The sequence below is a fragment of the Theobroma umbraticum genome, unplaced genomic scaffold, assembly GCF_002168275.2.
Source record: "Theobroma umbraticum cultivar Fairchild unplaced genomic scaffold, ASM216827v3 scaffold_50.0, whole genome shotgun sequence".
Lineage (NCBI taxonomy): Eukaryota > Viridiplantae > Streptophyta > Magnoliopsida > Malvales > Malvaceae > Theobroma > Theobroma umbraticum.
Genome location: NW_018397261.1, coordinates 340,046 through 401,837, shown reverse-complemented (window position 1 = coordinate 401,837; position 61,792 = coordinate 340,046). Strand labels below are relative to the sequence as shown.

The following is a 61,792-nucleotide window of genomic DNA, read 5'->3' as shown; positions in this document are numbered from 1 at the left end:
CTTGAATCCTTCAAAATCTTCTTAGCTTCAGTGACTTTGTCACTCGACTCTTAGCTTTCAATTTGGCGTTTCCTTTCGTTCTCCTCTTTTCTCTTTTGAAATATTATTTTTATAAGCTTTGAAGTTAGGCCAAGTTGGGTGAAGAAAGAAGTCAATTTCAACTAGGATTTCCTTATCGGACTATGCAGGTTGTAGCCTTGCCCAATTAATTAACAAAAATTATAATTGTTGTAGGATTGCTACAGTATACCAATTTTGATAAGATTTTCTACCACTTTTGAAGCTTGACTGGGTGAAATGGAAAACATGAAAGTTGTATATTTTCTCTTATCTTTCCAATGGTCTAAGAATCACTTCATTTGGAGCTCTGTAAAGAGAGTTATGGTCAAAATACTAAAACATGTGCAGTAGAAGTCTACACCTTGAAATTTCTCTCCTTCTTTCACTAAAATTCTTCTTTTATCAAACACCTACAAAAGCACAAATAGATCAATAACAATCTATCTTAACCATATTAACACCAAATTAAGTATAAAATTAACTATGATTAGATTGACTCACCTAAAATAACTATTTTAAAATAGTTACATAAAATATATTAATTTCTATACATTACTACAAGAACTAAGCTGAATTACTATTAAAATTAAGCTTAAGTAACTCTATATCATAGAGTTATCACCATGACTATGCAAAACTCTGTCATCACATTAGCGACTAACCATTATTATGAGCTAACAATAAATGTAATGCATAATCATTAATATTAAGGTCTATCAATAAATGTAATTCCACGATCATTAAAAAGATGTTAATAATGGCTGATAGTTTAAACAAAATGACATATATAAATAAATCAGCACAAAAAATTACATCATGTCAACTTCTTTACATGATTTATATATATAAAAATCGTCAAACCTCAATCATCATTTGAACATGCAAACTCATTTTCATCGTTCTCATCTTTAAGATCATTGCTTTCATTATCATCATCTTTTTCTGCATCTTCTTTTGTCTCTTCATCTTTTCCTTCATCGTCATCATCTTCCTCACTATGTTTGACCTCAACAAACACATTAACCTCTTTATATTCACCACAAACAAGAATTGTATTGTTGTTAAGGTCATTTGAAGAATGATCAAATTATGTATTGATATTGTATCCATCTTCTTGATACACTACATCATTATTCGAAATATCGAATTGACTTCAAGCCTTCGTTTTGAACACTACCCACCAATCACATTGATCTCTTTTATTTGATGGGTATGGACTATTGTAAACTTGAGTAGCTTCTTCAGTTAAAACAAAAGGCTCATTAATAACAAGAATTAACTTGTGTCTAATTTCAATCAACCCATGAATATGATCAACTCTGAGAACTTTTTCGATATCAAACCAATGACATTAAAACGAAACTACTCGATTGTTTGCAGCAAAGTATTCTGTCTCAATGATATCAACTAATAGACTATAAATGCCACAATCATAATCATTATAGCAACTTCCTTTGATGTAGACACCACTATTCATTGTTGAACGATTTTCTCCAAGTTCCAATGTATGGAACTTGTATCCATTCACATAGTAACTTTTGAACACATCACCATACAACCAGTATAATGCAACATGTTGACCAAATGAGAATCAATTTGATTTGCATTTTGGGCCACCTACAAGAAAGTGATATGCCATATAACTACTTCAAATGTTTTAACATTTACATTTAAATTGATGAATGATAACTTACATATTGTTGAAACCAATTTCAAAAGGTTACGTCATGCATTTTCTCTAATTTTTTCTCAAAAATACCATATTGTTCTTTTTTCACCACCTCATAGAACATCTTACACATAATACGACATATAGTGAATTAATGCTATTAACTTTACGTAATTTTCTAAACCTGAAATCAACTTAAACTTACTCAATGTATGGTAATGTCTCTTCATAATTCATAAGTACATATAGTTCTACAGCATAGAACTCATCTTCTTATAGGTATCGCAATTTCTCAAATGAACCTAAAAGTCAGCCAGGATGGATAAAAATCGAAAGATGACTGGATGCATCAAAATCTCCGCTATTATCATTTTTTAGGACTCGATTCATTCTTGTTGGGATGATACGTTCGAAGTACATCGAGCAAAACATTGATATTTCCTCAATAAGATATGCTTCAAAAATGGATCCTTCCACAAATGCTCAACTATGAATTTTTTTCTTTTAGGTGAAGCTAGAACTTGAAGATCAACATGATTGTTAGATTCTCATATTAACCCTAAAATGATAAGTAAATTACATGTGTGGCTTGCAATACCTATCACAAGGATACATCCATCGATAATGGATCGGTCTTCCAACCCTAGCTTCATATGCTAAATGGATCGACAAATGTTCCATTAAGTCCAAAACACTAGGGAGAAAATTCTTCTCCAATTTGCATATTGTTTCCACAATTTTTCCTTCTCATGAATTGATATGATCAAGTCACAGTTTGGTTGCACAGATATCATGAAAGAAATGTGAGATCTCAACAATTACACTCCAAATAATGTGAAGAACCATATCACAGAATGCAATTGGGAGCAAACGCTGCATGAAAATGTGACAATCATAACTTTTCATCCTATAAAATTTGCACTCTTACTCATTCACAACATTCGCAATAGTAGAGGCAAAACCATCTAGTAGTCGTAACTATTTCACCCATAAACACACAACTTTTGTTTGCTCTTTAGTCAAACTGTAGGAGGCTTTCAGTTTATATAGTTTACCATTATGCGTAATTAAATTCAATTCTGGCAGCCTACAACATACCTTCAAATCTTGCCCAGCCTTATATTGTCTTTTGTCTCTCCTGGAACATCCATCATCATGTTGAATATATTATCAAAGACATTACGCTTAATATACTTCACATCCAAGTTATGATGAATAAGATTTGTACTGCAATATGGTAACTCTCAAAAAATGCTTTTCTTCATCCAATTATGGGTTTGCCCAAAACCTAGTAGCTTATGGTTTCCAACCTTTAATCCGTATGTGATATTAGGAATTGTATCCAATTGTTCCAAAATTTCAACACTAGATAAACGAGGAATTGGAGAATTCCTTTTAACACATTGTTTTAAATTTATCTATTTGGAAACGAAAATGGATGATCCATTGGCGAGAATTGCCAATGATAATCAAAGAAACAAGACTGCTTCCCATACAGCAAGATAAAACTCTTTCCACGTTCCATGCAATATAGACATGCTAAATGTCCATAAATGCTCCACCTGGACAACATACCATATGCAAGGAAGTCATTAATGATCCATAAGAGTATTGCTAGTAGAATAAAATTTTGTTTCGCATAGGCATCATACGTGACAACACCTTCGTCCCATAAAACTTTTAACTCATCTATCAAAAGTCAGAAGAAAACATTTATATTCTGTCAAGGACTTTTACACCTCGGGATGACCATATTCAAAAAGATGTATGGTTGCTTCTTGCACATCCACAAAGGTAAGTTATAAACAATGACCATTACTAGCCAAATAAACTACAATTTAGTCACCGCGTCGAATAGATTGAAACCATCAGAACATAAATCAAGTCTAATGTTGCGAGGCTTTCTTGTAAAAGACATATGGGTCTGATTGAAGTGTTGCCAAGCCTCACCATCGACAGGATGTCTAAGCACTCCATCATTAAAGTGGTGTGTAGCATGCCATGTCATGTGTTCTATGGTTTTTCCAAACATATAAATTCTCTGTAATCTAGGAATGAGTGGAAAGCATCATAGAATCTTATAAGGAATTTTCTTAACCCTTTCTCCTTTTGATTTATTTGGTTTATTCCAAAGATGACCATAGTGTAACAATAAGACAACTTGGAAGATTTGTTATGAAACAACATGTAATTATTCTTACATGAATGAATTTTTTGATAACTAAGCCCAAGTTCCTTCAATTGTGTTTTCATTCTATAAAAGTTCTTTGGTAATCCTTCCCTAGATGCATCACATAACTAAACCATGTCTAACTCATGTTAAACTCTAACTTCACATTCAATAATTGGGACATAGCTGATAGTTTTGTGTGCTTGGTGCATCTAAATCATAAAGCTAGATCAGCATCATTTAACAATGAAAAAAATGTTACAACGTTCAGATTTGGATCTTCATGAATATCCCTTTCATTTTCATTCCCAATAATGGATTGAAAATCTAGTCATAAAGATCCACAACCATTTCAGCATATGGATTTTCTACTCGAGCACTATACGCTACTTCTTCGACATAATCATGAACAAAATGTCCTGATAATTGTCCGACATGGAATGATTCACCATGTGAATCCCATATTGTGTATGCACTAGTAAAACTTTTACAAAATAGATACTCCTAAACCTTATCAGTAGTTAAGAACTTGCTACCCATGCATCAAAAGCAAAGGCATCTAATCTTCTTTCCACTTACATACCTTGGTTTGTCAAAGGAAAATGAAATAAATTCTTCAACGCCATTCACAAATTCTATCCTAAGAAATCCAGTTAAATCCACTTGGGAATACATTCAACTCCGATCTCGTTCCATTTTGAAAAATGTAACAGACATAAAATGTTGTTTGTTATGAGATAATAAAAATTGATTATTAATTAATTACTAGAATTATTTATCCAATTAAAAGAATTTAGCCACATTCATTATATATATATATACAAATATATAATTTTTGTCACTGTAAATCAATAAAAATTATGCATATGTAATACATCAAATTTATTATTAATATTTTTAAAAAAATTTCAAATTTATCATTATATATAATTTATAACCATATATATAATCCATTTTTTACTAATAATTTTTGACATTCATAATTGTTCTTATTGTACAACAATAAAAAATTTTGTAGATGTAGTACATTAAATTTATCAGTATGATTTTTTTGCAGCAGTTTCAAATTTATCATTATATAAGTTATATACATATATATAATTTTTGTTATTTTAAATCATTATAAATTACACATAAATAGTACATCAAAATTTTCATTATATATACTATTATTACATAAATAAATTATTTATAATTTTTTATATTGTGCATCATGTAGTAAATTTTGTATATATAGACATCAAAATAATTTATCATTATTAATGTTTTAAAATTTTCAAATTTTCATTATATATAATTTATAACCCTATATATATCTAAGTTTCGTTCTTGTAAATCAATAAAAATTATGTCTATGTAGTACATGAAATTCATAATGAAATTAAAAACTAACCACCACAATCCAAAAAAACATATCAATAGCTTCATACTTCCATTTAACAACTAAACTCAATAATAAAGCGAGAGCTTCAAATCAATTAACAAGCACAAATAAAAAATCTTCAGCTCAATTCAGCAATGCAACCCCCTACACTCCATAATCAATTAACAAGCAACTACAATCCATCCAACTTATTTGCTCAACTAGTTTCACATAAAAATAAAAATAACAACATATCCAATCAAAAAAATTAAAGGCAAAATTAGCAGCAGGATTAATAAAAAAATTTGAAGCAAATAAAAAAATAGCCTTACCTGTCCCGACAGGGGAGGGGGTAGTCATTAGGGAGTGATAGGGGTGGTCAGCAACGAATTCAACTCCAAATGGGAGGAAAGGCTAATCGACCAGCACGAGATTCAAGCTCGGAGAGAAGTGGGGGTGGTTAGCCACCTCTACACGTCGGTTGGCACTAGTGAACAGGGGAAGCCCTCGATCATGGGAAGAAAGCTTAGGGCGCCAGGGTCGTCAGCTCGAGAGAGTCTGATCGAACTTAAGTCTAAGACAAAGAGTGTCCGACCAAGGGAAGGAGCTGTCCGTTGACATCAAAGAAGAGAGGTTGGGGTGGTTGATAGGGGAAAGGTAGATTTGAGGGAAAAAAGAGGAAAAAAGAAAGATACATGAAGAAAAAACCCTAAGCATTTTATTTAGAATTATCAATAGAATTACCAATGAAATTTTTCGTTGTAAGCCTAAACCCTTATACCGATGGAAATTTTGCCAGCATATCTGTCGACAAACTTTGCAAAGGGAACTACGAGTATGCCAACTAAACTTCTGCCGGTAATTCCATCACTATAATCACAACGTTGCAAATAAATGTTCCGTCAGCAATTTTCTTCAGCATATTTGGTCAATATGGTCATTCCAAACCATAGTATTCAGTCAAACTTTTTTTCGCCTTCCAAATATAATTTCCACCAATGCATAATCGACTGATTACCCACTGAAGTTCGTTTTTCAATGAATATAGTCGATATGTGGTCAATAATTTGTCAGTGCATTCTTTACCTCCCTTCCGTCTATAAGTTGTTGATAATCCATCAGTATATATCAACAAATTTGTACAGACAAAATTTATTCTATTAGTAAACCCTGTTTTCTAGTAATGGTCCTATATGACATAATATGTTCATGCATGTTGATGTTCGATTCCATGGTAATGAGTCCCATGAGATAATTTTGATTATTTGATTTGAATTGTACATTTTAGGCTTACATGAGTTAAGAGGTTAACTCCCATTGATACGCATACATCGATCATGGCCCTCAGGTTTGGGTCATGATAGAAATATAAAGACAGAAACCAAATTACATACCATGTTCAAAAATATTATTATTACACGCCATATTCAAAAAAATATTGTTGCATACCATATTGAAAAAAAGATTGTTAGATGCCATGTTTAAAGTGTTTAACTTTAAGAGTTTATATTCCAGTGAAATACAAAGGATCGAGTTATATGCCATGTTTAAAAAAATGTTGTAGTTACTGTTAGTATGAGCCCTATAAGCCAATCTCTGGTCATATAGGAATTGCATTTTGAGTTATTTGTGTATGACATTTTATTAATTTATAATACTTATGAATTAATTTTTTATCCATAAGTTTATGATTTAATTACTTTTTGTACTCATGTAGATAAAGCCCATGGAACTATATATGCCTTGCAAAAGAATTGCATTGGGATACAATTATGAGATCCTTCTGCATCAAAGCATTGTTCCTAAATGTTCCTGATCATTGTATTATTGAGAGGGGGTATCAATAATGCTTAAAGATCAAAACACGCTATGTTCCTTACTTGTGAAGTAAGCAACCACTCTCATAGGTTTAAGTATAAAGATACTTGAAACTTGTATGTGAGTGATTGTCATGGGAGAGCGAGTTCACTGAACATGACCTGCCATGAGAAATGCATATGGTTTTTCACTGAAGTGTCTATACAATACTTCTCATGTTCTATTGTGTAACTATTCCTTAGACTTGAGACATTAGGTTGTCTTGTATGTGGAGTATTATGCTTTGATTTCATCCTTGCGAGTGCCGAACCAATAATGCCAAAACAAGATTTTTTTTTTGTTACAATATGAAGCATATAAAGGCAAATAAGTGATCAAGATAGGAATCATTACCCCAAGTGATTTTAGGAGAAATATCTCGTTAGTTCTTGGTTGACATTAGCTTAATCAAATCCTTGACCAAGGTGATAAGGAGATTATGAAATTAGTTTCATAAGTCTTTACAAACTAATGATCTAACTACAGAAACAAATATGGAAGTCTACAAGAGTAGGCATTATACCAAACTCTTATCATCTCTAAGATATATGATGAGGAAATGAATTACACTAATAAACTATATAATAAAAGGTTGTCAAAGAATCCTTTGACTCTTTAAACAATTAGGTGGCCATGATGTATTACTAGATGCCAATCTTGGTCTATTGAATTAAATTAGTTAATTTAAAATTAAATATGATTCATTTAAATTAATTAATTAATAAATTATAATTCAATTTCATTACCAAGATGTTAAAAACCTAATGGGTCACACACAAAGGTTGCAATTTAGATTAAATTGAGAATGTGATGATTTAAGTTAGACTTAAATCAAATTATAGGTTTTGACTAATAAGGACCTAATTAAAAGAGTTTAATTAGGCATTAGTTAAATACTATAATTAATATAATATTATGGACTCATTTTACAATTTTAATAAGTCTAATAAGAAAATTAAACCTAGATATAAATATCACATTATAGCCACTCTTTTTTAAGGCAACAAAAGTACAAAAAAAAAAAACCTAATAGTTTTTCTCTAAAGTGCCGCCACTCTTGAGAAGGACTTTTTAAAGAACTTCTCCATTGATTTTTTGCTAAAAATAAAATAATAAAAGAGGACAAATCGTTGTCCACTTGTTAGCACAAGCTTATGGCATAAAGCTCTCTCCTTGAGAAAGATCCATTTTAATCATTTGTGCAACATTAAAGGCCAAGCATTTGAGTGGATGGGATTCTTTCACACAAGAAGGTGTTCACATTTTTCAACACCAAAAGAAATCCATTTAATTATGATATCATTTAAAAAGGTAAAAACCTTTTTCTAATTTTTTATAGTGTTTAACTTTGCATTAAACAACCAAGGTGATCCAAAGGTAAGAAGTATGGTTTTTATTTTGTTTCAACTTTTGTTATTTCGGTATATTGATGCTCTAATCATGCTATTTCTCGTAGTTACACGAAATGTTCAAAAAAATTTTGCTACAATTTATTTTGAAAAATATGTTTTTACAAGCAGACGTGTACAAAAACGTTTTGCTACACACAATACCATATTCAATAGATTTGTTACACACTAAATGCATTAGTGATAATTCTATTATATAGAGTTATTTTTATATATTTTGGGGTTTTAAGTAGCTAGATCTTTGAGGTTGTAGGTTAAGATTTTAGAATTTTAAGTGTTTTTTCTAGTTTAAGTTAAATTACAAGTTGAGAAGTTAATTTAAGTTATTTTAGTATAATTTTACTTTATTTTTCTTTAATATACTCTAAGACGAGTAATTGTTGATTTCTCTCATGGTTTTCTATTGGTTATTTGATGAGAAAGGTGCATTTGAGTTAAAATCGCACAAGTTTGGTGAAGGCTTTATTTGTGCATGCTGTAGCCTTTCAAAGATAACTTAAGCTACAAAAGTCCAATTGATGAGATTCTTAATCCATTGAAAAGATAAGAGAATGGGTTACAAAATTCATGCTTACTATTTCACCTATTTTAGATCTTATCAAGGTGAAAAGTGCATTAGAAGATAATGGATAGTTGCAATTCGGCGCAGCATGTTGATTGGATGCCGCGGCCTTGAGTGGAGCCAGGGCTGCAACATTGCAGCGCTAGACAATTGGAGCATACAATACAAACTATTGAGGCTAGAATGCCATGATGCTAAAGAAGTAGCATCCCAGTGCCATAAAAGACTGCCATGGTGCCACACTGTTTTTCACAAATAAAATTTTGACAAAAATATGGAAATGTGTTTAATCTAAACCTACTTAAAGGACTTTTTCAGAGAATTTAAAGAAGAGAATTGTAGCAACTTTTCTAGAGAATTGAGTGAAGAATCAAGTAAGAGATCAAGAGTAATTGAGAGAGATTCGAAATTAACAAGGCTTCAACATTAGTTTATTTCTCTTTTTTGTGTTCTACTTATTCTCTTGGTTTGAATTCATGGCTAAATTTCTTTAGATATTGTTTTATTTAGATATCATGAACTAATTTGTTTATCAAAGATTATGGTAGATTTCAACATGTAGTTTGAATATTAGTTTCTTTTTTATTTATCATGAATGGGTATAGTTTTGTTTGTTCAAATCTATTCTTAATGCCTTTAATTCTTTTGGCAACAATTAAGTGATTTGTGAATTCAATTAAAAATCAACAGAGAGATTTTAGACTAGACTAAGATTTGAATAGTATATGTTCACGTCACTTTGGTGATCTGATTCATGATTTGAGTAGACATACGTCAATTCCCATACATAATGAACCAATTAAGTTAAGTATTTGTGCAAGCATCTCAATAGAGACTTGTACATAATCTTGGATTACAGGTTAGTAAAACTACCTAAAAAGATAAATAATAAGAAAAGCTAGTATCAGATGAAGTGTTGAACGAGCCCATAATCCTAGGTTTTTGGTCTATTATCTTTTCAAGTATATTTAATTTCTATTGGTTAATTTATTGTTTATTTAAATTTTATTTTTCTACAAATTTCAGTTACTTAAATAAGATTAATTTGTTTTAAGACTTTAGTACTTAGTAAAAATTTAGGAACAAATCCCTGTGGGAATGATACTCAATTTCTACTATATTACTTGTTTGAAATAATGTGCATTTGCATGAAAATTCAATAAGTTTTTGGCCCCATTGTCGGAGATTTTGTTTTCTTTATTATTTGTTAATATTAAAATTCTACAGATTAGAATTAATTTAAGTTTTATTTCTTTATTTTATAGGTTCATTTAGTCATTGTATGAGAAGAGCCAAAAACTTATAGATTATACCTTGTGATCCAGAAATTGAAGGAACATTCCACTGATGAGAAAATCCACAAGGTTTGCTCAAACAAATACAATGGCTAATTGACAGCATGAACAGTAAGTCCAAAAGTGAGTAATTGCTAAAAATTGTTACTTAAGGGATTATGTTGCTCCATTGGTGCAAGGAATTCTATCAGGCATTCGAAAGTTGGCTATTCAAGCCAACAGTTTTGAGATCAAGTAGGCCATCATCACCATGATTTAAACTTTAGTCTAGTTTAGGGGTTTACCAAATGGTGATACAAATGGCCATATACCGAACTTGTTGGAGATTTTGATATGTTCAAACATAATGGTGTCACAAATGATAAAATTTGTTTAAGGCTTTTTCCTTTCTCATTAAGGGATAAAGCTAAAACATGGCTGCATGTGTTCCCCATTGGCTTAATAACAACATGGGATGATCTTACTCAAAAATTCCTTACTAAGTTCTTTCCTCTGATTAAGACAGCGAAAATGAGGAATGATATCACATCATTCATGCAGCAAGATTTTGAATTGTTGTATGAGGCTTGGGAAAGATACAAAGAATTACTTCGGTGTTATCCTCGTCATGGTCTTCCAAAGTGGCTTCAGGTGCAGACTTTCTACTATGATTTGAATAGGCATGTTCAGACTACCATTGATACAACTACAAAAGGAGCTTTAATGGCTAAATCAATTGATGAGGCATATGATTTGTTGGAAAAGATGGCTGTAAACAATTACCGATGGCCATAGAGCAATCAATGCATAGGAAAGTAACTGGAATTAATGATGTAGATGCTTTTTCAGCATTATCTGCACAAGTAGTAGCTCTAACTAAGACTCTTAAATCTTTTGGTACTAACTCTACTCAAAGTTCATTTGTAGCTTGTGAGTATTATGGAGATGACCATGTAAGCCATCAGTGCCCAAGTTTGACAAAAAAAAGTGCAATTTGTGATAAATAGATAGCAGAATAACCCCTATTCCAACACTTATAACCTAAGGCAGAGAAACTATCTAAACTTCTCTTGAGCCAATAATCAAGGATCCTTCTCAACTTCATGATCAAATGCACCTCCAAGATTCCAATAGCAAGCAAAATTGGCTATCTCATAAACGAAGCCTGTTGTGGAGGATTTGCTAAGTCAATACATGACATAGACTAATAGCATCATCCAAAGTCCAACAACATCACTATGAAACCTCAAGATTCAAGTTAGTCAACTTGCCAACTTATTTAATAATAAAGCTCAAGGAACTTACCTAGTGATACAGAGGTGAATCCTATGAGAAAAGGTAAGGAACAAGTACTGGCAATCACTCTAAAAAGTGAAAAAAAGGTTGAAAGCAGTGATAAGCAAGCTAAACTCCAAGTTAAGCACGTTGAAAATGAAACAGTGATTGAGTCAATTGATAAGCAAATTCAAGAGGAGGAAGGAAGGCAACTTTACCGCTACTAACCTTTCCTTAGCATTGTCATAAACAAAAGCTTGATTGGCACTTCCAAAAGTTTCTTAAGGTATTCAAAAAGCTTCACATCAACTTTCATTTTGTAAAAGCTTAGAGCAAATGTCATCATACGTAAGTTTCTGAAAGACATATTGACAAAGAAAAGAAAATTGGAAGATTATGAGACAATTACACTCACTGAAAAGTACAATGCAATAATCTAGAACAAGCTTCCACTAAAGCTTTGTGTGATTGGGGTGCTAGTGCCTTAATTATGCCTTTGTCTATTGCTAGGAGAATTACACTGAAGGAAATTCAACCTACTACATCACCTTGCAACTAGTAGACAAAACGATAAGGCACCTTTATGAGGTTATAAAGGATGTCTTACTTAAAGTGGAGAAATTGTACATTCCAGTAAACTTCTTTGTACTTGAGATGGAAGACGATCAAAAAGTTTCAATCATACTGGGACGTCCATTCTTGGCCACTACAAGTGCACTCATCAATGTAAAGTAAGGCGGAATAACAATCAAAGTTAATGAGGTGGTAGTTGAATTTTTTATTTTCAATACAACTAAATACCCTTCCTCCACAACTATTAGCCCATAAAGGTAAAAGTAATCCTACTCCACTACCTACAAGTAAACAAGCACCAAATCTTGAGTTAGAGCCACCACCACTACATCTCAAAACTAAGTAGTGTTATGATTAGCATAATTTGCCACCTTTTAGTGATAGTGATTTTGAGGTTGGATAGTAAGTAGTACTTTTTAGTTCACGCATCCATCTCTTATCATGGCAAGTTCAACAATACTAGTGGAAAACCTTTAAAGTGGTAAACGTTGTGTCTTATGGCTATATTGAGATTTTTAGCTCACTTATTGGAGCATTCAAGATAATGAAACAAAACTTCAAGCATTTTTGTAGTGATGAAAAAGTGAAAAAAAAAAGTATCATAGTCTAACTAGTGACTATAAAGAAGCATTTCTTGGGAGGCAACCCAAGCTATATCTTTTTAGGTTTAGTTGTTATTTTAGTTAGGTTTTATTTTTTTATTTAACTAAGCAGTTATAACCTCTCCCTAGCTTGCTTTGTTGAGTATGCAGGTTTAGAAAGCATAAAGATAAAGAGAAAGAAAATTAGAGCTATCAATGCACTATCACCATTGATAGGGGAGTTTGTTTTTCTTATTCTATTTAGCTTTTCACATTGAGGACAATGTGCAATTTAAGTTTGGAAAAGGGTTTTATTGTTATTAGTTTTTATGATATTTTAGGTTAGTTTCGTTAAATTTTTTTTTAATTATATGCATGTTTAAAAAACTTGAGCTAGATTTAATTGTGCCAATTTCTTTTAATTTACCTATCCAATGATGAAAACCTAGTTATACTCTTATCTTGATTCTTAGAAACATATAGATATTGTTTGAGTATTATATAAATTCTTATGCTAAGCTTCGTTGTTAGAATGAGATTTCTACTCAATTTAAGCATTATGTCTTTTGTGTAAATTTAGTATGCATATCTAGAAAACGTTTATGTGAGTGTGAAAATTTTGAATTATGTATTAAGTTTTAAAATTTGTTTGAATCTCTCTCAAGGTGAAATCTTAGGTTATACATAGTTAAGGAAATGATTTAGGGCATCTTTGGACTGATTGTGCCTTTTTAGCCTATTTTATGTAATCTGATTGTGCCTTTTTAGCCTACTTACTTTATGTAATCTATCCTTATTTTACCCTTTTTAAGCTTAATATAACCATTTTTTTGTCTGAACACTTAATTTTTAGCCTAAACCTTTATATAAATAGTTTCAATTTTTTGCATCCCTCGCTCTTAAGTGCATAGGTCAATTTAGGAAGTGTTATGAGCTAAATATGAAAGAGGTAGTAAGGATGAAAAGTGATGAAATGTTCTAAAATTATGATTGTATTCCTCTCACTACCCAATAAAAGAAATAAGTTTGGGGGTGTAATATTAAGAAAAAAAAGAAAAAGAAAAAGGGTGGCAGAAAAAGAAAAAGATTGAAGTATTGAACAAAAGAAAATTTTTGACGAAAAAAAAAAGGGTATTCTAGGTGAAGGAAAATAAAGCTCTAAATAGTTACTAGAATGACCCAATGCTCAGGGTGATTTAGGACATTTTAATATCCTATATCTTACCTTGACCCTAGCCATATATTACAAGCTTGATAAAGTCTTATTGATCTTTAACTTAATATTAGTCTATATTAGTGAAGAGACAGAAGAAAAGCAATTATAGAATTTTATTACTAATTTAAATTTTACATGAATATAAACTTATCTAGATTGTACAATATTCTAAATGAAAAGATTGCACATTCACATGGAAATCCACTTAATGATAAGTTGGCATTTGAATTGAAATATGAACTTGAATAAAATTTATGTGTTGTTTAAAGTTGGGAATTTGGATTAACTTTTAAGGATATTACAGGTAATTATTGAATTGGTGCAATCGGTTTATAGTTAAATAATTTCTTCATTTGGGCTATTGCATTTTGTTCTATATTTTACTAGAGGACTAGCAAAATCTTAGGCTTAAAGATGTGATAACTCTATTTTATAGAGTTATTTTGATATATTTTGGGATTAAGTAGCTAGATCTTTAAGGTTGTAAGTTAGGATTTTAGCATTTTAGGTGTTTTTCTAGTTTAAGTTAGGTTATATGTTGAGAAGTTAATTCAAGTTATTTTAGTGTAATTTTACTTTATTTTGCTTTAATTTACTTTAAGAAGAGTTATTGTTGATTTCTCTCATAGTTTTGTGCAGGATATTTGATGATAAAGGTGCATTTTATTTAAAATCGCACAAGTATGGTGAAGGCTTCATTCATACATGCTGTAGATAACTTGAGCTAAAAAAGTTCAATTAATGAGATTCTTGGTCTATTAGAAAGCTAGAAGAATACGGCTACAACTTTCATGTTAATCACTTCCCCCATTTCGGATCCGATCAAGGTGAAATTGCATTGGAAGATGATGGACAGTTGCAGTCCTACACAACATGTTGATTGGAGGTTGCGACCTTAAGCTACTTAAGGCTACGGCACTAAGGGAGTTAGGGCTGCAATGCTTGGTAGATTGTGGCCGTGACACTAGACAATTGGAGTGCACAATACAAATTGCTGAGGCCAGAGTGCTGTGGCATTGAAAAAGTAACAGCGCGGTGTTACAAAAGACTGCCACCGCACCATGGCACCAAGGAAGCATGGCCGCTATACCACACTGTTTTCCAAAAATAAAATTTTGATGGAAATATGGAAATTAGGTTAATTTGAACCTATTTAAAGGACTTTTTCAGAGCATTTAAAAGAAAGAATTGCATCAACTTTTTTTGAGACTTGAGCTAGGAATCATGCAAGAGATCAAGAGTTATTGAGAGAGATTCAAGATCAACAAAGCTTCAACATTAGGTTATTTATCTCTTTTGTGTTATATTTATTTCTTTGGTTTGAATTCATGACTAAATTTCTTTGGATATTGTTTTATTTAGATATCAGGAACTAATTTGTTAATCTAGGATTATGGTGGATTTCAACAAGTAGTTTGAATATTAATTTCTCTTTTATTTATTATGAATGAGTATAGTTTTGCTTATTCAAATCTATTCTTAATACTTTTAATTGTCTGGCTAACAATTAACTGATTTGTCAATTTAATTGAAACTCGACAGAGAGATTGTAGATTGGAGTAAGATTTGAACAGTGTATATCATATCACTTAAGTGATATGATTCACGATTCGGGTAGATATATGCCAATTGCTATACATATCTAAATTAGGACACTGGCTTAATAAACTTAATTAAATTGATTCTTATAGACATATCATGAATCAATCAAATTAGATATTTGTGCAAGCATCTCGATGATGACTTGTACATAATCTTGTATCGTAGGTTAATAAAACCACTCAGGAAGATAAATAATAAAAAAAGCTGGTATCAAATGAAGTGTTAAATGAACCTATAATCTTAAGTTTTTTGTCTACTATATTTCTCAAGTGTATTTAATTTCTATTGGTTAATTTAGTGTTTATTTAAATTTTATTTTTCTGTAAATTTCAGTTACTTAAATAAGATTGATTTATTATAAGATTTTAGTACTTAGTAAAAATTTAGAAATAAATCCCTCTCGAACAATACTCTACTTCTACTATATTACTTGTTTGCGATAACGTGCAATTGCATGAAAATTCAACAACAATTAGAGTTGTTACATGCAAACATGGCATGTAACACCTTTAGGTAGTGCTCTAATTTACAGATTTCATTTAACTTATAATTTCAACCCATCAACTTTTGGGTTTTGTTATTGTAAACCAATTGTGATTTTTCAAGAAAATTTTGTAGAAAAATAAGAACTTTGAAAATTTTTTTTAAAAAAAGAAGAAGATGAATAGAGTAAGGGATTAACAAGTTTGGAGGAAAAAACTTTCTCCCATCTTCATTTAGATATTTTTACATATATAGTTATAACTACAAAATATCAAAAACAACCTAATCCGTAGATATAGGCTCAGAAAACAAAAAAAAAAATCCCAAAACATTGGTGGATTGCACAACCAAAAACTTAATTTACTATGGTCTACAATAGCTAAAAAGAACATAAAAAGATACTAGAAGCCTAAGCAAATGTTACAAACTTTAATAAAGATGTTACACGCTAAAGCTTTAGCAACAAATGTTATACGTTAAGATCAAAGCTTTAGCACCAAATATTACACTTTAAAGCTTACTTATTCCTACTGATGTTACACACCAAGTCATAAATTACTTTATTACATGCCAAGACATGTTCTAACAGACTTAAATCACAGAAAAACTCAACACCAATAAACTCAAGAACATGTTGTTACTTGCCATGCTATACTCTTTAGTCTGTTAAATCGACGATGATATGATGAGATGATGAGCAATAGACAGAGATAAGGCTTTGTGAATATAAACCACTAAACCTAAGAACATATTGTTACATATCATGTCATGCTCTTTGATATGTAGATTGACGACAATATGGCAAGATGACAAGAGATAGACAAAGAGAGATGGTGATGGCAGTAAATTAAAAAGAGCTAGATGGCAATAGAGAAAAATGAGGAGTATAGTAGACAAATGGCAAAAGAAAGAAATTGAGAGTATTTAATTTGTCTGAAATGATTTTAAATGTATTTTTGTCAAATCATGATAAAAGTTGAGTAAAAACAGTTAACTTTATATTGAAGGTCATTTTTAAAATGGGCTTATCAGGTTAGTTATTTCTCACAATTTGCTCAAAATTTAATATCATATTGTAGTTTTAAAATGGGCTTATTAACAAAGTTTTAGTTTTGGATTTAACTATTAACTCAATTATTTTGTTTTTTATTATGTTATTCATAATATAGAATAAAAAGAGTTTTTTAAGAAATTTAAATTAATTAGATCACTATTTTCTTTTTATTTTAAAAAATATAAAACAGATAAGTTTTCAGTTTCCTCACTCATCTCGATGGTTTATATTTAGGATTGGACCGATGAAAAATTATAGGTGTTCGAATTTGAGAATTTATACTCTCGAGACAAACGAATTAAAGGATTGAATAACCTCCTTGTTGATTAAATTCCTATTTTATTAACAAACTTATTTTCCTATCAGACAGCTTGTGTTTTTCTACATCAATAAGGAAAAAGAAAACAACTTACTTTAATACAAAAAAAATCAATTGCTTAGATAGTTGTTAAATATAAGATGAATAAAAAATTTTGAAATTGTGTAACCTTCGTGAAACCTACATTGAATGATCCCATGATTCTTAATGCTCTCTCTATGCACTCATTCTCAGCCAAACGAAAGTTTATCAACAAAAATCAGTGGCACATAGGCTTATATAACATGAAACAACACTCAGAAAAAAGAAACAGAGGTTAAAAAAAGGGGAAAACAGAAAAATTATGGCAAAAAATTTGTTGATGTATGCAATTGGGTTAGAATTACTTCCAATTTTTGTTTGTTAAATTTTATGTCTTTATTCTTTTTTGGTAAAATTGGTTGTCAGATTATGGATGAAGGCACATAATCTGACAACTTTGATGTATCCCTATACAAATGTGGGAGTATTCCATTGAAAAATCTTGCTGGACAGTGCAAGAATATCCTCCCTTGGAAACTAATTAATACAACCCAATAACAAGAAGGTCCGTCCAGATAGGGTCAAGTTAGGAATAAAGATACGTATAGCTTCACAAGAGAACCTGGATGCACCAACATGAATTAAATACCTTGGAACAGAAAAAAAACATAGCCAAATAAATGCATGTTATAATTATTATAATTAGTTTAAATTTTGAGACCAAGCTAGCTATATAAACCTTACGTTAGCTTGTACATGTTTGCTATTGTTTGATTAGCACCATCATTGTTTATCGACAAGCTTCCAATACGGTTCATCAATGGCGAACCTCGGAGATCTAAGACGCTCGGCTAACCGTATAGCTGAAAAGTTTGTGCCCACTTCAGATTGGACTCAGGACGCCAAGGGCAATTATCTCTTTGTTGATCTTCCAGGTACAAAACTTACAACTACATCTTTATTTATTTATTTATTTATAAGATTAAATATTCTTATTTTTTAAGTTTTAATCGAAATTACATGAAACTTTATTAATTTTCGAAATAAACACTCTGTTTCAAGAAAATATTTTTTATTGAACGTGTAGATTCAATTATTAGTCAACCATTAGTATTTCCATCAATTTGCTGACATGATAATAGTAAGTCGAAAATTTTACTCTTGATTAATTTTGAAAATTACTATTACATAATTTTATTATTTTTTTATTCATAAAAAAATAACCTCCCAAGATAGGGAGTACTAATTAGTAATAATAATTTTTAAATTAATAAAAAAAAATATTTTAATTTTTTTTTAATCTATGTTAATGGTGTTTGTATTTTTGGGTGAGGTGTTCATTTTCAAAATTAATAGTGCTGTTTGAAATTTCGATTAAAAGTTAAAAAATTGAGGTATTTTACCCTTATATTTATCACTTACGCCAAGGGGCGATGATCATTAGGCTTCAAAAAGGAGGAGTTGAGACTTGAGCTTACTTCCACTGGTCATATAAACATCAGTGGAGAAAGGGCAGTGGATGAGAACAAAAGCATATATTTCGTGGAAACCTTGGCACTGCCTGAAAACTCAGATACGGATAACATCAGTGGCAATTTCGACGGTGATTTTCTCCACGTAACAGTCCCAAGGAGACCAGTTGTAGAAGAAAATAAACAAGAGGATGATGAGATCACAAGGAATGAAAATGGCAATCCCACTGCAGAAAAGACCAGTGTACAAGAAGAACCTAACAACAACGAGGAGAAAGGAGATGTCAGCAAGGAAACTAGTTACCTCCGTGTTGCCAGTCTTCCATTGGAGATGGCGATGAAGTTCCTTAAGAAGAATAAGGGGGCTGTTCTTTCGGTTGCTATAGCGTTTTCGATTGGGATGTTGGTGTGTCGAACGTTTGAATCAAGTGCTGCTGAATAACTCAGGAAGCAATTTGATTGCCATTCATGTCAGTAAATAAACTTAATTATCTACGATATGATGCATGTAAAGAATACAATAAAGCTGAATTTCAATTGAAAAAACCTCCATTTTCTTGTCCTTTGGATTTTCCCAATGAGAATAAACCAACGATCAAGGACATCAATAGAGAAATGTACACCAATCAGATAACTAAAAATCGATCTTCTTCTTCGTTTCTAACTAAAATGTTACATTTGATGTGTGAGGATCCAACAACTCATAATCTTATAACTTTCTTTAAAATCACTTGGATTTTGACTTCACCCCCTGATTCCGAGGCAAATTAATGTGCAAGTGCTCCATCGGAAAATCTTCTTGGACGGTAAAAGAATAACTCCTTTCTATCCTCCACTGGAAACTAATTAATACAAGGCAAGACAACGTGGTCCAAACATGAACATGGGGTAAGTTAGGAATATTCAGGATGCATACTTCACACGAAAACATAGCTATATATTTTCAGTCCCAGCCCAATAAGTTATACCTGGTAAGGTTTGGCATCGGTAAAGCTTCATTGACATACTTCTCTCAAAGTTTCATATTGGAACAAGGGCAACCGAAGAGTTTGTTCCTCATTGGAATTGGACAGAAGACTCAATGGGCCATTATCTCTCTGTTCATCTTCCTGGTACCCAATCAACATCTTTATCTCATTGTATTCCTTTTGACACAATCACTTCAATATTCATCAATTGATCAAGAGTTCAGAGTAGGGATCATGAGAAATCTTTTTCTTTTCCTTCTTGCTTTAACCCCTTCTAGCTCTAGGCAGGTTTCTGTTTGCCTCTTTCAAATTCGTTCTCCCCAAGAAAAGCATGGCATTGATTGTATAGGATGACAAGCATTTTGTGCTGAGAAATTAAATGTGTTTGTCCAGATTCTAGGCAAAAGCTCCCCAATTTGTTGATGAAAACATCATCCTTGAGTAGCCCTAAAGAATGTTCTTCAATTTGACGTGCAACTACATAAGAAAGCCCGAATTCATGCTTTAATCAACACTAAATCACCATTAAAATTAGGCAGAGTCCGTTGCAGAGGTTCCTTGAATAGCAGCTTTCCAAATTGTTTCTTTATTTAATTTTGATAGAGCAAGCTAATATTTAGTTTCTTTGCAAACGTAAGAATTCAAAGGGACTACTAACTTGAAGTTAAGAATGCTGATCGAAAGTGATGACAGTCCTCTGTCTCATGGGATATTTTTAGGTTTCAAAAAAGAGGAGATGATGGTTGGACTTGCTTACCCTGGCTATGTCACAATCAGCGGGGAGAGGACAGCAGATGATGACAAATGCATATACTTCGGGCAGGCCATACGACTGCCAGAGAATTTAGATATGAATAAGATAGGTCAAAAGTTTGAGGGTGAAATGCTCTGTCTAACCTTCCCAAAGAGAGCAGAAGAAAAGGATAATGAAAATGCTAACCCCGTTGCACAAGAACTAAGCAATGATGAAAATCAAAGGAAACACGATGAAGGACATGGCCATGATGGGAACGAAGAAAAGAGCGAGCAAACTGATCATCATGCTCTGAGTTTTCAGAGAGAGATGAGAAAGAAGGGAAGTATATTAGAGAGGGCTATCGATTTGTTTAGAAACAATATTAGTCTTACAATTGTTTTAGCCTTTTCATTGGGAGTGTTCGTGTCTCGAAGGTTTGAATCAAAAGGAGAGTAAACCAGCAGTAAGATTAACATGCTCTGTTCATAATTTATGTTTAGAAAAACACAGACACTAGCATTAACATCTTTGATCCCTGTAAATTCCTCCATGACATGCATCTGGTAATTATATAATTATATCATGAAAAGTTGACATGAATTACATCATGTATATTACATCAATCACAACTCAGAGAAATAATTTGCGAACTAATTAAAGTAGATTGTGTGTGTGTGTGTGTTTTGCATGTTAAGATGAGCAAAAATATATTAAACTTGCTATTCTAAAATTTGAGATAGGAGCATTCAGTTCTGCTACTAAAAGTAGATCTAGGTCTATAAGAGTATCAAGTGAAAGGCATTATATTCTTAAAAGGAAAACAAAAGAACAATCGAAAGAGAAAAGAGGAAGATGCATAAGAAACTGCAAGTTCAACAGGACAAGGATCAAATCTAAAACCAGCTTGATCACAAAGCCAAACATCTCAAACTTTGTTTCCCCTATTTTAGGCTGATTAAGCCAATAAAACATGTCACATCTTATAATAATATGCAAAAGTTAATTCCAGAAATTGCTTAGGTTTTTATGTTGAAAAGATAATGCATGCATCTAATTATAGGGAGGGAAAATGCATCAAATTTGTGTCTTTCTTCCTTTGCTGGAAGCAGATGCTGTTCGTCAAATAAAATAGATTTGGATCTGTCGTCAAACCTGGAAAAGAAAACAAAAAAAAAAAAAGAGTCCATTCTCATTGATGTAACACAGATACTTCAACTAAATGGTATCATGATCATCATCTTCTTAAATGAACATGTATGTAGAATGGAATCAAGAACCTATCTTAAAACACAATCGAATCTAAAGTTTATTTTCTCTTCATTATACAACTTCTTTACAATAAAATAGAGCAATATACCTCAGTGGAAACTTATTTCGTACGACAGGTTATAGAGGGCTTAAAGCCCCAGATAAATTTTAAGTACAGAACTATAGATGGAACTGAAATAAATCAAAATAGAGGAATAGAGAGATGGCACCAATTAATTGGCTATTCCTGTTCTCACCAATATTCTTCTGTGTTGCGGACACCTTTTGTTGATCTAATCCACTAACCGCTCACAAAAACATGACAAAACCAAGCAGCATCTGTTCAAAAATTACTTTATCCTATAGGATCAGATTCCATAAGCAGTCCACCAATTCAAAAAGGGCAGAATACCACCTCCTAAAGAAAAACTTGGGAGGGAGAAGCTTCTTTGACATGCGTGCCAAAAGTTGTGAACTATGTTCCCAAATAAGAAAGTTTAGCATTGGTTGGTGGGGTTTTATGCTTAAGAAGCTTTGGGGGTGATTTAGAATTTCTAATTGTCAACAAGAGATTGTTCAACCTTATGAGTCACATCCCTTGTGTTGTTGAAGTCAGCTTCATGTGACTTTAGTAACCTGGTGTCTCAAAGAATAACAAAATTGCCTTTAACCAAAAAGTAAATAGAAAAAGAAAAAGTAAGTAGACATTGGTGGATTCATTATATATATATATATATATATATATATATATATTGATAAAATCACAACTCACTGGTTTGTATATTTTTTATTATCCCCCTTCCTTCCTTTCCTTATTAAGAAACAGGATTTGAAAGATTTGGATTGGGAACTTTACTTGACATGGTTAATAAAGTTAGAGCTCAAAAGCTTTAGCTTGATGCTGCAAATTGGTTAGACTAGTGAATTTGTTGAGAGCAAAATCTAGTAGGAAAGTGAAGGGAAACATAATTTGAGGGAAGAAAACAAATGCTAGAGAGGGCAGAGCAGCTTCATGAACACAAGTGCATCCAGCGATGGATATGATAAGTAAAAAAAGGTAAGCATTTGGTGTTGACAAGGGAAACAGAGAAGGAATAAGAGGAAAATAAAGGTGATGCTTTGTGGGGCAAGCTTTATTCAAAAAAATGTGGGTGCTTTTGACAAAAAGGATAGAGGGCCATGGTTTGGAGGTGGAAATGGAATCATGTGCCTTGCAGGGGCATCCAACCAATGGTGCTTGTATGACCGCGTGACAGGTTTCATTTCCTCAACCCTAGTCATGTTTGTATCCCAAAATCCTCCCTCGACTAATTCATTCCACTGTTACTATCATAACAGGTAAGTAGAGAAATTAGAAAAGAGGCTAAGCCATAGGATAGGGGCATAATAACATACTAAAATTTCAACTTTTTGCTCCTAAGCCCCAAGAATTCATTCGCCTAATAAATGCAACAATAGTAAACGAAGCAGAAAAGAAAACATAGACAGAAAAAGAAAAACCACAGCATTACTTACAGTCAGCCTCGGATGAGATGTAAGCATAGAGAGAAAATGTAGCTCGGTGTACCAATAAAGCTGGGCTTGGTTTGAAACAAAGGCCGCCACAAATGTTAAGGCGCTACCAAGCAAACAAAGAAGAAATAAAAGAAAGAGGGTGAGTGGAAAACGAAGGAACCCGTGAAGGAGGGAAAGCCAAAAGCGCCCCTTAACCCAAAACCTTGCGAGGGAGAATGGAATCTCATTTCCCACTACCTCACCAGTCACCAACATGCATTGCGCACAAACATTCTCTCTCAAATCTAAAATCACCCGAATAAAATGATTAAAAAAAATTAAGAATCAAAACTATGCTTTGCAGACCGCATATTAAATCCAAAATTCAAAAGGCAAACCTCAAAAGCACATCGCCCTCCTCTCCGCTATCAACGCTCTCTCTCTCTCTCTCTCTCTCTCTCTCTGCGCCCCCTCGACACCCCCCCACCCCACCCCAAAAAAAAAATCGCAAAAGAAATTGCCGTTTTTTCCTTCTTTACTTGCCCAAAGCTCACTCAACCACTTCTTTCCCCTTTACTCCCCCAGAATCAAAATGAGACCATGACGACGTCGTCTCAGCAGCCTCCACTGCAGCCACCCACGACGGTGCGGAAAGTGATCGTGGAAGTGATCGACGCGCGTTGATCTTCTTCCCAAAGACGGTCAAGGAAGCTCCAGCCCTTACGTCATTGCCGATTTCGACGGTCAAAAAAAGAGAACTTCCACAAAGTACAGGGAACTTAACCCGGTATGGAACGAGGCGTTGGAATTTACGGTGTCCGACCCGGAAAATATGGATGTCGAAGAGCTTGAAATTGAGGTTTTCAATGATAAGAAATTCGGGAATGGAAGTGGCCGTAAAAATCACTTTTTGGGGAGGGTCAAGTTGTACGGGAGCCAGTTTGCCAGGCGAGGTGAGGAAGGGTTGATTTATTTTCCATTGGAGAAAAAGAGTGTTTTCAGTTGGATTAGAGGTGAGATTGGGCTTAAGATTTATTATTATGATGAGATTGTTGACGATCAGCCTCCGCCGGAAGAACCATCACCTCAGCAGCAACAACAGTCACCGCAGATGGAGGAGCCGAAACCTTCTCCCGGGCTTGTTGTTGTAGAGGAAGGTAGGGCTTTTGAGGTTCCTACTGCACACATGGAGTTTCCTCATGGAGCTCATGGCCATGGTCAGGGTCCTATCCCATGTTATCCTTCGCCGCCTGCTGTGGTCGTCGAGGAGTCACCACCGCATGTTGTTCATGTTCATGAGGAGCCGCCACCTCCGGCGGAGGCAACGGCTTTGCCACCACATATGGCGTCCGGAATTCCGGTCTCTGAGGTGCATTTTACCGTACCGGAGGTGAGGAGGATGCAGAGTAACAGAGGCGAGAGAGTTAGGGTTTTGAAGAGACCGCATGGAGACTATTTACCTAAAGACATTGGAGGTAACAAAACTCAAGCTGACAATGCCGTCGCTGCCGGGGCCGGTAGCGCCGAGAGGATCCATCCGTTCGATCTAGTTGAGCCGATGCAGTATTTGTTCGTTAAAATCGTTAAAGCCCGTGGATTGGCTCCAAACGAATGCCCTTACGTTAAGATCCGTACATCCAGCCATTACCTCAAATCGAAGCCGACGATTTACCGTCCAATGGAGCCAACAGACTCGCCCGAGTGGCGACAAGTGTTCGCTTTAGGTTATAATAAACAAGAATCAGTCACAGCGACGCTTGAGATCTCCGTTTGGGACTCTCCGACGGAAACTTTTCTCGGCGGCGTTTGTTTTGATCTTTCAGATGTTCCAGTCCGAGAGCCTCCAGATAGTCCTTTAGCACCGCAGTGGTACCGGCTCGAAACCGGGGCGGTTGATCAGAATTCAGGTGGGGTTTCCGGTGATATCCAGCTGGCTGTTTGGATCGGTACTCAAAATGACGACGCCTTCCCTGAAGCGTGGAGTTCAGACGCACCATACGTGGCACACACTCGGTCGAAAGTTTATCAATCCCCAAAGCTTTGGTATTTGAGATTGACTTTGATCGAAGCTCAGGATCTCCAAATTGCGCCGAATCTGCCTCCGTTAACAGCGCCAGAAATTCGAGTGAAAGCGCAGCTAGGGTTTCAATCCGTACGGTCAAGGAGAGGAAATATGAACAATCATAGTATGTCAGTGCACTGGAACGAGGACTTAATCTTCGTCGCCGGCGAACCTCTCGAAGATTCGTTAATTTTGTTAGTAGAAGACCGTACGAACAAGGAGGCCACTGTCCTTGGCCTCGTCATGATCCCATTGATCTCAATCGAGCAGCGGATAGATGAGCGCCACGTGGCACCAAAATGGTTTGGTTTGGAAGGAGGAGCAGGCGGTGGAGGTGGGCCCTACGGCGGGAGAATCCACCTGCGGCTGTGCTTAGAGGGTGGCTATCACGTGCTGGATGAAGCGGCGCACGTGTGCAGTGACTTTAGACCCACAGCTAAGCAGCTTTGGAAGCCGGCTATTGGGATTTTGGAGCTGGGGATTCTTGGGGCTCGCAGCTTGCTCCCGATGAAAACCAAAGGCGGAGGCAAAGGGTCCACTGATGCTTATTGTGTTGCGAAATATGGGAAAAAGTGGGTCCGCACAAGGACTGTCACGGACAGCTTTGATCCACGCTGGAACGAGCAGTACACGTGGCAAGTCTACGACCCCTGCACTGTCCTTACTGTCGGGGTTTTTGACAATTGGCGTATGTTTGCAGACGCGTCAGAAGACAAACCAGACTCCCGTATTGGCAAAATACGGATACGCATATCTACGCTAGAGAGTAACAAAGTGTACACCAACTCGTATCCATTGTTGGTTTTGACAAGAATGGGGTTAAAGAAAATGGGTGAGATTGAACTAGCGGTTCGGTTCGCCTGCCCGTCATTGTTACCGGACACATGTTCGGCTTATGGCCAGCCATTGCTTCCAAGAATGCATTATCTCCGCCCACTCGGGGTGGCTCAGCAGGAGGCATTGCGCGGAGCTGCCACGAAGATGGTGGCACAATGGCTTGCAAGGTCAGAGCCACCGTTGGGGCAGGAGGTGGTAAGGTACATGTTGGATGCGGATTCTCATACATGGAGCATGAGAAAGAGTAAGGCTAATTGGTTTCGGATTGTGGCAGTTCTTGCATGGGCGGTGGGGTTGGCAAAATGGTTGGATGATATTAGGCGGTGGAGGAACCCAGTTACCACGGTGTTGGTCCATGTCCTGTATTTGGTGCTTGTTTGGTACCCGGATTTGATTGTGCCAACGGGGTTTTTATATGTGGTGTTAATTGGAGTTTGGTATTACAGATTTAGGCCCAAGATACCAGCTGGAATGGATATCAGGCTGTCCCAAGCTGAAACAGTTGACCCGGATGAGCTGGATGAGGAGTTTGATACAATTCCGAGTTCAAAGCCACCTGAGCTAATCAGGGCCAGATACGATAGATTGAGAATATTGGCTGGAAGGGTTCAGACGGTTTTGGGTGACTTTGCAACCCAGGGTGAGAGGGTCCAAGCCCTGGTGAGTTGGAGGGACCCAAGGGCCACAAAATTGTTCATTGGGGTCTGCTTGGCCATCACTCTGATACTTTATGTGGTGCCACCAAAAATGGTGGCTGTGGCATTAGGATTTTATTATCTGAGGCACCCCATGTTCAGGGATCCCATGCCGCCGGGTAGCTTGAACTTTTTTCGGCGGCTTCCCAGCTTATCGGATCGGTTAATGTAGAGATGAAGAGTAGGTGCATATATTATAAGTAAATTTTTAGATACCAGATTATGGGGGGTATGGTGGGGAAGAGGGTGGAACACAAACAACTGTTTGTGTTGAAAAAGTTGTCCCCAAATAACATTGTAAGGAGTGAAAGTGGGATTAAAGGGGGAAGCGGCAAGTTGTCATTACATCTCTTTATTTATTATTTTCATTTTTATTTTATGTTTTTGTTTTTCTAGTATTGCAATTGAATGACTGACTATTGGAGACTTGGAATAAGAGAAGGGAGAGGGGGGAGAAAATTGCGTGTTGAGATGAAAAAGGGGATTTTAAACGGCTCTGCTAGTGATTATTGTATGTACCCTTGTAAACACTGAAATCGCTTTCTAACATATAGAAACCCTACCTTCACTTGCTTTTGTTCCTTCTATCCTACCTACTATCATCTGTCTACTTTTTCCCACCCAGAAAATGCAGTTTTCATTCATGCTTTCTTTCCTATTATTTTCATCAGCAATTGAACCCTGAAAAACGTGGAATCCTTTAAAAGCTCTTCCAAGCCATTTTCCTAATCTCCATCTTCTTTTCCATGGCTTATGCAAGTGTTTAACTCCTCTTTTTGAAATGGTATCATCAGCAGTGGCGGGAAAACTGATTTTTCCAGTCCCCAGTGCTTTCTCATGCAATGGGGTCAATATAAAATTTAGTGGGCTTGCAGAATCCATTTGAAACATACGCTACGAATGCCCCAAGGTGTCAGAAAGTAACAACATTTTGGGACAAGTCAACGTGTATGCTGGGCACTTGGCAGCTTTCACGACATATTTTTCCAAACATTTGACTTGAAGTCCAACCAGTAGGGCTAAGCATGCATAGTCCCGTTGCTCCACATTTCTTAATAATCCTGGTTCTTCATCACCCTCAATGGGCCGAATAATCTAGATGAATGGGCCTAGCCCTTTTAAAAATGTCCATTCATAATCCAAAACCTCTAGTAGCTAAATACAGGCAGACGATGTTTACCATACAAGCACTTGGTGCTTTCACATGTGGATATTCATTATTCTCGCTGAAACAGAAGGCACCTCAGCCATTAGTTTGATTGGTTAACATCGCACTGCTAAAAATAAGGTCAAGATCACAGATTATAAAAGGCAAGATCAGTGAACTAACATTATAACCCTGCGCCCTGCATTTGTTTCAAGGGTGGAAATCAACACCCCTAGAAGTACAACAACTGAATTTCATTGAGATCCCAGATCTGTCATTATTTTCTTTTACTTGATTCACTTATCTTTTAGTATTGCTTCGGTTTAGAATGTAGAAAATGAATGCAAGAAGAGCCGAAAATGTTGCATCTGTTTAATTTGCATGTATTTATCAACACTTCCAACTATGGAGCAATTATGCTCCATACTAAAAAAAATTCACCAGCATTCCATAAAATTATAGACACACCCTTCATTTTCTTTGCACTTTCCAATTTATTACTTGTTTGCCTTGGTGCTCGGAGTATTGTAATCAAACTTTGTTTTGCATTTACAGAGGAAGGCTCAATAATTTAATACCTATATATAGGAAACTATGGGAGAGACAGCGGATTCTAAGAAACATGACGATCATAAAGAAAAAGAGAAGAAGCATGAGAAAGAAGAGAAGCACGAGGGAGAAGATCGTGATAAGGAGGATAAGGGAAAGAAAGAGAAGAAGCAGAAGAAAGACAAGGACTGTAAAGATAAGGAGGATAAGGAAGATGGTGGAAAGGAGAAGAAGGAAAAGAACCATGAAGGTAAGAAAAACCCTGAGAAATTAAGGGCTGAGCTTCAAAAGATAGAATCCAAGATACAGGCATTAACCCAAAAGAAAGAAGAACTTTTAAAACTCCTCGATGAAGTCGAGAAAGCTGCTGTGAAACCAAGTGGTTGAGCCTGGCAAACCTCCTTACTCTCTTTAGGTGGCAGTTGCTGCATGAAATGCAAGGGCTTCAAATTTAGGAACTGTGTGCATATGATACATTTGACAATAACACTGTATTTTCTGCTGGAACTTTGCTGTAAACAAAGAAATCAACTCATAATCATCTTGTGTACTCTGATAATTAGAAGCTGATAGCAATTTATTTGTTTTCAAACAGAGTAACTCAGTAAAACATACCAAAACAAGGCAATTGACTGACTGATAATTCGATGTTGGGAATGAAGCTTGGTCCGGGAGCAATGCACTAAGTTAAAGAGCTTCCATTGTTCCCGGATCAAGCTTTATTCCAGACATCGCAAGTATCTGTTAACCTTTGTGTCCTTAGAAGCAGCTGATCCAATGCCTACAACCAAAAGGCTATGGCACAGTTGTATACAATGGGTATCTGACTCCTCCCTTCTTATGTGGTTCTGAACAGTTGGAGATATTATCTTGCTCCACTCAGGGTTTGCTCCCGAACGTAGAGGTGCAAGATTCATAAGCTGCATGTTGATCAAAGTCATAAAAAACAGGAAAAATATTCCCAATTACCAAGTAATTGACCTCCCACTAATGTCACTTTGATTAGAAAGAGATGATTAAGTTGGTGAAATTTTGACTTTTTATCGAGTATTGATATGATACTTTACAAGGTAATGCAATGAATAGAAAAGGATCAAAAAATGACCAGATTCTCAGGTTTGGAATAGGAGAAAAACAACTTGCTTAATGAGACAAAAGCCAGGGGAGAAGCATTCAATTTCCATCTTAATTTCTTCCATAAAAATGTTAACTCTCGCGATATGTGAAGAATGGAGGACATTCATTACAGGCACTAAGTTTTGGAATGCAGAACCAACCCACATCACAGTTTTGTACTTGAAAATATGGAACCGGCTACGGTGGATGTAATTTGAAAGCACCCTCTTTATTGCTATGGTGAGTGTACTGAGTGATGCCAAAAGAATCATTGCATTTTGGATCAAAGAACGGCTAGAAATTAATATCCCCATTTCATCTAGACTGACTGGATCATCATTAAACATATTTTTAGGAATGTGTTCGTAGTATGCTTTTAAAGTACATTTTATCCTTATTATCTTGCTGCTGGAGCTTTAAAGTGCATCCAAGGAACAATTGGTCACGATTTGTCATGCAAAATTTGCAAAAATGTTGACTTCACATTCTGTTTCTATATATTCACATTTCATGGTTATTTGTTCGTACAATGTGACTTTATGCCATTGATTTATAGAGAAGTAAAATATGTTGGGAATGTTAAAGAATGATATAAGCAATGCTCCAATGAAAGTGTCATAGTGACGACAGTAAACATATTCCATGGTGATAAATCACTCAAAAACCATGGCTTCCATTGTTTGACATAACCAATCTCTTCTTTAGCATTCAACTCTTTTTCAACATATATTTTGAAGGAGATAATTTAACAAAAACTATTTCTTTTGTTATTTGATATACGTTGATATGATGGGGTTTTTATCAAAAACTAGTCGACTTAACCCTAAGAATTTTATGGTGTGAAAGAATGTAAAAGACAAGTCCGAAGACTGCAATACCTCCTCTTGGCACCCAACTTCGTTTTCTCTGCCGAAGACTCAAGTGAGACTAGAATGGGTTTGTGCAAGGCAAGTGCAGTTGTCCAGTTGAGCTTGCAGTCTGTTCCGTACTTCCATCTGATTTCAACAGGATAGGTTGACATAAAGAGTGCAACAGCTGGATACAACATTGGATTTTGAGACCCACAAATCAAGCTTCATTGTTAGTAAGTGGGGTACAAGACCCTAGAAAGTATAGGCCAATAAACTTGAGCTGAGCTTGATATTACATAAAGTCATTTCTACTTTCCAGTAAAACTTTCACATTGAAAACTAATTTAGCTAGTTGATTCTCAGAAATAAACATGCTGCCAATTTTTCACATGGGTAGTGTACTGTGCTATTGGCTTGACTTAGATTGTGTACATGTCTGCAACCGTTTCAAGGAATAAAATGAATCCCACGTCTTCCTCTGCATCCTTGCTTTACTAGAAAAGTAGGAACATCGTGTAGCTGTCAACTAATAAAGAAAATACTAGAATAAGTAGCTGTCAACTAATAAAGAAAATACTAAAATAAATAAATTATCTTTCGGACTGGACAGGGGATCGGATGGGAAAATACTTTTACCTCATAGTTTGAGAAAAGCACTGGCAAAATGGAAAGTTGGTGTAGTTAAGAGACTTAGTAGTTAGGACATATTTTCATGGGAAATTTTGTATCTCCGATGGGACATGAGGAAAGAAAAAGATCCTATTCCTATGAAAAACCATAGGAAAGAGAGATCTTGGGAAATGTTGCGGAAATGCTGTGCAAGAAGATGATAAATTAACCTTGAATTTGACAGGATAAGGGAACCTTAATTCAAGAAAATATTGCACAGAAACAGTGGCATAATCTCCTCAGGAGTAAAAGAGCGCTGTTTTTCTACCCAGGTTATGCGAGGACTCCTATGGCATGCTGTTGCGGCTACTGCATACTGATTTTAAAGCAAATTCCAAAATTAGACTTACAAGATATTAAGTAAATAAACTAACAGGCTACAACAAGTCGCTACCATTTAGTAAAAACATACCTACAAAAGTAACTTAAAATGACTTTTGACCATCAGAAATCGTCCTCTTGTCACAAATGGCAATATCATAAAGGTTTCAAGATGTATTTCTGCTGGGATTTTCAGGACTTACGAAACTCTATTTGCAAAAGTATGTACACAGAAAAAACAACAAAGAGAAGCAAATCCCTAATAAACTTAGACAATACTGACTAAATTGAAGAGGAAAACATATGTTTCGTTGTCATTGATGTGTGTCAGCAGTTTTAAACAACAAAAGCAAGGCAGACAGTATGCTCTTCCTTCCCAAAAGGCTTCAACATTCTGCCATGGATAGTGCTATAAGTCACGAGCTGGTCTTAGTATTCAAACAGCATCCTTGGGCACTAAAAAGTCTTCAAGATGATCTCAACTTGAACCGAATATACAAAACTTTAAACAGTACATGGATAAACATTTGATTCAAACAATGACAGCATTATCCTTTAATCTTTGATCATCAGGTGCTAATTTCTATCAGCTGCAGAGGATGTGTCAGCAGGTTTAAACTTCTGAGGTTGATCAATTTGGTCTGTCGGATAGCATGTTTGAATTGTTGCTCTTTTCTCAGCCTGGGCTGATTTGAATTGCAGCAGACTTTCCCTCCAATAGTCCCAGAGTGGGAAATCTCATGAGCCTGGCATTTTCGATGGGCCATATAATTGAACATGAATTGGTTCCTGGAAATTTCGTTTTATACAGGGATCCTTCGTTTGTCACTACTTTGGAAACTTCCCTTTTGGCTGCTGCTTCTCGTTCTCAATAAATTTTCCCGAAACAAAAAAAAATTAAAACAGCTTAATGAAGAAGTTGAAATCCGCAGTTTAAAAGCTTGAACAACAAATTATCATGAATCCTGGTTTATACTTTGCTATAGGCAAAAAAGCTAGAGGTTGTAACATCTTTTGTTCTTTAATACATATTTAAAATTGTTTCTGGATAAGCACTTCACAAATACTTACCAACTGAATTTTGGTTAGATCTTCTCTACAAGGATTATGCTCAACGACAACCACTACAACTTCGCTACCAAAGTTTCGACTGGAGTTTTGACTTCTCATGCCAAAGTAATCTTTCCCCTCTTAGTCTTTCGATGTTTTAAATTTCTTTTCAGCATTCCGTTTCATGTCATTGTCTTTAGCTGAAATTTAAATTGGATAGATACTTCCATGCTTGCTCCTTGTTATCTGATAGGAGAAAGTGTCTAGAATTGAAAATGGAGAGTTTATTACCAATATACCATCCATGACCTGCATTTATACCTCTGATCATCTAGTTGCAGCTTGCAAAATTGAGTAGCTAGTTATCTTTCAACTATTGTATAATGTGGGATTCAGGTTTTACCAATGTGATTTGAGTTTGTTATAGAACATATATCAAAGAACTCCATAAATCAGTCTCAACGATTGCAAGACCAATGTCAATTTTCTTGCTTTGTACTTATGAAATCAAACTAGTTATACTTGCATCTATCTGTATATAGTGTCCATTGCAGAGAATCAATGAGCATTGGCCTCAATAGTGATGTTCTCTGGCAATGCCAACTCTGTAAACAGCAAGACAACTTTGTCCTAAGAAGGTGTATTCATGATTCTGTTGAAGGATCAGCCAAACAAATTAAGATTCATTATTGGAAAATGGAGGGAATACAAGGAGTTAAACCTGGCCCATTAGCTTAGATAAAACCCAAGTAGGAGTAAAAATAAACTGCCTGGAGCCTGCCCTTACTATAGATTCTTCTAAAGAATAACAAGCAGAAACCAATTCTCACTGTAGGATCAAACCTGCCTTTGCTTATCTTCGTGATCAAATAACTCCTATTGCAGAATATAGAAGAAGGGGCAAAAGAAATCGCTGCTCTCTGCTTAGGGAAAGACTTGTGGCAGATGTTGTAGTTCGTAGGAAATTGATCAGCTAATCATCTATTTCTTGACTTAAGGTTTTTATGGTGTTACAGTTGAAGAGATTTTGCCAGGAGTAAATACAGTTTTTAGAGTTATTATTCCAGATTCTGGTAAGGTACTGAACATCTTTCAAGCTTGTCATCTGCAACTTTCCTGTATCAACAGTTTATTACATTTTGCCTAACGATCTGGTTCATGTAATGCACCAATATCCACGAGAACCTATTATAAGAGTGCACAGTGCTTAATTCTTCTGGCAATGGTGATTGTAATAACAGGCAGAACTGCAATACTTGCGTGACTACGTGGGGTTTAGTGCCGGAGTAGGATTGAAGGCAAACCCTGCAACAGGGTTTGACCCCATTGCAAACATCTCGGGTGTAATAGGAAGCACTCTTGTCTCTCTTGGAGCCGACCTTGGCTTTGACATAACAGCAGGGACTCTCAACAAATTCAGTGCCAGTTTGAGCTTGAATACTGCCTTCCTCATTGCTTCCCTGAACTTGTGAGCAGTGCATATAAAATTAGAGAAGAAAAACAATAGTTAGAAGGAATTAAAAAATGACAGTTTCCGTTTTAACAATTAGCAATAGTAACATTCATTCTGCCCCTCCCCTTTTCCCCGCATTTTTCTCCTCGTTTATGGGAAGAAAAAAGAACCAATCAAAGTGCTTAATGCTCCTGGCTTTTCTGACAATGCAGGAGTGATAGTTTTGACAGTGCAAAGGCATCCTTTTACCGTGCGTTGAACCCCCCAACCAGGACTGCAGTTGCAGCTGAGTTGAAGCATAGGTTTTCGGAGGATGCAACAACTCTTACAGTTGGTGCGCAGCATGCATTGTTTCCATTGACATTGGTGAAGGCTCGCATGGATACTGATGGGAAGGTTAGTGCCGTTCTTAGGCAACAAGTGTGGCAAAGGTTCTATGTCTCCATTGCTGGAGAGATGAATTTAAGAGACAGCAATTATATTCCTAAAATCGGACTTTCTATGGCTCTCAATCCCTAGAGCAATTCATCATACTGAAGCTCTAAAGTGTCCCTGTGATGATTTTGTGTTATGAATCATAGTATTTATGTTCCTGGATGCAATCCAGTTTGTATATGTAATGGGGGATCGCAGAAGGTTTTCGTCCTTTACCAGTTAGAAATCAGTGAGGAAAGGGAGGTAATATATATATATATACAAGTTCCTAATATTAGTGATAAATAATGTAAAAGAATTGATGCAGAAAATTAAGTTGAGATGATTTTGATGCTGAGATGTAAAGTTAATTCCATATTGAAACAGTCGGCACTTAGCCATGGTGCAGAAAATTAAAGAATGCTTGGAATCAATTGCAGTTAAATGAAGGTTGGCATGTGAGAAAGAGAAATTAGTGAATGCTAAAACATTGAACATCTTCCTTTCGATTCCCTCTCGGAACAATGAACTTATTTGTAGGGAAACTTACATAGAAAGGCAGATGGCACACAGATTTCGATAAAAGATTTTTACCTTTGCCCATGGTGACAATAAACCAAGAGAAATCCAACATAAAGCCTCTCAATATCTATAAAAATAGAAAATCATGCAGCCCATGTACTTCACAAACCTTGTACGCTCATCTGTACACAAGTGCTCACACTGGACAAATGACAAACCACAATTAAACAAGAGCTAAGGCACCAAGAACTAAACAGGCAAATATTAAAACCCTTAATGCTTGTCTAAAGCAAAACCCAGTATAAGCCTTTGAAAAGTCATATAGTTACTGATGTGCAGCCTGGAGGAGTCCATCACGAATCTGAGTAGCGACATCACGAACAGCTCCAGGACCATGAGGGATGAACACAGCCGAAGATTTAGAAGCAGCACCAATTTCTTTCATGGTGTCAAAGTACTGGGTGACCAGGACCATGTCCATGACATCCTTTGCAGTCGTCCCAGGAACATTGACAGAGAATCCCAGAACACTATCTCTCAAACCATCAACAATCGCTTGCCGCTGGCGAGCAATACCCAGTCCTGACAAATATTTAGACTCAGCCTCACCTTCTGCTCGTTTGATTTGCAAAATTTTCTCAGCCTCCGCCTTCTCATTAGCTGCCACCCTCAGCCTTGCAGCTGCGAGTACAACACAATCAGAAAATTATATTAAGGAAACTGTTACAAGAAAAATAACCAAATGCCAGAAAGATGTCATATTTATGTTTAAATCACATTATAACAAGCTGGTCTTTGCAATAAAAAGACTAGGTACATTAAAATCACATTACAACAGGCAAATACTGAAAAGCTTCTCACCAAGTTGGTGAATGTAGAGCCATCTGGTTTTTTTGGTACAAAAAATATATATTTTATTGGTTATTCGTCCAGAAAAAATAAGAACCAGCAACAAGGCATGATTTGATAAGGAGGCATTATAAAAACACCCATTTAACAGATATCCATCTTGGTAATATACTATAAAGGTAAAATGACTAAAGCAATATCAGATGACAAGAAAGTTGGGAGTCCAATGCCAAAAGGTAAATTCATGAGACCTAGCTCTTCTTTTGGCTGTGAAATTCATAAGGCCTAGTGTTGCTCTCATATTTCTGCAGTATGATCTATTTGCTGCATGCATGCAGAATACAGCTAAGCAATGTCGTGCAGAGTTAGCCTACCCTAAACAACAGCAAATTTGAAAGTGCAAGAACCATGTAAGAGGTACTAACTATATTACCAGCATTAATTTCGTTCATTGCACGCTTCACATGCTCATCAGGCTCTATGTCCACGATAAGTGTTTGAACAATCTCATACCCATAGGCAGACATAGCCTGTTATAAAAAGAAGAAGGCAACAGAATTAGAAACATATTTACATATCAGCTTCACAATATTGCTGCAATTTAACATAACAAAGCCTTAGTCCAATCACATGGGCTTAGGGTTTAGAATATATGATCAATGTATACCTAATCAGGTTAATTACCTTCTCAAGTTCTTCTTCAACAGCTTTAGCAATTTCAGTCTTTTGTTCAAAAACATCATCCAGATTCAGCTTTGGAACACTTGCTCTAATAACTAAACATATTTATAGAAGTCAGCTAATATCCTTCACTTGAACAACTAAGTAATTGAACATCAGAAGATGAAATATTAAAATATTTTCCAATGTAATTTTAAATTTATGCACATGAATACAACTGTACTGAAGGGGTTCATACATTTTGCATGTGTGCATGTATGAGGGCAATGTGAATCTATACTCCACAAAAGTATTTTTCATACCATCAAAAACATAAGCTTGAATTTGTGTCCTTGTGTTGCTGAGTTTGTAAAAGGCATCGCTTGCCTTATCTGCTAGTGCACGGTATTGAATAGATGCAACAACATTGACAAATACATTGTCCTGATAAGATGGTCATAACAAAAAGTTAGTTTCTGCTGCACGACAGAGGCATATTATTGTCCACAAATAATATTACACAAATTTAAGCCACTTGAGAGTCAGATAACAAGAATTTTCAAGTGAATCTATTCCGCCAAAATATGAAAGGCCCCAAAAATAATCCTTTCATCCACCTTACCTTCCCACACCCAACCTCCCCTTGGAAGCCACCAGGGAGCGGTAGAGAAACTAATGAAAGAACAAAACTAGCAGCAAATACATCCATAACATGGCAGCATATGCTATAGTTGGAGAAAATAATAAAATTACACAATAACTAAATGGCAATTTATTGGAATGAATACTTCATCCTAAAACTTTAAGAGTTATACAGCAAAAAGAAGTCATAAACTGAAGAGGTACAACATTAAAAGCAATAGGCAGACCTTAGTCTTGGTCTCACAACGAACATCCAACTGCTGCAACCTCAGCGACAGGTGGCCAGCAAGCTGACTTCCAAGAAACCAAGGAAGGCAATGGCATCCAGGTTCAAGAACATCATCGAACCTGCCAAATCTCTCCTTGATGGCTACTGTAGACTGGTCAACTTGTACACAACAGAATAAATTACCCATTTTCTCTTTGATCTGAGAGTCCAACAGTTTGTATATCAGTGTAAAAGAACTCAAACAAATATCAGTGCTCTCTCTTAACTAGCATATTCCGGCAGACAACATATGTAATAAGTTTTGGTAGATAACCAACCACCGATCCATAGAACCAGCCTAAATTTTTTCAATTTATCTCAGGATATCGCAGAGAGAAAGATAAGAGCATATAAAAGGACTTAGAAGACTTACAACTTAACAAACGAAGGATGGCAAAGCAGAACAAAACTCTGAAGAGATAAGAGATAAACACACAAATATAATTGACTTAAATATATAGACTGCGGCAAGTTGGCTTGGAAAACTTCACAATACTTGCCACAAATTTCCAACACACATTCCTTTTTTGCAAATTATTAAAATTGTATGGCAAAAAAGAAGATAGCATTGACCCCTAAAAGGTAAGTCAACAGGAAATTTTATCCAGCTGCGTTCTTTCCTTGTACATGAAAGCAAAATATTTTATCATCTAAACTGTCCACACCATGTATCCAGCCAAATAATTCCCAAGGAGCTTCACCATATGACAAGAATCTTCATTTCATTTTAATGGAAAATTTTATGTTTCCATTTGACACACTTGACAACTTTAAGAAACCTTAAAATTCTCGTCGCGAGTTGTCTCTCATAGTAAAAATAAGCAACAAGGAAACAATAAATTCTCCATAAAATTATATTAAACTTTAAAAAAAAAACAAAAAAAAGCTTTTCCAGTTATCGGACTGTGACACCTATCTCTTGTTTGCCGGCTTCAGAGCTAAAACAACAGAATGGGTTTCTTGCATTAGGTCCATTGTCCTTGGTTTTATTGTTAAAATCAATTACAGAACTTATAATCATGATTCAATTGACAGAGAAAATTACATGAACAAGCATATTAACAAAAGAAAAAAAAAGGGGGGGTTGCTTTACAGGAAAAGGATATTGAGAAGAAACCCATAAGCAAAATTGAGACCGTAAAGAATAAGGGAGAAAAGCATCTTTACCTGATTTAATTGGAATTCCTTTTAGTATTATTATTAATTTTCCAAGAAGAAGTTGGAGTTCTTACACGGTAGGAGGAGGAAAGACAACTGAAAATGCGGGCTCAAAAAGTGTTGTTTTTTTATATTAAAAGAAAAAAAAAATCTTTGCCCCAGCGTAATTGCTAAGCAAATATTAATTAATTATTTTATATTTAAGATAATAACCTTAATTATTTACAAATGAAGACAAATCAATGAAATTATTGATTCTCGCTTGATTAACCTTTAAAAATTTGCTTATAGACCTGTTTTAAATTATTTTTTTAGATTAACATCTAGCAATGCATTATTAGCCATTCAATTGTTAAGAGAGTTAAAAGGTTCTTTGATAACTTTTCACTTTACAGTTTATTAGTATAATTCATTCTCTCATCATATATCTCAAAGATAATAATAGCTAGACATAGTACCTACTTTTATTGACTTCCATATTTATTTTTTCAGTTAGATCATTAATTTTATAGAGATTTACGAAACTCATTTCATAATTTTCTAATTATCTTGGCCCATGATATGATTAAGCTAATGTCAATCAATAAGTAATGAGATATTTTTCCTTGAATCATTCAAGGTGATGATTCCTATATTAATCACTCATTTACCTCTATATGTTTTATACTCAACTCAAAAAATCCTGTTTTGGCATCATTGGTTAAGCACTTGTAGAGATGAAATCAAAGCATAGTAATCTACATACAAGATAACTTAGTGTCTCAAATCTAAAGAGTAGTTACACAACTGACATATGAGAAACATTGCATAAACAATTAAATGAGCTAACAAATGCAATTCTCATGACGGGTCATATTCAGTGAACTCACTCTCTTACGATAAGCACCCACATGTTAGTTTCAAGTATTTTTATACTTCAACTTATGAGAATAATTGCTTATTTTACAAATAAAGAACATAGTATGTTTTGATCTTTGAGCATTATTGATGCCCTTTTCAATAGTACAATGATCAGGAACATTTAGGAACATGCTTCCATGCATAAGAATCTCATAATTGTATCCCAATACAATCTCTTTGTAAGGCATATATAGTTTCATGGGCTTTATCTACATAAGTATAAAAAGTAATTAAATTATAAACTTATGGATGAAGAACTACCTCATAATTATTATAAACTAATAAAATATCATATATGAATAACTCAAAATGTAATTTTCATACATTTAGAGATTAGCTTACAAGGCTCATACTAACAATATGATGATGTAGCCAACGTGTAGCATTGATGTTATGAATGTTATGGATAAATGTGCAAAGGTGACTCGAAAGTCTACATGGATACCCAAGGGTGTTGATAAATGTTTATATGATGTTGTTCATGAGATTATGGCACTCTGATGATATATGAGATAATTGCACTTACACTGTTTATGTTAAGAAGTTTTATAACTATGTAATGTTTAGAGGTGTCAATATGGGTAACCCAGCACAAGCCTTTGTGGGTTGAGAAAATATGGGCTGTGTTGAGCCAATTGATTTTTTACGAGGGCCATCAAAACCCTAACCCTTCTACCTTTTGTTAGCCCATGGTTGAGTTAGGCAAGCCCATTTCTTTTTTTCAAACAAAAATCATTTTTATAATTCTACTTAACAAACTTTATATCAATAAAATTATTCTATGATTTAATCCATAAATTGAATAATAAAAATATATTACAAACAAATAAATTATACCAAATATAAATAAACAAACAAATTACATAAATAAAGTTTCAATCTTTAACACAAACTACCATTCCATAAACATAAGTATATAACCAAATAATAAAAACTTCAAGACTCATTTATATCCTTTTCAATCCTCATCCTCAAGCAAAATATTTAAATTTTGTTTAGACAACGATGATGTCTCAAGGTTTGAATCATTATCAATTTATCATCTAATATTCATTATTATACAAGAAAAAGAGATAATCAATTTTAGTCCAAACTAAAATTATTAATTTGACAAGTAAAGATTAAAGATATTGAAATATATAAAATAAGTAATACCATTAGTAATCAAATTATTAATTTTATATAGTTAAATATATAAAATTATTAATTTTTTTTCTTCTAGCCTACAAGGCTGACCCGCCTCAATCCATTGATCAGATGGGCTAGCCCATTTAAGTTCGATTCTAATATGGGCTTAAATTTTCAAAATCAACCCATCTCTTTTTCAATAATAAATGGGCCGATCCAATGGGCTCAACCCATTTTGATAAGTCTAGTAATGTTACTTATGGTGATTACAATGTATGTATATTAATATTTGAATGTATACTTTTGCACATAACTATGAATGTTTAATGAACGAATTGAATGAGATTTGCTTAAGCCTAGCAGGCTATACCTATCTGGGTCCATGTGCCAGTCATATTCCATTACAAAATGAGATATAATATTTTCAGATTTATGTGAATATTGTGTACGCTGACATATGTGATGCATATGCTAGTCCAAACATTCTTATGTTTATGAAATGAATGAGCTTCCAACCATGGATGAATGGTACGATACCTATACTAATGATTAAATAAGAATGTGACTGAGATGCTTGCTTGGGCCTAGTGGACCTTGCCTATTGGATCTATGCATCGGTCATAGCTCAAGATCAGATCGTAACAAAATACCACGTCAACATAAATTATTATCAATCTAATCAATGTCACGATATCATGATAAATGTTATTTTAGCACATAGTCAACATTACATTTGCAGTCACATCATCTCAATTAATGCCATATCAACTTAGTCAAACACCTTGTCAACATCCTTAATGGTGCAAATTTAACAATGTTGAGGTTTGGATTAAAATTGACAAATTGGAAAAGTACAAAAATAGAATTTACATAAATTATTGTATAAGAACTAAATTCATATTTTTCATAAAGTATAGGGATTAATTACATAATTTAACTAGATAAAATTTTTTAAAGAAAACAACTATTTATTCTTCAAGAAATAATACACCATAATATGAGTTTCAATTACAAAACAAATATTGTTGATATGGCTGAAAAGTATTATTAGCACATCAAAATCTAAAAATAACTATGCAAACTCTATTTTGTGTGTCAAGAGAGAAAATTTGAATTTTTTCAATGATGGCATCCAAACATGGTGGGTGGTAATCAACATTCAAGCAGCAATGAAAAATATTGATATGGGAAGAAATATGTTGGAGATCAAAAGTTTATTGAGAAAAATGAATACTAAAGTTGAGGTTACAAGGGAACATTGCAAAATAATTAACCATTCCATTATGGCTGTGTGTGCAACACTAAAGGCCGTACGATCGAGTGGTTCAAGTTCTTATACAACTTGGGGTGTACACAGGTTTTAAACATCAAGAGGATACCATTTGATTACGATATCATTTGGTAAGGTAATCAATTCTGATTGCGTTTCTCATAATGTTCTATTCGCATTAAAAACAGCAAGGTGATCCTAGGTAGGTGTGGCATTTTTTTTTATATGCTGTTGCATTTTTAATCTGATTATATTGTATCTAACAAATCTTGTTGCTAATATTTATTAACTTAATGTAAACATTTTGTGAGCTAACTTATTGTTTTTGACATAAAGAAAATCTAATGTTTTCTTAACATGTTCTATATGTAGGCAAAGTTGTCATATATATTCACAATAGTAAATAAATATGTAATACATCAAGTCCATTATTTGAACATCAGGATCATTATGTGAACACAAGGATATCAAGACTGCTATTTGTAAACAATAATAAATCATTAACCATTAAAATAGGGTTCAATCTCAAGAAATTGTTAAAATCATTTCAATCTAAAAAACAAAGAACTGAACAAAGAAATACATGTCCCCATTTACCAAAACCATCATATAAAACATTTGGTTGTATCCCTAAACCACTACTTGCAAAATCAAAGGAAACAAATGTAGAGCTCATCACAAATGCATCACCACCAACAAATGCATCACCAATAGACTTACCAGTAAAAGTAAGACTAATAGTAATAAATGCTTGCACTATTGAAGATGAAACCCTCTTCTTTGTCGGTGGATTTCCGCTAGGACCTTTTGTCGGTAATAATACTGGTGGATCTTTGAGAGGGCTAATAATTGTTGGTGGATCTTCAATGGGGTCTTCTGGAAGATCCATTAATAGTGGAAGCAACCTTAGTTTTATTCTTCAACTAACAATATAAATAAATGTATTATTAGTAGTAAAATGCATTATTAATGTAAAAATTAAGTTTGAAAATTACTTTTTAATTGGTTCCCATAAGAACTCTATGACAAGGTTTTCTATTATAGCCAAGCTTATAGTAGAAAGTGCATTTAGCAATGCTCTTCCTTCTAATATTCTAGTATCTAGTTAATGCCTCCTTAGGTTTCCTTCTTCTACTCATTTTAGGTTTGTCAAGCAGACAAAGGAGCAACAAAGGCACAAATGGATTAAATCGACCTTTTAAACTCAATTATAGTGATATCAAGTATGTAGAAGTAGTTCAGTATCATTAAGCATTATAGAAGCAAGAACACCTACACAACAACATTGAATCAAAGACAACAAAACATTCAATCAGCAAATAAAACACGTGTAAAATTTCAACAAGAAACTGAGCACAAGACTGTTAGTAACTCATCAAGTAGTAATTAATGCATTATTGAATCTTTGATTTTGTTTTCTTATTTTGTTGTTACCATTGGAAGAACTTACAAATTCAACTTTGTCTATATAAACCTCGCAATCCTAATGTAAAAAATAAAAAACAAAAAAACTCAATAAAACTTAACCAACTCTTTTTTCTTCTTCTCTTGCTTTTCATCTCTGTCTCATCCTTATTCTACCCAAATTGTTGAAACTTTGTTATAATTCTTCAAGGTATAAGGTAAATTAATTCATTATATGCCAACATGAAAATATTTTTTAGAATAATAGTTATGACAATAAAGCTCAATACCACCCATCTTGCGACTAATGCAAGCTGCTGCATGCTCACAAGGTAGGCTTGAAATCTATCAAAACCCACATAGACAACTCCAAACTCCCATTTGCAAGTTCGTCAAAAAAACTCCTTCCACCTTTAAAGGCATTAAACTTACTCTCATTAGCAGATACCACTTTATAAAACATATCACTGCACTTAACTCTGTCAAGTCTTTCCTTTTTTTTCTTATTTAGACCCACTCCATGTTCTAGTACACTTTAAAATTAAGAAAACCAAGAAAAAATTAGAGCAAGATGAAACAGTTAAAGCTTGAAGAACTCTTAAAATTTAGAGCACATCTAGACTAACCTAAAAGATCCAGTTAAAGAACTTTTTATCGAAATCATCCTTGTTGAGAACTCAAATTGCGAATTGAAGTTTCAATTTTTTCCTTTTGAATTTTAAGCTGCCACGGAATTAAAATAGGGGAGTTGTGAGTCATTGTGTGAATAAGACAAGGACATACATGTAATTAGAACCTCTTGAAAATACAAAATTTCACATGATAGAACGTTATATTCCCAGATAAAGGTTCGACTACTGTGATTGGTGGGCAATTGGACATGACAAAACTTAAGATTACAGACATCATCCCACGTGGCAATTGGCATCTCCAAGAAAAAAAATTACCCACACAAAAACAAAGAAAATCCCCCAACTCTTCTCCCCTGTGATCATTGCTGATCATCCTCGAGTCATCAATGGCGGTCTCTTCACCATCTCCAGTTGCTTACCTTGGCAGAATCCAACAGGCCAACTTCCTTTCCGCTACGCAGCCTCGATTCAACCCCTTTTTTCCCGCCAAAAAACCATTAACAATCGTCTCCATGGCTCCCCAAAAGAAGGTAAGGGTAAGACAGACCATGTTTGGTTCGCAAGAAAAAAAAAACAAAATCCCGTAATAAATTGATGGGTTTGTTTGCTTGATTCTTATTATTTATTTCAGGTAAACAAGTTCGATCCCGACTGGGAAAAGCAATGGTTTGGTGCAGGGATCTTCTACGAAGGAAGTGAAGACGTGGAAGTGGACGTGTTCAAGAACCTTGAGAAGAAAAAGGTTCTAAGCAACGTGGAAAAGGCGGGGATTCTGTCAAAGGCAGAGGAGCTTGGGTTCACCCTTTCATCGATAGAGAAGCTCGGCGTTTTTTCTAAAGCCGAGGAGCTAGGACTGCTCAGCTTGTTGGAGAAGACAGCTAGTGTGTCTCCTTCCACGCTGGCTTCGGCGGCACTGCCAGCTTTAGTGGCGGCGGTGGCGGCGATAGTAATTATACCTGATGACTCGGTGGGGCTGGTGGCGGCGCAAGCGGTGTTGGCTGGGGCACTTGTGGTTGGTGCTGCTGGGTTGTTAGTGGGGTCGGTTGTATTGGGTGGTCTACAAGAAGCTGAATAACGTTCACTTGTTTGTTTTTTTCCTTTGATTGTCGTTGTTTTGTTTTGGGTTTTCTAATAAATTTGGTGAATGTGATAAGGCTTGTAAGTTAGTACAGAAAGAAGATGTAGAATAAGGCTTTTGTTGTAGCTACTTTGTTGATGAGGGCTTCATGTTGGTTGAAATGAAAGACACATATCAGCATCAAGCTCAAAATCAAAAGGCTTATTTATATGTCCAGTTGGAAGCATTTCTTATACAATTATAGTTCCTAATCCTAAACCATTATCCAGCGACTGTAAAAGAAAATAAAAACAGAAACAAGAAAAAGGGGAACAAACATAATAAGAGAAGGAACCCAATTCCATTATTGTGCAAGAAATAAGGTAAAAACAGACTAAGGAGAAAGCCACTAGTGGAGATGCGGGGTATCGATCCCCGTACCTCTCGCATGCTAAGCGAGCGCTCTACCATCTGAGCTACATCCCCCATTTGAGGCTTTAATCAGAAAGATAATAAAATTGACTTCTTAACTTCACTGTTTGTTCTCATATGCCATGTGGCGCGGACTTTCGCAACAGCGAACGGTGTGCCCATTGGATTGGAATTCCTTCCTGCTGTGACTTCGTTTGTCATTTTCAACGTTCCATGTTGCTGACAAGCTTATTTTTAAACTCGTATGCGCATATGGACTCTGTGGGTTGTTCTTTATCCCTTCCTTTTACCTTGTCAAAATGATGTTTTCTCGTTTCATTTTTCTCTATTGTGTCAGTATAGTAGGCACATGCAATGCAAGCGTTACTGTTTGAATTAATGAGGAAACTGCTAGGTTGCCCAGAAAGCAAGGAAAAACAACTTTTAACTAACCGCGGGGGACGGGGGACATGAAAAAGAAACAGGACCACAAACAAATTTCTGTCTTATTTGAGTGGAAGAATTCATTCATTCCTGCTCCCCAAACTTCAGATACTCAACTTTGATTCAAATCAATCAACCAAAGGGTATGCTAAGGACGTTGTCCGTTTGTTCTTTGTTTTAATTAGTTATATGTATGTATGTATGTATGTATGTATGTATGTTTGCATGTATATTCCATGATATCAAGTCCCCTGGTGACTGTTCGATTACTTCTCTTAGTACCCTTTTCATTTACTTTTATCTCAATTTGTTTAAATGCCAAGGTAAAGATGCATTCCATACTTTTCACAGCCATCCTCTTGTTAATATTGCTAATTAATGTCGTGCCCATTTGAATTGATTGAGACTTATACTTATTTCCAGCTAGCTTTTGTTTGGGGGTAGGTTAATGAGCAAGAATGATATATATGAAGCTGTTGTCTTGGATACTGTTGCTCTTTGTTTTTGAGTAAACAAGAAAATTGACGATTTATGCGTTGTGCCAACTTGTGCCAAATTCTTTACCCCATTAGTTAGCTGTATGGTGCAAAGGTAACATCCATATCTGATAATGACATGTGTTAATCATTCAGATATTTGGAATAGCGAAAATTTTGGCACCATGGCTGTTAGATTTTATCATTTCCAATGTTACCAGTTGAAGTAAAAATGAGATTTAGAACTGGAAATGATTCCAAATTTCACTAGCTATGCTCGTGCACTGATTTAACTACATGAACATTAGTAGCATTATATGTGTGATTCTTGCACTAATGCTTACAAGTAGAAATGAAAATTAGGGATGAGAAAAAGCCCTAAGGTGATACCATGCAAGAGAATTAATAGAGAAAAGAACCACACTATTACTCATATCCTCTCCCGACTTGGTCTCCCAACTTGGCGCGGATGGAGCTTGGAAGACTCCATTTAAATCAACTCTAGCTGATGGATTTGGTTGACTTCAACTATGAGGCCTTGCAGAGTTTAAATCTTTGACCAATCAGCAGGGGCTTGTTGTTCCATACTTGTAGCGGTTTGCCCAGAAGAGATAATGCAAGAAATTTAGACTGCTAAGTAAGCACATCAACCAGTAAAACCTCTCTAGGTGGTAATGATTCAAGTTGCTACCAGAAAGCCATGGTGTGTGTCGAAAGCTGCTGGTAACATTGTTGACTACTGATATAAGCACTGAACTGAAATAGTATCCCATGGCAAGTGAAGCCCAAGAGAGAGATGTGGCCAAGGATCTCATGCTTGTTGGTGCCTCAGTAAAGAAGAATTCCATCATGCCAGCTAAGGTGAAAAGATCAGCTGATCCAAGAAACAAGTATTGGAGAGCTATCCAAAGGAACGTGATTGGTAGAGAATCAGCAGAATTGAGTAGCCCAGATTCGACTGCTACCTTTTTTCGCTTTATTTCCACTAGAGCAGCCACTGCCATTGCAATAATAGATAGAACCAGCCCCGTTCCCATTCTCTGGAGATGAGTAATTCCGATTTCAGTCTTGGTTACTTTTCTGGCCAATGGAATTATGACATGGTTATAGGTTGGTGCAAGGATCATCATGAAGATGACGGGGAAGATAGGGAGAGAAGCAGGTGGAACTTTTAAAGAACCAATCTTGGTGTTCATGGTGGCTGCTTGTTGGACAGAAAAGGTCGAGAGCTGAGCAAGGCAGCAGTTAAGCATTATGGTGCACATGAAAATTGGGAGTATCTTTAGCACTACTTTGACCTCTTCTACTTGCTTTACTGTACAATCTAACATCGGTTTAACTGGTTTTTGTTTGATTGCTTTGTTCAGGAACTTGAGGTCTTCTGTAAGAGTTCGACTTGGGACCATTACCTTGTTATTACTTTCTTCTCCGTCCCTGGTTTCCGTTTTGTCGGATGGGCTTGCTTCCATGCCCATGACTGCAGAGCTAGGATTCGTAGACTTGCAGTTGTTGTAAATTGCTGCAGCTAAAACCTGTAGGTCATGAATGAAAATGGATTACTTTTTCAAGCCGTAGCTTTGCAACTTGCGTGCTTATGTAGTTTTACTGGTTTGAGTTCTACCTTAAACATTGTGGTAATAGGGCTTCCTGCTGGAATCTTTGTCCTGTAAATAGGAGAGCCAAGGAGAAAAACCGGTATGGAGATCAGTATTGCTGCAGTAGCGATCCCAAATCCCCATTGCCAGCCTTTGTTGTCTTCAATCCATACCACAAAAGAGACTGCAAGTAAAGCTCCACAAGAGAGGCAGAACACATAGTAGTTGAAGAAGGATGATCTCTGCCTCCTCCCTTGTGGGGTGGTCTCATCAAATTGCTCAGCCCCATGAGGGGGAAGTGAACCTTTTATTCCACCAACACCTAGTGCTACCAGATAAAGGCCAGTAAACAACATTGCTGCTTTCTGGCCTCCGACTTTCTGGCATGGAATTTCAGTGCTTGCGAAAGCGCAAGTTGGTGGTTTCAATGAAGGTACGTGAGCTTGCACTGTGAGTGTTAAGAGACCCTGTTTAATGGTTAGAGCTTGTTAAAGGAAGATTTAGAAGATAAGTTAATTGATGACATCTGAGAAAGAACACTCCACTATCTGACTACAGATCTATAAACTAAGGCAACAGGAGTTTTGATGGGCATCATGTTGTTTTGGTCACACTATAGTAATTTGTGGAGATATAGGGCTCGTATGGTACGGACATGAGTGTGTTTTTTACTCAGTTGCCTTAATTACGCCTATTTTCTATCAAGTTGTCACATGGTTGGACATGGTTGCATTTAATTGAGTTGGACTCATAGATGGGGAGTTTTTTTCTTCCACCAATCAAATTTCGTTATGGGCAAGGGAGAACCTTTTGTGGGACCTAGCCCGGTTGCTATGAAATGTAACTGTACAATGCTAGTACAGACCAAATTAACGCTTTCAATAGTTGTCTTTCCCCTTTCCCCAATCCCCACCCCTTGTTTTCGTGTGTCATATTATTGGTTGGGCTTTGCTATGTCTTACTGGTGACGGAGTCATATCGTTCTGAACCCATTGATAATGTGTTAATAGCTAGTAGGGGCGTCATCAAGTGGGCCTGAGTACCACCATGTCCATTTGTGTACTTATTCAATGCTGCAGTATTGTTCACACATGCTTCTAGGTGGATAGGTAACTGTACGTTTCACCCTGCTTGAAATAACAAACGGATATTTTTTGATGATTCCTACAACTGTATTGTATGCCCTTTCTAACCAAGGAGACCTTCAAAAGCCAATTAGGTGCTCTCTTGACCAACTTGTGCCCCAGATGGTGACAACTTTTGGCTGGTTGATTCTTAGATTTCAATTTTTGCCATGTTAATTGCTGTCATCCCAGAACCGTGGGTTGTAGCGAGTACTTACCTGGATGAACCTATGGTTTTTAAGTTTAAAATTGCATACTCCTTACATGTGAAACTTGCAAAGTGGAAAATAACATAAAGGTCAAGAGTTTAACTTTGCTATTAGATTCTTACCATAAATTCTATTGCAGCACTTGTCAAGTAGAGGCGGTAGGTGGTGAAAAAATCATCTGCTAAAAAGCCACCGAGGAGAGCAAGGAGGAAGGCTGTTCCCATGAAATTGGTAACAATGTTTGCAGAGCTTGATGGAGAGTAGTGCATGAACTTTGAAAGGTACAGCACAAGGTTGCTTGCATTTGCCAGGAAAGCTAGATTCTCCAGAATCTCCACAGCTACGGTTCAACAGATTTCACAAGTAAGTCTTATGTTCTTTAATTGCAATGTTAATACAAGGTAATACAACAACTACTGAAACAGAACCCCTTGCAAGATAAAAGTTTCTTTCATATTGTTGAATTTACACTATTTAAAAAATTTTCAGCAACAACCAAATTCTATATTTTAGTAAAACTTTGGAAGCCTATGGTTGGATGGGGTGCCTTGATTAATTAAAGCAATACTGACCTAAGACAAAGGATGCGGCAAGCATGCCACCGTGACGGCCTCTCATGGCAGGTCTATTTCTCCAATCTACATAGCCTTTCCATTTGTTTGACTGACGTGCTTCTTCCTACAACAATGAACCAAGAACTAAATTAGAACGCACCAGTATAAGTGGGAAGCCACGAGATAAAAGAAGAAATGGAATAAGAACATAAGATCAGAATCCCACCATAGCAACTTTTGTTATTTTCTAGAATATTTTAAACTTGAGTGGGATCTTTGGCTGTAGAATACTTGATAAAGAATTTCTTGAATAATAAAGGTTTTAGAGTTTGGAGTCATTTATATAGACTGAATATATGTGGTCCAACCCTCAGGGAAAGGTCTAGAGCCAGTGATAATGACTACTCATTACCTCCTACACTGTCAAAGTTGACAGTTTCTATTAGTGAGGCAGTAGATTGAGGGAGAAAGAGAGGGGGAAGGAGGGTATAGAGCGAGAGAGTAATGGAGGTGTATTCTTATCTGGGATCACTTGGTTATAATGAACCATACAGAAAAAGAAAGGATAAAAATGAGAATTATTGGAATCCAGACCTCCAGTGTGCACACTTGTTATGATTGAAACATGCCATATTTTCCTTTTAGATTGGATTGTGTTACCCAAGATGATATACGTAATCACTCTCATGAAAACAACGAATAAGAAGATTATTTGAACTTCTCTATACAGGGGTAAGAAGATGATTTTCTAGTGGATATTACTTGCAAATTGGAATCAAATGTGGCCTTAGATGATTGCCTGGCCAAACTGTGCACAGTACGTATGTTCTCGACGTCTTTAATTTATAAAGGATGGCCATCAGAAAATGAGAAATAAATAAAAGAAACAAGTGGACTAGATTAAATGAGGTCGTGGTGGTAGGATGTTCTTGGAGCTAAAGTTAAGATCCTAGCTTTTTAAACATGCCCCACAGCAACACTCACCCTTCTGGTGGTAATGCCGCTGTGTCTTAAAGTTAATCTTGAGAGATGGATGCTTTTTCTACTAGCACTATCTCTGTATTATACTATTTTGACTTTCCCAACATGAAAAAAATAAATACATGCTTTTTCGTATATATAATATACAAGAACTTGTCCCTGATTGGTTAGATCAGGCTGCATGAATTCCAATCTGATCACCGAAAGCCATGTGTTGTTGTATCGCTGTCCATACATGTGAGTTTTGTCTGGTCTCAATGTTCTACTAGTGTTTTCAGCTTCAGCTTCAATAGTATTGTTTCTCACATGTCACAATAGGAGTCATCCGAGGAGTGTGTCCTATCGATCCATGTTGTTGCCTGTTGCATCGGTTTCCTTTCTAGGCCACCTGAATTCCTTGCTCCCTTGTTCAGCTGATTATGTGGACACGATATACCCCCTGGAGATCTCCAAATTGGGTGGCTAACAGCCTTTAGGACAGGGACCTACTTCCTGGCATTTACTTCCGAGCACTGCCACCCTTTTAACAGTTTTGCCCTTAATATACTGACCAAACTAAAGAACGTGACAAAAAGAAATGCCTGGTAAATTAGCATTTCCAGGCGACAATGATGCTGAATGAAATTAAAGGGTGACAAAGGGAAAATGAGAGTGTATGTTTTGTGTAATTAATTAGAAATTCTTTCATGAAGTTGATGGTGAAATTAACTACTGATTAACAGAGTGTGGTCTGTGGTGTCAATATCAAACTCGGATATTTCAACATTTTACGTACAGATAAGGCTTATAGATTATGATCTATGGTAGGAGTGAATAAATAGCTAAGATTGGTTCTGTTGCGTATATAATTTGGATGAAATTATTTAAGAAAATCCTTATAGTATGCCAGTAATTTCATCATCTGGAAAGCTCATTTAAACGATAAAACATTCCTCTCCTCATCTTTGCCCTTGCTTTTCTCTTTCGTTTTCTTCTTTTCATTTCGATTCATTCCATTTTCAGCCGCAAGAAAGGCGAATATAGTGACTTCATATTTCAACTTTAAAGCATTTTTAGATTCTGATTCTCCTAAAATTTGTTGATTGCCATTTCATCCCATCCAGGTACGTTAATGGATGGAATATTAGTCTCACCGTCAAAGAATACATTGAGCCTTGCTGAAGCTGCCCAAGGAATACAAAGCAGAGGTCCTTCGTGTCTGATTTATGTCCATATTTTTGTTAGCGTATACTCTATAGCTGGCTCAATGAGAATTGCTTGATAAGACTTAACATGCTGCTGAGTGTCCTTTTTAACTCAGTACAGGCTGGTGGCTATTTTGCATGTGAATTTTTTACCTCTACCGCGTTATGGGAAATAATATCTCTCGCCTTGTAAATCCTCTCTTCCAGATAAATTTTAGGCTTTCAAAAGTCTGCAAGATATCACCTAGTTGTAGAGATTATTGTCTGATCATTTTGGTAAGCATTTCCTATATATTTTTCTTCAAATATCCTTTTTGCTGTTTCACCTATCAAATGAATAGTTACAAGTTTTGAAGCTATGAGCATTGATGATAGATCAGAAAGTAATGAAGAGAGAGTTGAATATATTTCTCAGTGGTAAAGTAACCTGTCCATATGATCACTTAGGCAACTTTTGTTTTAGGCAGCAACTGATTTGCTTAAATGCACATACAAGTTAACCATGAAAGCATTTTGAAGATTAGACGATAACAAAAATAATAATAAATGGAAAGGGAAGATAGCCACATGGATCACTTCAAGCTGAGAAAATAGAAACAGTGCTCTAACAGTAGACAACCGATGGGGCACCTTGAATGTTGGGACATGAATGATTGCAAGACTATAAAGAGGTTGAAAGTTGAAAGAGCCAATGGGGTAGTAGTAAATGTTTGGGCAACATAAAAAGATCGAAGGAGTTAGGCAGCAGGCAAAGTGCTGTGTGCCTTTTGAGTTTGAGAATTGAAATCAGCTGGGAGACCACAGGTAAATAAAATGAGTGTCGGGGCGCACAGGGTGGATGTAGGTTTTGGGAAACATAACCACCCACTAGCGTTTCCCTCTTATGCTGTGCAAAACTATAATTTTTCATTGTTCTAGATTCACTTTCAGTCGTTTAGGTGGTGATTGTTGTTCACTAGTCTTTTATTGGGGCCTCCTTACACATGCTTCTCGACTTTTCTGGTACTATTGCTTCACAAACTTTAACAAATAGGCTGATCACCATCATCATTTTTTTTTTTTTTTGCTTTCTTGAGATTGTAATTTGAAGGTCTCGTGCTAGGAAGGGCGTACCTGAGAATAAAGAGTTGCCTTTCCCTTATGTAACCTATTTATTTATATATATGTGTATGTGCTGATATATATATATGCCCACCTTTCGCTTAATCATTTTAATAAATGATAGAGATTTCTCTGGTGGGTGAGAAACTTCTAGTTTCTAGCTGGCAGTACCAATGATTTCCCAAGGAAAGTGGGCTTTTTATTATCGTTGTTTGTATTTACCATTCGCAATTCTTCTTTGGACCCAACTTGGCCGAGGTTCAGCCTGCGGAGGAATCGTGCTTAGAGCCTGGACCATACCTTCACAGGCCTTAAAAGAACCAGAAGTCTAAGGTTGGTTAAGACTATGGGTAACCATTACAGCCTTGGTTGAGAGGACCGAATAGCATCCAACCTTTAGGGCTAAGGGACCTTTCAGTTTCGAAGTTTCACTGGCCTTTGAAATTATTCATAGTCATCATCTGCTGTCTGCACAGGAGAGCAACACCCATTCTATTCTTACGTGTGAGAGTTTTCTGGTATTTATTAGTGGATTAAATACGCATCAGCACAATCCAAAACTTCATGACCTCCATTTTACTCTATGCCATCGCATAAAATTGTCAATTCAACTTTAAGTGCTGATTTGATTGAAGATCTTAAGCTTCAACCATTACGTACAAAAGTTTTCACCACTTGAATGAAAGTATTATTTTGTTTATGAATTATTCACTTAATTTTAATTACAGCAAAGGGAATTTCAAAGTGGTAGATAACAAATGAATCATGCTCATTGCAGAGTAAATTGTACCAAACCTTCATTGACTTTTTTTTATGATATTTCGTTTTCATTATTAACTTTTTTAAAACTTAAATTTTAGATATGTAATCTTTCAAACATATTTTAAAATTCATTTATTCTGCCCATTGCCATTAAAATTTAATGGACTTTGTCATCTCAACGCCACATGAAAAGTCTATGTGTATGCTTAAGGGCCACAAATCATAGCCACGTGGATGTCAGCATTGGCAAAAATAGGGAGATTGGACACTTTGGATGTTCATGTGTCATAAAAATGTGGGCTCATTTAACTTTGTGCGTTGAAATTTATACCATGTGATACAAAGGTAATATAATTTTCAAAATTTTAATAATAGGTTAATGAAATGGATGGATTTAGTGTTGCAGATCTAAAAAATTAAATTTTAAAAGTTGCTAGGAAAAATAAAATATTATACAAAAATTACAGATAATTTGTGCGTATTGTACCCATAATGACCATAACCATAGTGCGTATTATACAAAATAAAATCCAATTTGTGTGCAAGACATGTAGCAATGTACCTGCAATCATTTAATTCTTTTCCAATTTTTTTAAGATGTATTCCTTTAATTTTAAAGTGTTAAAGATACCACATTTTTTAGTAAAATTCATTCTAATTTAGAATATTTAGACTCAACTTAGAATGAATAATTTAAAAGAGGGAGTGAATTAGATTTTTTTCAAAAAAAAATCACAAAAAAAATTTTCTAAAAGAGATATAACAAATTTTAAGATGATTTACAATTCAATAATATATAATAGAAAGTAAATGCAATAAGGGTAAAGAATGAAGAATAAAGAGAATTGTAAACTCAATTTATAGAGGTTTAGCCATTCCTCTTAGTACCTATATCTCTTTCCTTAACTTGTTAAGGAGTTCAATCTACTATCAAATTTCAATCGATGATTAACTTTTTAAAAACTAAGATATAACCTCTCTTCCCTCAAGGTTTTGATAGAACTTCTAACATTAGCTTTCAAAGTTAAGTTAACCTTCCTATCTTTTCAGAATTAGATAGAACTTCTAATAATCTGCTTTGAAGGCTAAGTGTATTTCCCTATTTCTCATAGCATGTTTGATTAGGGGAGAATAGACATTGATCAAGAATGAAAGGAAATGATTGAAAAATATTGCTTTATGTCTCAGCTCACAATCAAATGAATACAGCGTTGCAATTATATGACTTGTCAGAACCATCTAGAAGGCCTTCTAACACCTTGGAATGGAAAGAGAAAAATTCTAAGCTACAAATCAGTAACAATAATTTTGAAATAACTAAAGAAATAGCTATTCCTATGGAATGACTACTCTTCAAAGTCTTTTAAAACTAAGGAATAACTAGTACCACCTCCCATGGTATTAGCTATTCCATGATTGAAAAATAAACTCAAAAAATTATGAAAACTAAAATACCCCTTACAAGTTTAAAAAATTACAACTCTATTTGTATAAAATATTTTTTTTTCTCTACTCTCCTTCTCTCCCTTGATTCCAACTTTTAATTAAATATTAATATTAAATTAAAAATTAAATATTAATATTCAAATGATCAATTATTAATATTTAAAATTAATTATAAATTATTAATATTTAAAAATAAAATAAAATAAAAATAAATAAGCCTAATAACATTTAAATTATAAATAAAATGTCAATAATTAAATTATCAATTAGTAATATTTTAAATAAAATCATAAATTAGTATTTAAAAAGTAAAATAAAATAATTAATCATATTAATATTTGAAATAAATAAAATATTAATATTTAAATTAACTATTATTAATATGTAAAAATAAAATAAAATAAAAAATTGATCATAATAATATTTAAATTAAATAAAATATTAGTATTTTAAAATATTAATGATTAAATTCTAAATAAAATTTTAAATTTAAATTATCAATTATTAATATTTTAAATAAATTATCAATTATTAATACTTAAAAATAAAATAAATAAAATAATTAATCATAATAATATTTAAATTAAATAAAATATTAACATTTAAATTAACATTTTTAATATTTAAAAAATAAAATGAAATAAAAATAAAAAATCATATATTATAATAAAGAGTTTTTTTTTATCTTTTTATCTCTATTTTTTTCTTATTTCAAAATTATTTTTATTAACCAAATATAGTAATAAGTCATAATAACTATACTTGTATTGTTTCATTCGTTATACCAAACTATGTAATAACTATTCTATTCTATTCCTACTCTACTCAATTCCTACATAATAGCTATTCTATTCCATTTTTATCTATTCCACTAACCAAATGTAACCTCGAGGATTTGAGTATGTGATAAATTATACAAATCAAGAAAACTTTTAATAGTTAGATTTTACTTAATTAGTACAATACAATATCAAGGATGATTGCAATAGAATATAAATGAAAGCTCAAATGTTTTGAAAAACTTGGAAGAATAAGAAAGTGTATGCTCTCAACTTTTGTCTTGTTTTGTTCCTTATTCTACTACAAAGATGACCCAAAGATAGTGTTTTTATGTTTGTAAATCCCAACCAATCCGTTGCATAGCATTAACTAACAAAAGAATCATTTTGCAGAAATGTTGCCTTCATTATTGTTGATGCAAATGAGGTTTAAATGGAATTTAAGGAATCGACAAAATTAACTTTATTGTGAGTCTTTCAATAGACACTATCTTTAAAACTTATTTTGCTCTCACCACTTGGTATGTAAAGGGGAATAATACAAAGAATTTATTGCTATATGCACTCAAAGATTTATAAAGTTATTCAGCCTTAGAACCTACTTTCTGCAGCAAGTAGATTATAAAGAATTTATATTCTTTTGTAATTGATGGGAACTTAAGTGTTTATATTAATAAAACATAACACTTTGCTTGCTTTTGATTTTTCTACTCTTATTTTGTTTTTGATTTGATGATCAAAATGGTTGGCAACAAGCATTTTATAGGCTTACAAGTGTCTTTTCTTGAATAACATAATCTTTTCATTAAAGCACTACTTTGTCTAAAAGATATCTTTATATTTTGTAAGACATAATCTTTAGATAAAGGTATTGTTTCAATAATCATCTTATGAAATAATAACAATTCATTCCATAAAATATAGTCTTCGAGTTATAATTTAAAACAATAACTTTTCGTATTTAAACTTTTGAGTTATGGTATTTTTTCAATTTGTCTCATAACCTTTGAATGTTATTTTATCAAGAGATAACCATTCACAAGAAAACTTATCTACAATTTAATAGTCACACTATATTACTTTATGTGATATAACTTTTGAGTTAATATAGCTTTTTATTATGTGATATAACTTTTGATTTTGAAAGTACACCAACAATTATCATTGACAGATACATTGAGATTGATCCTTGCACTTGAAATTCAAAAATCTATGAAAAGGGGATTGATCCCCTCATATGGTGGGATCAAAGAACTTTTAGTCTTTTGTCCAATATGGATAGACCTCTTAATGTTTTGGATTGATCCTTGTAACTTTGGTTGAGGTTTTTTTTTGCTTCTATCTGGAAAGGGTCAATTCTTGTAGTTGTTACATTGAAAATTTGAACATTTTTCATTCAAGAACTATTTTTTCTATTTTAATATGACCTTAAAAACTTGAAAAGTGCGTTAACTGAATTTGATTGAGTATTTTAATATTTTGTAAAGTTTCTTAAGTTTATAAGGAATCATAAATTCAAAATAAAACTTATTATAGCAATTTTGATAAATGATTTTGTCATTTCAAAATAAAAATCAAATTAAAGTTAACATAATATGTCAATAAAAGATATGATTTATGTTACATGAGGTTGAGCATATGGTGTCGACACAAGTACGTTATGTTTTTGACAATATTTTACATTAATTTTGATGATTAAAATGTCATGCCTGTATAAATAGTCAAGTATCTACTAGAAAAAAGAGAAAAGTCCGTGTAACATAAGACATGGTTTTGCACTTGGAAAGGAGACTTCAAAAATTAGGACCTTCAATTCATTCAAACAAAGAAAGTAGGACCTCCAAAAGTCTTAATCTAGACACTTTACTCTCTTGGTTTAATTCATTAGGTTTGTTAACTTGATTGGTTGTCAAATTAAAGTATATGATCGATGATAATGTAGACAAAACATGGTAAAATTCGAATGCATAAATACATGGGAATTATTGTTTCCTTTTAGTGAAAAAGAAATGGTGATGCATAATTACTTAGGCAACAGAAGGATGGGTGGGAGGTCAGGGGAGCTGAATCCTTGTTTAATCTCCTTTGAATAAATCTGATTTTGAGTAAGTTCCTAAAAGGGGGTAGTTTTGGGCTTTTCGCAGGCATGAAAGTTGGGGACCATTGGTGCCACTTGGTGAAGCACAAGACAGCAAGGAAAATGTTGGCAGGCCCATTTTTCTCCATGGCGCAGATGCTCCATTTCTTAGTATTATAAATATTAATATCCCACATGGGTGCATTGAATCTGCATTTTAAGTGCTTTTCGATTGATTGGTTTATGAAAGAGTGTCAGTGATGAGTTCCATTTTTAATGTTCAAAGAAGAAAGGGGGCTGACAAGAACTGGGCGCATGCATTTAAGCTTTGGACTCTCAGCTTTGCTTTTGGTGGTTTAATCATCTTTTTTGGCTTATGGTATTGGTACAATTGATAAGCCAGGCAAGTTAGATGAGCCACTTTTTGTCCTTTCTTAGTTTTAGTGAACTTGCTTAGGATCTGTTTTAGTTGTCCTGTATCTATCCTCACTACTACAATGTTATGCTCAACTTGAGAATTCATGCAACAACAAACTCCTTGCTTTGGATAAAAGTAGGCACATAATCACTAACTATGCAAAACAACTCATGTCTATATAGTAACAGTATCTACTCCAACATGATTGATTTGTGATAGAATGTGAAAAACAAAAACATATTATTAGGTAACAACAAGAGAATTCCATTATATTCATTTCCGATCTCACTCTTGGGAATTTTTTAAAGTGAAACTTTATATTAAAATTTTAAATTTATCTTCGGGTGTGTTAGTCAAAACCTAAAATATCTTTTAATGTTACAAATATTATTAAAATTTTGAAAGTATTTATTGCATTGTTAAAGTTATTTATCATTTCCTTTCAGATTCAATGTTCATTCTTCAAATTGTATAAAGGTATTAAGAATGTGATATTTGTCCCTCACTTTATAAATTTTGTACTTGAAAATGACATGAAAACTAAAAGTTCTTGTTTAAAGTCAGTGTTTCAATGAAAAATAGTATAAAAGAAGTGTTTTAGATTTCAGAGAAGTAGATATTTGTTTAAAATATCTTCAAATAATGAGGTAGATTTTCAATATAGAATGGAGAAGTAACATTTTTTATGATAAAATGATTGTTTAAGATGTGTTTAATAGATAGTTTTATTTTTTGGTAAACTGCTCAGATCTTTTTAAGTTTTAATTATAATTCCACATCGATTGATCTATTAGTATTTAAAATGAACAATTTATTACAAACATTTAAATGATATTAATGAGTTAACGTAAGGTGTCTAAAATAATTTTTTCATTTTCAACTCCTTTTCACTATTTCTTTTTTTCTCGAATCGATTAGTGACGCTCCCTTATATCATCGACCCATCACCCCCCAAAGTTAGATTTGGTTGTAAAATATTAGATATTGTCAAGTCTCCTTAAGGGGAGGGCGATATCCACGCTCCCTAGATTTAGAGAAGTGCGATTTGGCCAAATCTTGTGCTCTTCGACTAGATCTGATTACAGGGTGATCGATCAACTGGAAGTAGGATAAAGAGAATTTTTTTTTGAATAAAAAAGAAAAATTTTATAAATAAAAAATTATAATTTACATAGTGTAATAATTTTCAAAATTAATGAAGAATAAAATTATTTAAAAAATATTATCATGTCATCAAATTAATTAAAATATTAATTATTAATTAATAATGAGACTTATATATTTAATAAAAAATATTTTACTATAATAAATTATTTATTTTGAATATTAATAAATTCACGTAAAATTATGATTAAAATTTTAAAAAAATTATGTATTTTACCTTTCATATTTCTTATAAAAGAAATAAAAAAATGATCCAATCCGAATTTTCAAAAGATTATTATTATTATTCCTTTAAAAGGCTTCTTCATAGAAAGGGTATCCCGAGAGGAGAGCAATTAGAAAATAGAAATGTCGATACAAGTAGAAGACAAGGGGGAGTGGGTCCAGGACAAGAGTCACACTGACGTGGGCCAATGTGAGGCAAACGTGTGGGAAACCGAGAAGCGTGGGTGGTGGGGCTGACCTGGACCAGGGCCAGGGGGGGGTGGGTGAGCCCTCCGTGCAAACCCTGAGTCGCCTCTTAAATTTCGAGCTCAGCCACTCCACTGTTGAAAGCGACTGATTGGACTCGATTCTTTTCTGTGCATGCCTCGTTGTCATATACGCTTCCATTTTTAACCTATTTTATACCCTCCATTTACAAGATTACCCCCCCCCCCCGCCAAAAAAAAAAAAAAACCATGACCACTCCTAATTTGTAAGATTCCTTATCATTTTCTACATTTCTTTGTTAAATTTATTTGACATATTTTTGTTAGCAACTAATTAGACTAAGATTCTCATCAGTCCCTATTGCTTTTGCTATATTTATATATGAATTCCATGTGTTGTTTCAAACTTTGAAAAATAGAAAAAAGTAATGTCAAGTTGCTGTTCTTAAGTTTTGGTGGCATTCTAAACTAGGAGATGCTATTGTTGCAAAGTTAGAATAATGTGTACTACTTTACAAAGAAAAAGTTATGGCCTTGGGTGTAAAGAATTTATTCATTCTAAGCATTTTGCTTTACTACCAAAGCATTTGTAGTTTTAAGGGGCTTTACACTAACATCAAATGACTCTTGCTAATTAATAAGGGTTATTGAAGGTTTATATTTGTCACATCCCAATCCTTATCTCTCTCTCTCTCTTTTATCTACACAAACACACATGCATACACACGCGATATTGAAAAGTTTTATGAATTTGAAGTAGTAAATTATGAACAACTCATTTATTAAAAAAAAGGGATTTAATTAAAAAAAAAAGAAATTATCTTGAAACCAAGATTCAAGACATGCGACCGATTTAGTTTAAAAATTTACATTTATTCTCCTTAAAAATGATCTTCACATAATTGTCAAGAATGATCTTTGCATAATTGTCAAAGATTTGTCGAATTAATTATTCTTTATCTTAATACTCCTTGAAAACATGCACGCGCATGTGTATGCCATAATTAGTAGCTTTTCATGCATTTATTTATCATCTTATTTGCGTTTGAAACATGTGCAAAATCTCATAACTTATCATTTTCATGTACCTCTCAAAATATTGTTAATTATTAAAAGCAACTAATTTTTTGGCATTTTGATATAAGATTTTAACTACATTTGTTGTATCAAAAAAAAATAATTTTCATGCATGGATATCCATACATAATGATTAGAAATGTTCCAATGTGTGATCTAAGTCATAGATTGGTGCTCTTTTATCACCTTGAGTATGAACACAGTGCATAGAATTGATGATTGATTTGTTACATGCATCTGTCTTTTTTTTTTCTTTCTTTTTAAAGGCATAAGTAATAATTTCAGTGCATGGATTACTGACAAACTGTACTATAAAACGGTGGTGGGCAAAGCAACCAGCAACCTCCTCCTGCTCTTATCAGCGTATGAGAAAGAAAAAACAACTGCCTATTCGGGTCGTATCTAATGAAATAACCAGAATATCAACAAACCCTACTTCCCTACAAAATCAAACAAAGGCCCTAAGGAGCACAACACAAAATCATCGCACCACAACTGG

At 34.4% G+C, this 61,792-nt stretch overlaps 7 protein-coding genes and 2 non-coding genes across 11 annotated transcripts; 5 read left to right on the top strand and 4 right to left on the bottom strand.

Moving 5' to 3' along the window:
• Positions 1-10,892: 10,892 nt before the first annotated feature.
• Positions 10,893-10,999, bottom strand: LOC149527068 (small nucleolar RNA R71). The gene has a single exon (XR_016351350.1). It is a non-coding gene; the product is annotated as a small nucleolar RNA R71 (small nucleolar RNA).
• A 7,253-nt stretch (positions 11,000-18,252) lies between these two features.
• Positions 18,253-19,432, top strand: LOC110417588 (18.2 kDa class I heat shock protein-like). The gene is made up of 2 exons (XM_021430018.2): positions 18,253-18,423; positions 18,933-19,432. The coding sequence occupies exons 1-2, from the start codon at positions 18,309-18,311 to the stop codon at positions 19,400-19,402; spliced, it is 585 nt and encodes a 194-aa protein (XP_021285693.1). The 5' UTR covers positions 18,253-18,308; the 3' UTR covers positions 19,403-19,432.
• Positions 19,433-19,564: 132 nt separating this feature from the next.
• LOC110418556 (uncharacterized) lies at positions 19,565-29,238 on the top strand. Its single transcript, XM_089783766.1, has 3 exons — positions 19,565-21,098; positions 21,165-21,201; positions 28,736-29,238. The coding sequence occupies exons 1-3, from the start codon at positions 20,599-20,601 to the stop codon at positions 29,081-29,083; spliced, it is 885 nt and encodes a 294-aa protein (XP_089639892.1). The 5' UTR covers positions 19,565-20,598; the 3' UTR covers positions 29,084-29,238.
• Positions 23,879-27,560, top strand: QKY (C2 calcium/lipid-binding plant phosphoribosyltransferase family protein). Its single transcript, XM_021430017.2, has one exon. The coding sequence runs from the start codon at positions 24,239-24,241 to the stop codon at positions 27,170-27,172; it is 2,934 nt and encodes a 977-aa protein (XP_021285692.2). The 5' UTR covers positions 23,879-24,238; the 3' UTR covers positions 27,173-27,560.
• Positions 29,239-32,565: 3,327 nt separating the features above from the next.
• On the top strand, positions 32,566-34,998 carry LOC110418160 (mitochondrial outer membrane protein porin of 36 kDa-like). The gene is made up of 5 exons (XM_021430803.2): positions 32,566-32,654; positions 32,743-32,829; positions 33,720-33,781; positions 33,945-34,171; positions 34,369-34,998. The coding sequence occupies exons 1-5, from the start codon at positions 32,612-32,614 to the stop codon at positions 34,673-34,675; spliced, it is 726 nt and encodes a 241-aa protein (XP_021286478.1). The 5' UTR covers positions 32,566-32,611; the 3' UTR covers positions 34,676-34,998.
• Positions 34,999-35,196: 198 nt separating this feature from the next.
• Positions 35,197-38,807, bottom strand: HIR1 (SPFH/Band 7/PHB domain-containing membrane-associated protein family). Of its 2 annotated transcripts, none has more exons than XM_021430801.1 (6): positions 38,679-38,807; positions 37,471-37,671; positions 36,925-37,045; positions 36,626-36,717; positions 36,375-36,471; positions 35,197-35,773 (listed from the first exon to the last, which is right to left on the bottom strand). In XM_021430801.1, exons 2-6 carry the CDS (start codon positions 37,657-37,659, stop codon positions 35,418-35,420), a joined length of 855 nt encoding a protein of 284 aa, XP_021286476.1. In that variant the 5' UTR covers positions 37,660-37,671; positions 38,679-38,807; the 3' UTR covers positions 35,197-35,417. The 2 variants fall into 2 exon arrangements, with proteins under 2 accessions (XP_021286476.1, XP_021286477.1); XM_021430802.2 differs by lacking the exon at positions 38,679-38,807 and adding an exon at positions 37,885-38,619.
• Positions 38,808-44,224: 5,417 nt separating this feature from the next.
• On the top strand, positions 44,225-45,319 carry LOC110418378 (transmembrane protein, putative (DUF1118)). Its single transcript, XM_021431088.2, has 2 exons — positions 44,225-44,533; positions 44,635-45,319. The coding sequence occupies exons 1-2, from the start codon at positions 44,390-44,392 to the stop codon at positions 45,076-45,078; spliced, it is 588 nt and encodes a 195-aa protein (XP_021286763.1). The 5' UTR covers positions 44,225-44,389; the 3' UTR covers positions 45,079-45,319.
• A 154-nt stretch (positions 45,320-45,473) lies between these two features.
• Positions 45,474-45,546, bottom strand: TRNAA-AGC (transfer RNA alanine (anticodon AGC)). The gene has a single exon. It is a non-coding gene; the product is annotated as a tRNA-Ala (tRNA).
• Positions 45,547-46,644: 1,098 nt separating this feature from the next.
• Positions 46,645-50,627, bottom strand: LOC110418186 (Major facilitator superfamily protein). Of its 2 annotated transcripts, none has more exons than XM_021430839.1 (5): positions 50,468-50,627; positions 49,892-49,997; positions 49,442-49,659; positions 48,013-48,453; positions 46,645-47,923 (listed from the first exon to the last, which is right to left on the bottom strand). In XM_021430839.1, the coding sequence occupies exons 2-5, from the start codon at positions 49,935-49,937 to the stop codon at positions 46,955-46,957; spliced, it is 1,674 nt and encodes a 557-aa protein (XP_021286514.1). In that variant the 5' UTR covers positions 49,938-49,997; positions 50,468-50,627; the 3' UTR covers positions 46,645-46,954. The 2 variants fall into 2 exon arrangements, with proteins under 2 accessions (XP_021286514.1, XP_021286513.1); XM_021430838.1 differs by lacking the exon at positions 50,468-50,627 and adding an exon at positions 50,100-50,167.
• Between the last annotated feature and the right edge of the window lie 11,165 nt (positions 50,628-61,792).

What these genes read in the sequence shown, in the direction of transcription:
- LOC110418186 (XM_021430838.1), bottom strand. An exon ending in TGCCGCATCCTTTGTCTTAG is followed by an intron (nt 49,660 to 49,891) that starts GTCAGTATTGCT and finishes GTTGAACCGTAG; the next exon opens with CTGTGGAGATTCTGGAGAAT. An exon ending in CTATTACCACAATGTTTAAG is followed by an intron (nt 47,924 to 48,012) that starts GTAGAACTCAAA and finishes CATGACCTACAG; the next exon opens with GTTTTAGCTGCAGCAATTTA.
- QKY (XM_021430017.2), top strand. Translation starts at nt 24,239, where the DNA reads ATGGATGTCGAAGAGCTTGAAATTGAGGTTTTCAATGATAAGAAATTC.
- LOC110418378 (XM_021431088.2), top strand. Translation starts at nt 44,390, where the DNA reads ATGGCGGTCTCTTCACCATCTCCAGTTGCTTACCTTGGCAGAATCCAA. An exon ending in CCATGGCTCCCCAAAAGAAG is followed by an intron (nt 44,534 to 44,634) that starts GTAAGGGTAAGA and finishes TATTTATTTCAG; the next exon opens with GTAAACAAGTTCGATCCCGA.
- LOC110417588 (XM_021430018.2), top strand. Translation starts at nt 18,309, where the DNA reads ATGGCGAACCTCGGAGATCTAAGACGCTCGGCTAACCGTATAGCTGAA. An exon ending in TCTCTTTGTTGATCTTCCAG is followed by an intron (nt 18,424 to 18,932) that starts GTACAAAACTTA and finishes GATGATCATTAG; the next exon opens with GCTTCAAAAAGGAGGAGTTG.
- LOC110418556 (XM_089783766.1), top strand. Translation starts at nt 20,599, where the DNA reads ATGCTGATCGAAAGTGATGACAGTCCTCTGTCTCATGGGATATTTTTA. An exon ending in GGAGTGTTCGTGTCTCGAAG is followed by an intron (nt 21,099 to 21,164) that starts GTTTGAATCAAA and finishes ATTTATGTTTAG; the next exon opens with AAAAACACAGACACTAGCAT. An exon ending in CATTAACATCTTTGATCCCT is followed by an intron (nt 21,202 to 28,735) that starts GTAAATTCCTCC and finishes ACCTATATATAG; the next exon opens with GAAACTATGGGAGAGACAGC.
- HIR1 (XM_021430801.1), bottom strand. Translation starts at nt 37,659, where the DNA reads ATGGGTAATTTATTCTGTTGTGTACAAGTTGACCAGTCTACAGTAGCC. An exon ending in TCAAGCTTATGTTTTTGATG is followed by an intron (nt 36,718 to 36,924) that starts GTATGAAAAATA and finishes AAATATGTTTAG; the next exon opens with TTATTAGAGCAAGTGTTCCA. An exon ending in AATGAACGAAATTAATGCTG is followed by an intron (nt 35,774 to 36,374) that starts GTAATATAGTTA and finishes TTGTACTCGCAG; the next exon opens with CTGCAAGGCTGAGGGTGGCA.
- LOC110418160 (XM_021430803.2), top strand. Translation starts at nt 32,612, where the DNA reads ATGAATCCTGGTTTATACTTTGCTATAGGCAAAAAAGCTAGAG. An exon ending in TATAGGCAAAAAAGCTAGAG is followed by an intron (nt 32,655 to 32,742) that starts GTTGTAACATCT and finishes AATTTTGGTTAG; the next exon opens with ATCTTCTCTACAAGGATTAT. An exon ending in CTCATTGCTTCCCTGAACTT is followed by an intron (nt 34,172 to 34,368) that starts GTGAGCAGTGCA and finishes CTGACAATGCAG; the next exon opens with GAGTGATAGTTTTGACAGTG.